The following is a 72,089-nucleotide window of genomic DNA, read 5'->3' as shown; positions in this document are numbered from 1 at the left end:
CATATACTCTCACAAACATTGCTTTACCAACCTTCTTCTCCTTCTTTATAGGCTCACCGACTCTCATACATAATTATGATATGATACTTGGATTCATGTACCCGTCACCCAACTCTTCAACAGACATGTAAGGTCCTTTTTAACGTGTGATAAATAGATTGAATATTCTACTTATTCCCATCTGCCCAGAACCCCAGAGATACAAAACACTCCCTTCACTTGCACCACAAATTCTCTTTGTATATTTGTATCTTATTAAGTTTCACAATGTATGATTCGGGATAAAATATTTAACTTAAGGAAATCAACCCAGAATATTCACTGGAAGGACTGATGCTGAAGCTGAAGCTGCAACACTTTGGCCACCTGATGCTAAGAACTGACTCACTGGAAAAGACCGTGGTGCTGGGAAAGACTTAAGGCAGGAGGAGAAGGGGGCAATGGAGGATGAGATGGTTGGATGGCATCACCAGTTCAGTGGACATGAATCTGAGCAAACTCTGGGAGATAGTGAAGGATAGGGAAACCTGGTGTGCTGCAGTCATGGGGTTGCAAAGAGTTGGACATAACTTAGCAACTGAACAACAACAACTTAAGTAACCCACCTGTATCTCAGTCCCTTCATCTGTGTATTGGGGATTCTAGTGAACAGTAATTCAATTTTCATGCAGCTTAATTAGATAAAAAGACATTGAGTAGCAAAAGTAAGATCTGACCACATGGTTGACTTTATCCTATTAATGTCAGTACATCCTGAAATCATGGTAGAATCTATGTTTATACCTAAGCTTTTCAAGCCACCTTAAAAATACCTGTATTTTCCACTTATAAATTACAGTGTTGGGTCTTAATCTTAAATACAGTACCTACGCTTATCCCTATTACAATTTTCTTTGCTAGTTTTGTTCCCTTCCCTATCTGTCAACAATACTTTTGAATCCAGCTGTTCAACAGTGATAACACTTGATAATCATGCTAAGAGGCTTGGGTGGGCTATCAGAGGCATCAAGGCTACTGAAGGCTATAAGGGAAATCAGTAAGAAGTCAGAAAAAGGAAGTGGTTGGGGAAGATTCTCATGGAGGAGTATACAAAAGATGCATAGAAAATAAAGAAAGGAAGAAAATTATACATGTAATATAGAGACACCAAGGTACTTGTGACTTCTATAAGGTGTGTGAGTAAGAGAGGTACCAAGATAGGAGGATCTAGCACTTCAGATTTAGATGTGGGAGATTTCTGGCTGAGAGAAAATGACAGATGAGGTTTTTTCATGTTAAATTTGCTGGAATATTTTTAGAGAGCTCACTGTCTAGATAAGCCATCATTATGGAGATTCTCTGAGCTGAGGCAGAGAGAACCTAGACTGGACTTGTTATTTCCTGGGCTTCATATATAAGATCTGATCAGAAAATAGGATGTGGGGAGAAGGTCCAAGTAGAAGAACCAACTTAGAAATACAAAGAAACGGCAATTTTCAGAGAGCAATGAGCATTAACTTTTTAGATCACATGTTCAGAGCTAGCCTGGCTCCATATAGTAGCATGGAAACAACAGCAGATGAATGTTAATTAGCATAACCAATAACATTAGCAACAGACTGTAGGCTATATTTCTTTTTTTTAACTTTTATTGAAGTATAGTTGATTTACAATGTTGTACTAGATTCAGGTGTATAGCAAGGTAATCCAGATATATATGTTCTTTTTTAGATTATTTTCCATAATAAGTTATTATAAGATACTGAGTATAGTTCTCTGTGTTATGTAGCAGTAGGTCCTTGTTGGTTACCTTTTTTTATGTATAGTACTATGTGTGTTTTAATCCCAACTCCTCATTTAGCCTTCCACCACTTTACATATTTTTCTCTAGCTTGATGAAAGCTTTTGTACCTTTGTTGATTATTTCCACCAAAATGAACAACATAAGGACTTAAAGATTTTGAAGAAAGTTGAAGGAAAAACCTATTCGATCAGTGCATAGTGTTACTTTTTCCAGGTTTTCTGTCTTCAATAGCAGGAAAATTTCATAAAGTAAAAATACTCTGAGTTCTTCTCTGTCAGAAGCAAGTGAGGAGAGATGGAAACAGGAGGTGAAACAAATTAGGAAAGGAAGCAAATTAGAAAATTGGAAAGGAGAAATATTAGTATATTGATGCTTACTGGGAAAACAGAAAGGTGTGCGAGGGGATCTGACTTCACAACTAACTGATAGGAAATTGGTTGGTTGCTATTGAATTTTTAATTGTATCATTTCCCTTTAATAAAATAAAACTTATGGACTTGCTAAGGGAAAGTGAAGTTTCAGGAGTAAGCTTCTAGAGCTGTATACATTTGCTAGTTTTCCTCACTTATAAAACATCATTTCTAAGAAAGATTCAAACCATAGATATGGGCAGATGATAAATGCATCATTATAATTCTATTTTGTAGAGCACACAAAATGTACCTCCAATTGCACATATATTTTTCAGACCAACCAAGATTGAACCAGGCTGTGTTGTTGTTCAGTCGCCAAGTTGTGTCTAACTCTCATGACCCCCATGAACTGCAGCACACCAGGCTTCCCTGTCCCTCACCATTTCCCAGAGTTTGCCCAAGTTCATGTTCATTGAATTAGAGATGCCATCCAACCGTCTGATGCTGAAGCTGAAACTCCAGTACTTTGGCCACCTGATGCCAAGAGCTGATTCATTCGAAAAGACCCTGATGCTGGGAAAGATTGAGGACAGGAGGAGAAGGGGACAAGAGAGGATGAAATGGTTGGGTGGCATCACCGACTCGATGGACATGAGTTTGTGTAAACTCCGGGAGTTGGTGAGGGAGACCTGGACGGGGAGGCCTGGCGTGCTCCGGTTCATGGGGATGCAAAGAGTCAGACATGAGTGACTGAACTGAACTGAACTGAACTGATTTTGCTATGAAACCAGATCCTTATTTGCGTTCCTCTCTACCCCTGTGCCTGCAGTTAGACCTCAGTGAGAAGAGTCTTTAGATGCCTTCACTGACCTGAATTTTGGTTCTTTCCCGTTCCTCAGTGCCATAGTTATGAAAGGAATTCTTAGCCTTATTAACAATGTAGTCAAAACACCATTCTTTTCATCATCTTCATGAAGTCCTGGCTGGTGGGAACATTTAATTTAGAAGCTCCTCTCCAGGGCCCATTCCTAATTTAGATCACTCAGTTTGTCCCTCCTTCTGTCTTCACTCTCTCTGTCCTCCCCTTCCATGTGTCTCTCCTTCCATCTTCTGCATCCTTGTTTAGACCCTTGGGCTTTGGAGATCTGGGACTTTGAACAGCAGTCCCCAAGTTCTCTGTCTTAGCTTTTACTTAAGCCTTGTTGCTAGGAGAGTGATTAGTTGTTTATATCTATTATTATATGGGAGGAAAAAGTGAAATATTAATAGTTATGAATCTGGAATGAAACAAAGTTTTTAAAGTCCTTAAAATGAGGAAGGTATACAAATTACGGGAGACTCGGATATTGGTTTTGGTGACATAAAAGAGCTCTCCCAACCCATCCTCTCTCTCCTAGTTTTGATATTGGACTGTGATATTGGACTGCAATCAGTGGGAGCCCAGAGCCCTGCATCCTGGAAGGGAGCTCCCTTCTCCTGTCCCTACTTTCCCGTATCCCTCTGATTGTGTCCTCCATACCCATGTTCTCTACAAGGAGACAGTGAAGGATGGAAGTCATTTTCAATCATCATAAGATACAGAAGGCAGGAATTATAATGCCAATTTTCTGGAAGCCAGGTATCTTATTTTCTTCCCATACAGAACTGGCAACATAGTATACATATGATTAATAGCATTAATGTTGAAACCTGAGTACTTTGGTAACGTTATGACTATGACTTTTGCTGTGCCACTTTAGACAAGTTATTCAACCTCATTGTACCTTGCATTCATTATTGCAAGAATATATATAACTATAATTACTGTTACATAAAGTTGTTGTGAGGTTTAGATGTAAATCACTTAGCACAGTACTCAATATGTAATAATGACTTAATCAATGTCTGCTATTGTTACCTATGCCATAATCAATTACACTTATTGTTTGTATTTTGGACCATCGTTCCCTATTGAAGAGTGAACTGTTTGAGAAATAGACTCCATCTTTCACAATTTAATGGCACAAAGATACACAAGTGACTAAACCATAGAATCAATGTCATATTCCCCAATTTCTGATCCTGAAGGTAGATAATAGCAAAGACAATTTGACTTTGTGTCTCTGACTGATAGAGAGTAATTTTCATTTCCAGATTAAAACCATTAACTCATGAACACCATTTTACTTAGCAAAGAGCTTTTAAAAACCTAGATTTGAGTCATAAATCTATCTATAGAAGATATAGAGACAAGCACAGGGATGTATTCCCGTTTTAGTTAAACCAATTATGAGATTCAATTTAATTATCAGTTACTTTTATTTAATTATTAATATAATGAGAAAGAAAACACATATAGATAAACCTGAGCTGACAATCAGAAGAGGCTTCAATGAACATTTTTTTAAGTAAAAAAAAAAAATTGAAGTTTATTTACATAAAGAAATATTAATGAATTATGAAGTCCTCAGTGAATATTATGTTTTTTTCATTAAAATTTAGTTGATTTGAAATGCTCTACCAGTTTCAGATATACAACATAGTGATTCAATAGTTTAGTTTATAGTCCACTTAAAGTTATAAAATATTGGCTATATTTATTGTGTTGTACATTATATCCTTTTTGTTTATTATTTACCTACTAGTCCATACCTCTTAATAATCCTTCCCCTATCTTGTCCTCCCACTCCAGTTCTCCCCATGGGTTACCACTTATTTATTCTATCTATGAGCTGTTTTTTGTTTGTTTGTTTGTTTTGCTATATTCATTTCTTTGCTTTATTTTCTAGGTTTCACATGTAAGAGAAAACATGCAGTATTTGTCTTTGACATATTTCGTTAAACACATTAACCCTCCAGGTCCATCCACAACATTGCAAATGGCAAAATCTTATTCTTTTTTGCAGTCTGAATAATATTTCATTGTATAATATATAAGTATGTGAAAGTCGCTCAGTCATGTCTGACTCTTTGTGACCCCATGGACTCTAGTCTCCCAGGTTCCTCTGTCCATGGACTTCTCCAGGCAACAATACAGGAGCAGGTAGCCATTCCCTTCTCCAGGGGATCTTCTCGACTCAGGGATTGAACCTGGGTCTCCCACATTGCAGGCAGATTCTTTACTGTTTGAGTCACCAGGAAAGCCTATTATATATATATATATATATATGTATATGTTTGTGTGTGTATATATGTACACATATGCCACATCTTCTTTATCCATCCATCTGTTGATGGCTGTCGATGAATACTTAGGTGGCTTTCACATCTCAGCTATTATAAATAATGCTGCTCTGAAAATTAGAGTGCTCTTCCCCCTCCCCCCCAACCAAATTAGTGTTTTCATTCTCTTAAGATGTATACCCAGGAGTGGAATTACTGGATCTTATTACAGTTCTACTTTTAATGTTTGAGGAACCTCAAAAATTTTCTACAGAGGCTACAACAATTTGCATTCCCACCAACAGCATATTAGGGTTTCCTTTTCTCCATGCCCTTGCAAACATTTATTTTCTGTTTGGGGCAGAAGCACTGAGGAAGCTGGGTTTCTCAGGTGTGATGGGATGGCAGTCTGGTTTGGGGTGTGGCTGGGGCCTGAGGGCTTGGGGCTGTGCTACTTCTGTGCTGGTTATAATTTTTCCCCATTGTTTGCTCCTTTGTTAGAGACTGGCTTGGGGCTGAAGGGGTGATGCCTCACTACTCATCTGGCTTTGCTTCCTCCCAGGTTTGTGCAGGGATGCCAGCTCTGACAAGGGGCTTCTGCCCTGGAGCCAGTTTTGTTCCCTCCCTAGGGATGTTGGGTGCCTTCTTCCGGGTCAGAGACAGGGCTGTGGTCCAAGCTGGCTCAGTCCCTCCAAGTGTGGGCACCTTGTTGGCAATGGCAGCCTCTGCCTTGGTTGGGAAGCCTCCCTGGCAAACAGGCTGCAGCAGGCTGGGGGGCATCTTAGGGCAGACTTGGAATGCAGGCCAGAGCTCCAGGAAGTTTTCAATCTGCTCTGACTGGGAGGAAACAAGTTTGTGTGTGAGTCCTTTAAGAGTGGAGTCTTGGTTTCTTAGAGCCCTCCAGTAAGCTCCACTGGTTTTGTCAACACAAGTTCAAGTTGCTGATGCACAGTGAGGTCACAGAGAAATGTCAGAATTTCGAGCAGAGAAAGGTTTATTGCAGGGCCATGTAAGTAACTGAGGTGGTCCGTGCCCTAAAAAGCCTCGAGCTGCCAGAGAGTATCAACAAAGCATTTTTAAAATCCAGGTGAGGCAGTGGGGGCTGCAGGGTATGTGATCAAATTGTGCACAGTTCTCTGATGGACTGATGATGAGGGAACAGGGTGGTGTCACAGGGGTTAACTCTATTGGTGCTGAGGCTCCAGGAAGCCTGGGGTTGTGTGCTCACAGTCATAGAGTAGCTAACACCTTCCTTTTGGTGGTTTTCTGTTGGGTGTTTCTGCAAAACAACTCAGGAAATTTGCATCAAATACTATTATCTAGGTACTACTTCAGAAAGGAGTCAAATCAGAGGATAAGGTGGAAGGCCTGTCCTGGGAAGGGCTATCCTGATGGCTCTGGCAGTAAAGAATCCACCTGCAATGCAGGACACCAAGGTTCAACCCCTGGGTCAGGAAGATCTCCTGGAGTAAGGGAATGACTACCCACTTCAGTATTATCTGGAGGAGCCTGGCAGGTCCCAGTCCACGGATTTACAAAGAGCTGGACAAAACTGAGCAACTAAGCCCTGTCCTGGGAAAGCCACATAGGGTCCAGCTGAGTTACAGTTTTCAAACTAGTTAAAGGCTCATCTCCCCACTGTCAAATCCCAGTGTTAGAGTGCCTAACATGTGGCTTGAACCCTTTGCTCTCCAGAGTAATATCCTCTTTTCTCTGTGTCCCCTGATAGGGTTGTGGGTCCTAACTAGGTTTCTTCTCCTTTTCTACCAGACTCTGTGCGGACCTTTCTTTACAGGCTTTTTTGTGGAAGAGCCATTCTGCTAGTCCCCAGGTTGATTTTGTAAGAGTGGTTTTATGTATAGTTGCATTTTTGATGTTTTTTCTGAAGGAAAGTGAGCCAGCCATCTTGATCTCTTTCCTCCAATAATAGCATCTTGTGTAACTGTGAAAAAATATCAAAACCAGCAAAGTGACACTGGTAGAATCCACAGGGGTTATTTACATTTCAACAGTTTTACATGCACTCATTTGTGTGCCAATGAGGATAGCTTTATGCAATTTTATCACATGTGTAGATTCATATAAATGACACCACAGTCAAGATACAAAATTGTATCTTGTATCAAATAAGTGTCACCATATCAAGATACAAAATTGATCCATGCTAACAATGAAACCAATTGGTGTCATTTCAGGGAAGCTCCGAAGAGCTTCAATACCATGGTCCTTTATGTCTCAGAGCAGAGAAGAATGCAGCAAAAGCAAAGTGGTAGATAAGAAATAATTTATTAGAATAGGGTGATTGTGAGGTTTACAAGTGGGCAGGTGAGAAATGCCACACCGTGGGGAACTTAGTAGGCTACAGTTTTATAATCAAAGAAAAAGTGGGGAGGGGAAGAAGAAATTTTTCATCTTTCTTGAGCAGACATCATGTTTCCATCATCAATTCCTCCCCCAGAATGGGCAGGAAAGTTTATTTGTCCCATCCTATATGGTTAGGCCAGGACTGTCACAGAACTTCGGAAAAATATCTTCAGGTCTCAATACAATGAGGGTCTTTCATTTTGAAAAGTCACCTTCCCATAAATAATTGTTTTTGTGTGTGTGTGCACAGAGCCTATTTTGGGGGTGTTTAACTTACTGAGCTCACTGGACATGATGTGGGTCTCATGCTACAATTGTTTTATTGTTTTGGGGCATGTCTCCTGCTTCTGTTGCATGGTTTTACTGTTAAGAAAGCTTGACGGTTTTGTGGTTAAGCAAACCTGATTTCTCCAGTAATCATTAACTTACAGAAGTTTCCCATATTTTTCTACTTATAATCCCCTCAGATTAATTATTTAATCACCTACTTTATCCCTTCATTCTGTCCCTATCAACAAAGCTTACTCCTGTTACACCTTTATAGACATATCCATCTTTCTTTCCACCTTTCCCTCATCAGTAACCTCTGGCAACTACTAATCTGTGCTCCCTATCTAAAAATCTAGACATTTTTCCAAAGCAGACATACAAATGGCCAAGAGATATATGCAAAGGTCCTCAACATCTCTAATCATCAGAGAAATATAAACCAAAACTACAGTAAGATATTGCCTCACACCTTATAGGATGTCTACTGTTAAAAACAAACAAACAAACAAAAAAGACTAGAGATAACGAACATTGGCAGAGATTTCGAGAAAAGAGAACCCGTGTGTACTTTTGGTGGGATAATTGGTGCCATTACCGTGGAGGTTTCAAAAAAAAAATCTTTATGCTTATCCTTCTAACAATACCATACAGTCTTGATTACTTTAGCTTTGTTGCAGGGAAGGGCCAATTCTGACTACCTGGCTGAACTGTTTCTTTTACCTGTTTTCCATTGCTTTTGTTATTATAATCAAACATAATGGTCTGCCTCAGAGAATCCTGCCCCTCTGTTTGACTGTTAAAGTGCTTTTGTTTAGGACCCTGTTCTCCTCTGAATGGCTGGAAGGAAGAAATGAACAGACTCCCTCCCTGAGGCTTGCCATTCTAGGAGATACTTGCAAGATTAATGGCTTTTTTACTTTGCTTCCTGCTTCCTCTCACCCTCCATCTCTGTCCTATGAAAGAATCTGGCACCCAGGCCCCAATGAGATGGTTACCTTGAGACTGTAACCTAACATCTCCTTTGTGAGCTGGCTTTCCAAATGCAGTCCATCCCTTCCCTCAACACTGCATCTCTAGAATTTATTGGTCTGTCAGGTGGCGAGCAGAACGAACTTGGACTCAGTAAGTAAGGATATAATAATCCTTAATTTGGAATAGTCTTATGCTTCCCATTTTATTTTTCTAAACTATTTTAATTATTTAGATCCTTTTTTTCCCCATAAAAATTTTAGAAAAAGCTTGTCTATGTCACTAAAAAGTTTTGCTGGGATTTTGACAGAAATTGCACTAAACCTCTCATTCAATTTAAGGAAAACTGACATCTTTCTACACTGAGTCTTTTGATCCATGAACATAGGTTGTCTTGCCATTTATTTAGGTCTTCTTTGATGTTGTTCATTATGACTTTATAATTTTTAACATCTGTACATTTTTAAATTAAATTTATACCTAAATATACATTCAGTATTAAAGAGATTATGTAACTTGCTCATGTTTGCTACAGTACTAGTTTTCTAGGGCTGCCGTAACAGTAATAGAGACTGCATGGCTTAAATCAACAGACATTTATTTTCTCACAGATCTGGAAGCTAAAAATTCAGGTTCAAGTTGGCAACAGTGTTGGTTTCTTCTGAAGCCTCTCTCCTTGGCTTGTAGATGGCCATCTTCTCCCTGTGTCTCCATATGTTTTTCCCTTGGTGTCTTTCTGTGTGCGCAAATTTCCTCTTATAAGGACACGTGAGATTGGGTTACAACCCATTCTAACAGCTTTGCTTTAACTTAATAACCACTTTAAAGGTATTTCTCCAAGTACAGTCACATTCTGAGGTACTAAGGGGGAAGACTTAGGTATATAATTTTTGTGGGGGGAGAGGGATGGCACACTTTAGCCTTTAACAGTTACTAAAGAGTTGATGATTCTAGCAGAATTCATCTGGTCCTCTGATTTGCAATGCGCTTGTGTGTGTTAGTCATTCAGTCACGTCAGATTCTATGTGACCCCAGGGACTGTAGCCCACCAGGTTTCTCTGTTCATGGAATTCTCCAGGCAAGAATACTAGAGTGGGTTGCCATTCCCTTCTCCAGGGGATCTTCTTAACATTACTTTAATCTTAACAAAGCATGGGCAAGCTCCAAAACATTTCTTCAGGGTTGGGAAAATTTGTTCTTCTGGTAATATATATTTTCTGCTAATGGTAAGAGGCAGGATGGTTTCTATAAGAGTTGGAGAAGAGAGAGTTCCTGATGGCCTGTGTCTGTGTGTGTATGTGTGCTAAGTCACTTCAGTCATGTTGGATTCTTTGCAACTCTATGAACTGTAGCCTGCCAGATTCCTCTAACCATGGAATTCTCCAGGCAAGAATACTGGAGTGGGTTGCCATGCCTTTCTCCAGGGGTCTTCCCAATCCAGGGACAGAACCCACATCTCTTATGTCTCTGCATTAGCAAGAGGTTTCTTTATCACTAGTACCACCTGGTAAGCCCTGGAGGCACTAATGGTTAGGATTCTGGGTTTTCGCTGCCATGACCTGGGTTCAATTTCTGATGGGGGATCTGAGATCCTGCAAGCCATGTGTGTGGCCAGAAGAGTTGGAAAGGAAACAACAGATTTTATCATGCTTAGGACTAAAGTGATAGAGTATGCTTGTCTGAAATACTGTGTTGTAATTATGCCCACTCCAGTTCTAGGAAAAGAAAACAATTCTTGTGTAATAAATAATAAAGGAATGCTGAGGACTGCCGATTCTGGGTTCACCATAGTTTCTAGGAGAAGCTGCTTAGCTTGAACCATATTGACTTTAGTCCACCTAACTTTCTACTCTCAAGCTAGCTCTGAGATAAACCAAGCAGAAAATATAATTAGCATTCAAAAGACAGGCCAAGAAGATGCTTCAGTTTCCTCCTGAGAACAACTGGGAAAAAGTTGACTTTTAAAGTAGACGTGAAGGATAAATGGCCTCCCATTGGTGATGCCAGGATCTCCTGGGGTCATAAAGACAAACTTTTGACTCCTCTCACATCAAACTGTCAGCTGAGGCTGTATTAGCTTCATATCTTATTTGGAGAAAATACTTTGAGACCTTAATTATGCTTTCCATCTCCTTCACAGAGAGGTTAAGATAGAGGGGATATTTCTTAAGATCCTGATTGGCTGGAAAAGGAAGAACTCTAGGGAGATGCTTTCTTTATTAATAACCTCCCTGACTGGTTCATTTAGCAGACTTTGAGAAGCAGTCACAAAACTAAGTCTTCAGGCTGGAACTCCAAACCTTGCTCTTCATTCCTAACAAGCTATGCGCATGTGAGCAGGGAAATACCCAGGAGATCCAAAACGAGGAAACTGGGAGATCCCTCTCCAAGCTTTCTAGAAAGATGACAAGGGGAGGAAGGGAAGGATAAATAGAGCCCATAGTTCTCAAACAGTGCACAGATCTTGGATTGAAGTTGGTTACACTTGGGAAGAGCAATGGGCATGAGTATCTTAAGACCTACCATGTCCAGTGATATAAATATGGTTGACCTTCCCATATGTCTCCTATTCTTTCTAGGTGATGAATACAGTGGTACCTCTTATTCTACCAGACTTTTCAATGATGCAGAGAAGGATTATGGCTGTGAAGGGCATTGCATGTGCGCTAAGTTGGTTCAGTCATGTCCAACTCTATGCGACCCCATTATAGCCCATCCGCCTCCTCTGTCCTTGAGATTCTCCAGGCAAGAATACTGGAGTGGGTTGCCATGCTCTCCTCCAGAGGATATTCCTGACCCAGGGATCAAACCAGCGTCTCTTACATTTCCTGCATTGTCAGGCAGATTCTCTACAACTTAGCACCACCTGGAAAGCCCTGTGAATGGTATTAGGTTACATAAATTTTGGGACACTCAACTAGAAATTCTTCCTGATTTTATCCTCAACTTTTGGATCCTTTTTCCCTTCCCTATGGTGTTTCCTCAGCTTTTATCTTTTTGCTCAAGTTCCTTCTCATAAACCTAGAGAAGCTCCCAGCCTAAGACACATGCATTTACTACAGCATAAAGTACAATATGTATCTGCATGAAATTCTTGGGAATGGAGAAGAGGGAACTGAGTTGAAAGCTACTGACAAAATAGAATTGATCCCTTCTACTTTGTGTAGTTTTTTTTTTTTTTTTTTTTTTTTCCTGTAGTAATATACTACTTGTGCTGTACAGTCTTTAACAAGAGAGGTTTCTTACAAAATTTCAGTAAGAGATTAGGTTAAAGAATATCACTGCTGAAGGGTCAAAGAAAAGGAATGAACCTGCATTAAGAACACAGAAGAGGATCAGCCATGTGGGATGATATTTGCATCCAGTGATTGAAGAATAAACATCACTTATTATATTTTGAATAAGCATTAAATTTTAGTTTGTCTCTTACTTCTGAGGACAGAATAGGGAGAATGAGAAGTGATTCTGTCAATTTTCCATTCCTCAGAGTCAATCCAAAAGGGCTGAACCATACCCTTATGCCCAGTTGTCTGGCAACTCTTTACTGCTGGAAATTTGTAGCTTGATCTCATCTATAAATGTAGAAGGTAAGAAGATAGTTTTCTTTGGGAGCATCTTATGGGTGGTGGCTTACTTTGGCAAAATAACTTCAAAAAAGCATGTTTGAATGAGACCATCTTTTTAATTTGAAAGAAAAAAAAAGTTTTAAAAAAACATTGTATTATGTGACAGGCAAAAATGTAGAACATGCATTTGCTCAAATTCAGTCATATTCACTGATGACACTTGACATTTTCACAAGTAAATGTATACCTCCTTCAGACTATCCCTTTTGAGTATAAAATTTCTACCAGTCTCCCATTAGTTCATGTTAGAAATCTGGAGTATTCTCATTTCATTTTCCCCTCATTCTCATTTTCAACATGCGTCTTGGTACTTCCTTAAAAGTGCATCCTTATCTAATTTTTTTTCCATTACCACTGCTGCTCTCCTTGTCAGAGTCATCATCACCTCTCATTTAAATTATTTCAATAGCTTTCTCCTTCCTTTTATCTTTCCTGATAATCCATTTTGCTCTTAGCAGCCCAAGTGATCATTCAAAATGCAAATCATAATATATCATTGCTCCTCCTCCACTGAGATTTTTAAAACTCTTCACTGTTTGCTAATTGCATTTGTAGTTAAAACAAAATTCCTATTAGTGTCTCAAGGACCTATGAAACCTGACTGCTGCCTGGGTTTCTGATATTCCCTGTTATGCCTCTTCTGTTTGCTCACCAAGCTCCAGGCATGCTAATTTTCCTATTTTCCTCTATCAATGAAGCAATCTTCCTCTAGATCTTCACATGTCCAGCTCTTCCTTGTTATTCAGTTCTCAGCTCAATGGCACCTCCTCAGAGATGCAGTTTCAGGTCACACAAACTACTAGACTAACCTGGAACCTGGATGCAATACAATTTCAAACTATCTATTGAATAGTACTGGTTTATTCTAAAATTACTCTTATATGTATATAAATTTTTCTCATTTAGTTTTTGAATTTATCTTTAATTGGAAGATAACTGCTTTATGATATTGTGATTTTTGCCATATACCAGCATAAATCAGCCATAGGTATACATATGTCCCCTCTGTCTTGAAACTCACTTCCACCTCCCATTTCACTTAGTTTTAAGCTTTATAATTTATAAAATCAGGTACTTTATCTTATGACCATTTGTTTTCAGTGCTTAAAATGCCACTCCTATCATACATTGGGTGTTCAAAAACTGCTGGGTGTATAATGTATATAAATACATGTGTATACATATAATGCATGCATGTAGATATGTACATTTATATATGTATTATTGATGTATGTGTACACATATACACATATATCTCACATATTAGGTACTTTGCTAGGTATTGAGTATGGCAAATAAAACAAGAAGCCCATAGGCTAGTGGCAGGAGAAATGTCAAAGGCTTCTTAAAGGACATGCATCTTCGTCCATTAGCAGGAAATGCTCTCTTTAGGCAACAATGAGCCTCGTTTAATGTTGCGTAAGATGCATTCAGAAGCCTATGGTTACATATAAAAGGAAAAAAAATCAAGATTTTTTTTTTTGATACAAATGGAGAATTTGAAAGCAGAGAAATCAAGTCCCGGGGAGTTATTTTAGAGGGCTGACAGAAAAATAATGAAGAAAGAGAAAGAAGCTGCATGAAAATAAGAGAATATAAAAAATTTCAAATACAAGGAGAAACTCTATCATGAGTCAGATCCATCCCTGACCTAAGCATTTATTCCAGTCTGAGGGTCTATGTTCATCTAAATTTTAATCAGTTTGGGCCACAATAGTGGTAGTGAGTATTATGTACCGTCTGGGTAGGGCTGATAACTACTTAAGGTAATTATTTTTGTTCTCCAAAAACTAATACATGAAATGGGAGGAAAAGTGTCTCTTCTTGACATCCACCTGCTCCTTAGCAAACATGGTGGTGGCACAGCTTCTTTTCTTATACACTTTTCTCTTAGACTCTTGACACTTTTATTGAGAAATCATACATATGCAGGACAATGTGGGTTAAGGAAGCCCTAGTGTGAAGATAATTGCATTTTAGGTAGTGGATTGTAATGACATTAGAGTTGAGTTTCTTGAAATTCCTCAAGGATAGATTATTCTGGGAAAGCAGCATAATTAATAAAAATGGATCTAAGTTGTAGTATGCATGAGAAATTCCCTGGGGAGCTTGTGGACATGCGGATGACCAGGTGAGGTTCTAGGGATTTGATTACTCAGGTAAGTGATAGTTCCTGGAATATGCAGTTAAGAACTCAAAAAATATAGATTGTCTTACAAATATATTCTCAAAAACAATGGCTTATATTGATGTCATTCTTACCTTTAAGGAAGAATTCTGAGAATATACATTTGGAGTGATACCTTGAACATAGAACTGCATTTCTTTGGTAATAACTGAGGAAATAAAAGAACATTTCCCCTGGAGAAACCTCACATGTGGCCCAACAGCAGCTTCAATTCCTTCCTGTTGACTGGTTTTCCAGACTTGGAGGCAGCTCATCACTGGATTTCCACACCCTTCCTTTTTTTTCTACCTCTCTGTTCTTTTTGGTGATGGCATCCTCCTCCTTCTCATTAAGGAAAATCATAATATCCATGAGCCTATGTACTATTTTTTGGCCATGCTGGCAGCCACAGATATGGAGCTGACTTGACTCGGTGCTGGGAGTCCTCTGGCTGGATCACAGGGAGATTGGAAACGTAGCCTGCTTTCCTCAGGCCTACTTGATACACTCACTTTCCTTTGTGAAATTCGGAGTTTTGCTTGCTATGGCCTAATGATCATTTTATTGCCATCCTCAACCCCCTTAGATATACCTCTATACTCACTAATACTCTAATGGTGAAGACTGGGCTGGGAGTTCTGATGAGGCAGCTTGTATCTGTTGTCCCCCCAATCTTGCCTCTTTATTTTTTTCCCTGCTGCCATTCCCATGTCCTTTCCCAGGCATTCTGCCTTCACTAGGATGTCACCAAACTGGCCTGTGTTGATATTACCTTCAACTGACTGTATCCAGTGGTCCTTGTAGTCCTTATATCTATGCTGGATCCTGTGATTATTTTCATCTCTTATGTGTTGATACTCAAGAGTGTCTTGAGCATTGCCTCCAGAGAAGAGAGGGTCAAGGCCCTCAACACCTGTGTGTCCCATATCTGTTGTGTCCTGGTTTTCTATGTCACAGTGATTGATTGTCTCTGATTCATTGGTTTGGGAAACATGTTCCACATATCATCCACCTCATTATGAGTTATGTCTATTTTCTCTTCCTTCCATTAATGAACCCTATAATCTACACTGCCAAGACCAAGCAGATCTGGGTGACATTCTTTGCCTTTTTACTATCCATCAAGTTACAGCCTGATCTCTAACCATCACAGTCCCTCACCCAGAAGGTCAGAACTCTGGTTTTCGGCAGGGGAGCAAAGATGTTTCATGTCAACTCCCAATAATGAAATCTCTTGGTAAAATAATTGTCAAAATAGAGCTACAAATCATCCAAGGTATTTCCTTAAGCCCAGGTCTTTGATCTAGTTTTTTGCAATTAAAAATAAATTCTCAAAAAAAAAATAATAAATAAATTCTCTATACTAAATATCTCTGCTTGACACTCAGTTCTTGTGTGTCAAGTACCCACCTTAGGTGTTTTGAGGTGTGTCTATCATGTAACTAAAACATTTTTATTTAGAATTTGAAAGGTGGCAGATAAGAATAGCTATAAGGATAAAAAAGTTAGGTTGAGATGGATAAAATTTGGTCTATTTATAGCCACTCAATCTCTAACTCTAAACAATTCCCTCAGATATCCAAAGACATTGTTTGGTCACTGAGGCAGGAATTTTTCTAAAATGAAGTAAAAATTATTTCTTGATCAGTGTTGTATCACTTATCAACCCAATTATCTCATCAGTTTCCACCTCCTCCATTAAATGATTATGGCTATGTCTCAGGAACGGTAAGTTTATGTTTATTTTTCAAGGCAGTACCTGCTTAGGAAAAAAAATGCTTGTGGTTAGAGAAACCAAGGATAAATGAGAGGAAATAGACAGTCCCAATCTTCTCCTATCTTTGTCCTCATTCTTACCTTCCTATCCCAATCTTTTACTCAGCTGTTGAGCCCATTCCAGAGCGTCTATCAGTGGGTAGCTCTGTCTGAGTGGAAAATGTAGTTCTCTCTCCTTTCTTTTGCTTTGAACATAGCCTGAGATATTGAAGGAGTAGCTTTCCACACTTTTAGAGGAAAATAGTTGCTTTCTCTACACGTATCTTGGTTTCAATTTAAAAGTGTGAAATGTCTCAAGGAATAAGTTATTATTCTTATTTGACTGAAATTTTCTGACCAATTCGAAAGGGACTTGTGACTCAAGTTAAAATATCTTCAAAGGGTAGACACTACATCTTTATTACATCATAATTAGAGCAGAGGAAAAAACTCGGTGAGTTCAGGAGATGAAACTACAGAAGATGTTACTGATGTCATTGGTGCCAGGAATGGTGTTACACATAAAGGAGAGGAGAGCTATGTAAACGAGAGTGTAAACCTACTCTTGCTGAAATGAGGAGAGGCAGCTTGAATGATGTAGGTTATCTCAGTTGCTTGCTACTTCCACCTCATTTTGAGCTCAAAATATGGCTCCCCCAAATCAAGGAATCTCTAAATTTATATTTAGTACAAAGAATTTTCAGGTATAAGAACATCCAGATCCAAGTCATTCTCAGAAACTGACTCTAAACCATGACCTTCCAAATCTTACTGGGTTTCAGAGGGCTTTCCTGGTGGCTCAGTCCATTAAGAATCCACCTGCAATGCAGGAGACTCAGGTTCAATCCCTGGTTTGGGAAGATACCCTGGAGGAAGGCATGGCAACTCACTCCAGTATTCTTGCCTGGAGAATCCCATGGACTGAGAAGCCCAGCAGGCTACAGTCCATAGGGTCGCAAAGAGTCAGACATGACGGAAGCAACTGAGCACGTATGCACACACACTGGTTTTCAGAAGGCTTTTTGAGTATAAGTTCAGGTAGAACTTAATTGAATCTGAAATGTCAGATTGTTACCAGCATGTTTGACCACATTGTGCTCATTGTCATTTCAAGATCTTGCAGTTGGGCTAGGTTATAGGATAAATTTAGGGTATAAGGCTGAGACAAAATAGTAAAGACCCTCAGGTAGTTATTTCTGCCAGAATGTGACTATAGTCCTCTTTACACAAGTACAAACCATCAGGGAAAATCAAAGATGGAAAGATTACCTTTAGCATGTCATCTTACTATTTGATACTTAAAGTAAAAGACTTTTTTCTTCTTATTTACTTTGAATTGTTTTAGAGGCAAGAGCAATGACCTCTGGTTATGACCAAGAGACAGAAAACTTACTGCTTGAAGAAATTTATCAGCACTTCCACTTATCTGTGAGAAAACATGGCTTCAAGAATGCATTTGTCAAGTACTGTAATGAATGACTTCATTTGAAGCCAAGGAAAGGTGAGTGTCAAGGAGTTTTCAAGTCTCATTTAAGTTTAGTGACCTTACTTACTCCAAGATTTAGGAATGATAAAGTGAAATACAGTTTTGACAGTGTCTTCTCTGTGGAGGAGGAGATCAGAAAGGACAAAGGTGATATGAGAGCATGACTTCTATCTGCTAGATTCAGTTATAATTCTGCTTTCTGTCTGCAATAAAAATGTGGAGTTATAGACCACAACTCTGGGGGCCTACCTCCTTTCCCAGAGTAGGCTAAGAAAAGATACCCCAGAAGCCTAATTATATGCAGCCAGCGGGACCCTAGGGAGCCTTTTTCTATACAAATAACTTTGCCAGTTTACACTGTGGTCAGAAATGATATTTGCACCAGGTTCTACATCAAGACCCAGCATCTGGGTCTTAACTATAGGGGGAGATACGATTGTAATAAATCCAAGAACAGTATAATGGATTTAAGAAGGAAAAAGCAAGAAAATGATAGGATGGAGAAGACATCTGGTTGAAACATAGGTGTATGAGAAAGAGTTGTACCAGACATCTCTACCAGACGTACCCAGCCGAGACCACCCAGAAGTACCTGAATCATGCATGTGAGTTAAAAATAAATATGCAATGTTGTAAGACGTTGATGCCAAAACAGGCCTTTGTCATGTGGCAACTTTGTGGCAGTAGCTAACTGATAACTTACGTGAATTCTCTAAATATTAGTTTATTAATTATGAAGCCTACTAGACTTCTGGCCTACAGAACTATGATATTATACTTGAGTGTTATTTTAGCAGGAAGTTTGTAGTAGTTTGTTATACAGCAGTAGAAAACTAATGCTATTGGACAATAAATAACTAAAATAACACTGTGTATATCATGATTTTGTAAGTCAGAAGTCTAGTAGGCTTGATTGAGCTCTCTGCTTAGGGTTTCCTAAGGCCAAAATCAAGCTGATTGTTGGGCTACACTCTGATATGTAGGGTCTAGAGAAAAATCCACTTCTAAACTCACTGACAATGATGCAAGTATTCAGTTTCTTCTGACAATAACTTTGAGGTCCCCACTTTTTTGCAGGCTGTCAGTGAGGACCCTTTTTCTGTTCCTAGAGGATGTTTGAATTCCTTCTTATGTGACCCTTTGTACCTTTGAACCAATAACTCTCTGTCAAGTCCTTCTCAACTTTGAATCACCTTGGGTCCTTATTCCATTACTAATTTGTATAAACACTCTACTTTTAAAGGCACATATAATTATATTAGGTTTATGTACATAATTTCCTTTTATTAACTCAAAGTTGACTGATCAGGAATCTTAATTACCTCTATAATCATCAATACCATATTTCATTATAAACACAGTCTAACAACTCAGGGATTAGGATACAGAATCTTGGCAGGTATGTGTGTGTGCAAGGGGGTGAATTTTAGATTTCTGACTATTAAAAAGTAGCTAGTGAAAGAGACTTTCTTTTCCAACATGTGTATTGTCTATATAGCACATGTAAAATAATATTTATTCTTAGCAAGTATTTGATGAAATCCCCAAATGAACTCTTAATAGCAGCTGGAGTAGAAACTGACAATGGAGAAACTAGTGTTCTTGGAAAAAACAAAAGTTAGCACATGTAGAGGGCTTCCCCAGTGACTCAGCGGTAAAGAATCTGGCTTCAACACAGGAGCTGCAGGAGACATGGGTTCTGTCCCTGGGTCACGAAGATATCCTGGAGTAGAGCATAATAGGCTACTCCAGTATTCTTGCCTGGAGAATCCTGTGAACAGAAGAGCCTGATGGGCTATAGTCCCTAGGGTCGCAGAGAGTCAGACATGACTGAAGCAACTTACCATGCATGCACAAGCACACAGAAGAAATAAAATCTGATTATTGAGATTGAAAAGAAATTCCAATTTAAAAGACAGACAGGGAAAGACATCTACACTTATCACTCAGTAAAATTTATTTTGTATTTATTATGATCTAACTTGCCTCTTGGAAGGAAAGTTATGGCCAACCTAGACAGCATATTAAAGAGCAGAGACATTACTTTGCCACCAAAGGTCCGTCTAGTCAAGGCTATGGTTTTTCCAGTAGTCATGTATGGATGTGAGAGTTGGATTATAAAGAAAGCTGAGAACCGAAGAATTGATGCTTTTGAACTGTGGGGTTGGAGAAGACTCTTGAGAGTCCCTTGGACTGCGAGGAGATCCAACCAGTCCATCCTAAAGGAGATCAGTCCTGGGTGTTCATTGGAAGGACTGATGTTGAAGCTGCAACTCCAATACTTTGGCCACCTCATGTGAAGAGCTGACTCATTTGAAAAGACCCCGATGCTGGGAAAGATTGAGGGCAGGAGGAGAAGGGAACGACAGAGGATGAGATGGTTGGATGGCATCACTGACTCAATGGGCATGAGTTTGTGTAAACTCTGGGAGTTGGTGATGGACAGGGAGGCCTGGCATGCTGCAGTCCATCAGGTGGCAAAGAGTCGGACAGGGCTGAGCAACTGAACTGAACTGAACTGACTAATAATTATAGAAAAAGTAGGACTTTGTCAGTCTGTGCTAAAAGATTAGAGAATACAACAGAAAAACACCTGAAGTTGTTGACACTAAAAAAAAATCAGCTCATAGAAGACATAGGTCTTTGCTTTCCTATCTGGGGAGAACAAGATAGATTAGGATTACTGAACAATTTTTTACTGGAGTTTGCTCACAAAAATATACGAGCCAGTTGTAAATCAAAATATTGAAAATAATACATAAATTATGATAAGAAATAATGGTTTAGAAATGGAAAATCAGGTACCAGACACAGATACAAAGATTGAATAAAGAACAACTGGATTCCTCTAGTCAAAAAGCAATGCTACATTGGAAAATAAAGTTTTTTTTTTTTTTTTTTTTTTTTTTTTGACAAGGGCTTAAGTAATTTACCACAGGGCTGGGGCATAGCCTACAGATGCTTGGTCACAGGTTTCTGAAGAAGAATATATGGAACTGAAAGTGTTCATACATAATTCCTTATTTCAAATGTACCTGGAGATTAGCCATCTTAATTTGATTCTGAAAACAAACCCAACAAATTATCTCTAAATAAGAAGATTTACATCAGTGTGTGCATTTGCATGTGTGTGTTGAAGGAGGTGGTGAACATGCTAGTGCACACATGTATAAAAAAAAAAAAAGTTGTGTTTATTATTATCTATAATTTCTAACTTTAAAATCTTTTCTTTTTCTCATAATAAAGTTAATTAGTTCTAATGAAATGGATGAAACTGGAGCCCATTATACAGAGTGAAGTAAGCCAGAAAAATAAAGACCATTACAGTATACTAACACATATATATGGAATTTAGAAAGATGGTAATGATAACCCTATACACAAAACAGAAAAAGAGACACAAATGTACAGTATTTTAAGTTTACTTTTAAATCAGCATGCCTTGATGTCCATTTAAATATCCTCTAGATTGAGTTAGGAGACTCTCTGGGATCATGATTTGCATATTATATTTTCCAAGTGAAACCATAAGTCATTTTCAAGTAGGGAATTTAAAAAGCTTCTGTACATTTCCAATGCATTCATCCTAGGGTGCTCAAGTCCTACACAAACATATATCTGAACCACTTCCCACTTTGAACATTCTGGTGCCCAATCTAAATCCTTGAAGGAGAAAAATAAGGCATGCTTCTGTGAAGAAGTAACTTTTTTCCTCAATGAATTACATAAATTTATCCCTTGTTCTGGGTTTCCCAGGTGGCAGTAATAAAGAACCCGCCTGCCAATACAGGAGACATATAAGTGATAAAGATCTGTCCCTGGGTCTGGAAGATCCCTTGGAGGAGGAAATGGCAACCCACACCAGTTGAGAATCCCATGGACAGAGGAGCCTGGCAGAGTACAGTCCATAGGGTCTCAAAGAGTTGAGCACTAAAGCAACTTAGCAGCAGTGTCCCTTGTCTTAATGAGAGGAGAGAAACGTCAAGTCCATATAGAGAAAAAAGGAAAATCATTTCAGAACTAAAAACATAAGGCATCTACACTTTGTAGGTACATCTCCAGGATGAAAAATTAGAACTGATAATTTCTCTGCAGCAAATATGTGCTTTCCCTTCTATGTACAATGTTCTATATTGGGAAGACATAACAACATGGCTACAAATGGAATCTAATCTGGAATGCTTAAAAAACTGGGGTTAGGAGGAGTTTTCTGTATGACTGTGTGCTAAATTATTTTCAATTTAATTTACTTGTGAAACTGGAATTTTCTGGCATAAGATTCATAAAAGGAAAATATACCCTAGAGTAAAATGTTTAAGTCATTGATGCTGAATCTATACCAAAATCTTAAAAACTGGCTATTTCCCAAATTCTTCCTCTGTCCCTCATAATGTGTTCCCACAAGGCCTATAGTATATATATCTAAATATATACACACAACTTTAACAGAAAATGACACCCCAAATCATTCCCATTTGATTTGCTAACCTTGGTGCAGTGATTCTTTTGCTGAGGAAAGACAAGCTTTGAAAGTCATGTTTGCATAATAGAAGCTGTGGGGAATCTATGGTTTCTGTATGGTCACCAATGACTGATATCCCACTTTCATAGTTAAATTTTAGGGATGGGATGACTTCCCTAGTGGCTCAGATGGTTAAGCGTCTGCCTACAATGAAGGAGATGCAGGTTCGATCCCTTGGTTAGGAAGATCTCCTGGAGAAGGGAATGGCAACTCACTCCAGTATTCTTGCCACTTCACCCCCGCCCCCCCACCCCACAAAAAAAGGGACTCAAACAAATGGGCTTCCGTGGTAGCTCAGATGGTAAAGCATCTGCCTATAATGTGGGAGATGCGAGTTCAATCCCTAGGTCGGGAAGACCCTCTGGAGAAGGAAATGGCAACCAACTCCAGTATTCTTGCCTGGAAAATCCCATGGACTGCGTATCCTGATAGGCTACAGTCCGTGGGGTCGCAAACAGTCAGACACGACTGAGCAACTTCACTTTCTTTCACTTTCAAGGATGGGTTGCCTCTTTTACAGTGCTAAATTTGATGGCAGAAACCCTAGTTAATCTGGCCAAGGCCTTTCAAGTTATAAATCTTGCTAGTTCTTTCATACTTAGTGAGAAATACCCCAGCTACCTGGCATGGATCTTCATTTCACAATTTACTTAATTACCTGCCACATATATGTGAGAGGATTGGGAGATTCAAATTTTAGTGGACCAGCATTTTTGGCATGCTCATTTGGGCACATAGAGGATTTGGACATGAAGTGACATTATTCAAGTGTTCCTGAAGAGATGCAAGATGGCTGCTTACTGTTGGATAAGCAGGGTTGTTTTCCATATAGAGGGAGAAGACTGTAGGCAACTGGTAGATTTATTGGTGGAGATGTTCCCAAGCTTTGGTTAAGAAATTGAGGGCTTTGTCGGTCAGAATGGCCATCATCGAATTCTACAAACAATACATGCTGCATAGGGTGTGGAGACAAGGGAACCCTCTAGGATTGTTGGTGGGAATGTAAATTGATACAGACACTATGGAAGACAGTATTGTGATTCCTTAAAAAACTAGGAGTATAGCCACCATATGGCCCAGCAATCCTACTCCTAGGCATACATCCCGAGGAAACCAAAATTGAAAAAGGCACATGTACCCCAATGTTCATTGCAGCACTATTTACAATTGATAAAACATGTAAGCAACCTAGATGCACATCGACAGATGAATGGATTAAGAACCTGTGGTACATATATACGATGGAATATTACTTGGCCATAGAAAGGAACACATTGTGTCAGTTCTAATGAGGTGGATGAACCTGGAGCCTATTATACAGAGTGAAGCAAGTCAGAAAGAGAAAGAGAAACATTGTATACCAATGCATATATATGCAATCTAGAAAGATGGTACCAATGAATTTATTTGCAGGGTAGCAATGGAGAAACAGACATGGAGAACAGACTTATGGACACTTGGGAGAGGGAGGAAGGCAAGGGTGAGATGTATGGAGAGCGTAACATAGAAACTTGCATTATCTTATGTAAAATAGATAGCCAATGGGAATTTGTTGTATGACTTAGGGAACTCAAACATGGGCTCTGTATCAGCCTAGAGGGGTGGGATGGGGAGAGAGATGGGAGGGAGGTTCAAAAGGGAGGGGGTATATGTATACCTACGGCTGATTCACGTTGATGTTCGACAGAAAATAAAATTCTGTAAAGCAATTATCCTTCAATTAAAAAATAAATAAATTAAAAAAAAAAAGAAGCTCTGTTCTGTTCCAGGTGCCCTCATGTGTGTGTGTGTGTGTGTTTAACTTTTATGTGTTTATTTACTTATTTTTGACCATGTTGGGTCTCCATTGCTGCACTGGCTTCGCTCTAGCTGTGGCAAGCAGAGGCTACTTTTCGTAGTGACTTCTCCTGTTGCCGAGCACAGGCCCTAGGCTGTGAGGGCTTCAGTAGCTGTGGCTCCCAGGCTCTAGAGCACAGGCTTAATAGTTGTGGTGCACAGGCTGGGTTGCTCTGTGGCATGTGGGATCTTTCTGGATCAGGGATCTAACTCGCGTCTTCTGCATTGGCAGGCAGATTCTTTTCCACTGAGCCACCAGGGATGCCCTGCCTTCATGTTTTTTTAAATGAAATATTTTTTCAACATGATTTCCAGCTTCTTGAATTCCTATTAACTAAAGAATAGAGAAATAAATTATATTTTTATAATGAATATTATACTTAAATATGAATTAACTCCCAGCATGGGTGCATCTCAAACATGATATTGAGCAAACAATAAAAATCAAACTCGTTTGAGTCTACTCAGATCAAATACAAAAATAAGCAAAATGAGTCTTATATTGCCTTTTAATCACCACCTCCACCCAGAGTAACTATATCCTAAATTGACCGCTTATAGACAGAATGACTGAAACAGAACAAGTTCTCTTTAACCTTTTCAACATCTAATGTGTAAAACAATGCTTAGTGGAAAAGAGTCAATCAACAAATAACTGTTTATTAATGAATGAAGTGATTATCTCCCAGTGATCTTATGTTTACACATGGAATTATTCATCGGTCAGCTAGGTCAGAAATACAGTTGTCATCGTTCCCTTAATCTACCATATACAATCAGTTATCAAGTTCTATTCTTTCTAAATGATAGACTCTCTCTTCCATCAACTTCTATCCATCTCTACTGATTACTAGTCACATCCTTACCAACACGATTTCTCATGTAGATTACACTTTCCTGATATTTCTCTTCCTTTTATCACCTCTTTTCCAATGTACTAGTCATATTGTAGCAAAGTGACATATAAGCAATGATCACCTGATCATAAACACAGTCTTGTCATTCATTTAATGCTAATTGCCATTAGGTGATCAGATTTATGTGATCAGAACATACTACCACAGATTCATTTTATGTCAAGCTTTCTTTCAGGTTTTGTTCTAATGATATTATAAGTTTTTAATGCATCTAATGTAGTATAAAGTGATTTTTTTTTGTTTAAAGTCATCATATTTTCTCTTGTCTTATGACTAGTGTAGATGGTTTTGTTTGATTTGATTTTGTTTTTCTCTCTGCATGAAACCAGTGCCAATTCTAACCCAAGCTATCATATTCCTTACTTGTCTCATTATTCAATTATCAGCTTAAATAGTACTTATTTGAGGAAGTTTTCCAGATCCCAGATACATCTTCTGTGCTCCTCTTATAGCACATTAACTTTCATGCAGTGATGATTGTGTAATGAAAATGTATAATAATATTTTCTTCCTAGCTCTCATTAGATTTTTAAGTTCTACTAAAGAAAAGAACAAGTTCATCATCCTGAATTTGGCACAAATGGGCAATAATCTTAGTATTAGCAAAGTAATTTTAAAACACAATATGAGATGTCCTTTATGCACCGGGCTATTCACAGATCTGTTGAGGTTTCTGTGAATCAGAACTGATTTCCCCAAAGAAACAGGAAAAACAAAGATGCAACTAGGATTTACAAGTTCTTGGATTAACAAAGGCACATGTAACTCATGAGGGTAACTATTGTCTCCTTGACCTTTGAGGCAGACACTGGGAAATCATGCATGGGATTTTCTAAATCCTGATGCTGAGGATCTTGGGGTCCCATCCTCACATTTGTGTGGCAATCCTACACGGGAAAGCCGTGACATCCTTGTACCTGTATGACATTTGAATTTCCACATTCCTGATACATCCTTGGGGAACTGTAGACTTGTAAACATTGTTTGAGTGGCTCAGCTTCTCCCAGAATAAGAAGGAAGGAAAGGAAAATCAAAGACTCTCCCAAGTGGCTGGAAAAATACAACTCTGGGGAGGTGATTTCTACATACATAAACTCTCTAACCGGGACTCCCAACAGTTTTTGAGATGGAAGTGTCTGGGCCAAGTCCTCAAATAAGACAGAAACAAGTAACCATTCCAGTAACAAGACTGTGTTATTGATGAGTGCTAGGACCAGAAATATGAAATGACTCCTCTCCTAGCAGATGTTAGATGAAGTCAAGAGAAGATAGAAAGATTTTTCTAGACGTCTGCAAAGTGGGGCATCCACTACCCTGGATGATCAACACCTATAGCACAGATTTTTTTATTAAAACAAATATGTCAAGGTGAGTTTGAAGTTTCTAATGGGATATCCATGGACATGCTTTAGAAAAACTGAATTCCTTTAGTCTAAAGGTGACATGTCTGCTCTTGTCCATTTACTGCATTAACTGTTTATGGCTTTTGTTTAGAATTACATAAACCAAAAACACTCAATTTCAAAATGAAACAAACATTTTCTAACAAAAACTGTCTCTATCATGATTGTGAAAGAGACTTTATGTTTCTATCAAAAGCTTAAATGTATTTTAAGCTTAAATGTATTAAAAAGTCAAGCTTAAATGTATTAAAAAATTTACAATCAAGCAAAAAGAAAATCTAATGAAGCAGTATTATTGTCCATTTTTGTATATCTATCTTTCTTTTCCGTTTGTTTTGGGGGGGCCCACGCTGCATGGCATGTGGGATTTTAGTTCTTCAATCAGGGATTGAACTGTACCCTCACAACATGGATTCTTAACCACTAGATCACCAGGGAAGTACTCTATCTTCTTTTTTGTTGCTATTATTCCTTCAAACATTTTCCAGCATATACATAAGAGTGGGGCCCCGTGCTTTTGTTTGTTTGTTTGTTTTAATTATGAACATTTTAGCCATTAACCTAATATTATACATAACTTAGGAAAAGACCATTATTCCTCTTCCTTAGTACAGTCTATGCATCTCTATTATTCTTTTAAAAGAAGAAGTGAAGTCACTCAGTCATGTCTGACTCTTTGCGACCCCATGGGCTGTAGCCCGCCAGGCTCCTCCATCCATGGAATATTCTAGGCAAGAGTACTGGAGTGGGTTGCCGTTTCCTTCTCCAGGAGATCTTCCCAACCCAGGGATCGAACCCAGGTCTCCCACACTGCAGGCAAACACTTTACTGTCTGAGCCACCAGGGAACCCCCTTGTAAAAGAAAACAGTTGCAAAACCACACATACACAAATTAATTCTCTTAACTACAAAGGGTATAATTGAAATTTTGTATGATATATTCCCACAAGGAGATATTGCAACTTGAAAACTTTGGGTTTCTGCATAAAAGGTTTCCGGAAGGCTGCTCTCCACCTGTGGACATGTTATGTGGCCCAACACTAGTGCTGCCCACTTCTTGCTGACTGGCTTCCCAGGTCTGGAGGCAGCTCATCACTGGATTTCCATCCCCTTCTTCACAGTCTATATCTCTGTGCTTCTTGGCAATGGCACTCTCCTTTGTTTCATCAAGGATGACCGGAGTCTCCATGAACCCATGTACTATTTCCTTGCCATGCTGGCAGCCACAGATCTGACGGTTACATTAACCACAATGCCAACTGTAATGGGTCTCTTATGGGGCAATCACAGAGAAATAAGCCCTGGAGCCTGTTTTCTGCAGGCCTACTTCATTCACTCCCTTTCCATTGTAGAATCTGGTATCTTGCTTGCTATGGCCTATGACCGTTTCATTGCTATCTGTACCCCTCTGAGGTACAACTCTATCCTTACCAACAATCAAGTGATGAAGATAGGCCTTGGAGTACTAATGAGAGGCTTTTTATCCCTTTTGCCTCCAATTCTGCCACTCTATTGGTTCTCATATTGCCATTCCCATGTTCTTTCCCATGCCTTTTGCCTCCACCAAGATGTCATGAAACTTGCCTGTGCTGATATTACATTTAATCGTGTGTACCCAATTATTCTGGTTGCTTTGACTTTCTTCCTAGATGCTCTAATGATCTTTGTCTCTTATATCCTAATCCTTAAGACAGTGATGGGCATTGCCTCTGGAGAGGAGCGAGCTAAGGCTCTCAACACATGTGTCTCCCATATCAGCTGTGTCCTGGTCTTTTATATCACTGTGATTGGCCTGACTTTCATCCACAGGTTTGGGGCACATGCACCACATGTGGTCCATGTTACCATGAGCTATGTCTACTTTCTCTTTCCTCCATTCATGAATCCCCTCATATATAGCATCAAGACCAAGCAGATTCAGAGAAGCATTGTTCACCTATTTTCTATGCACAGTAGGGCTTGAACTTTTATTTCAGAATTTTGAAAGCTCCAGGATGTCTAGGCCTTTTTTCAGAGTGAGATAGGCTTCAATTATTATATATAAAGATACAAGCTAAGTTGAGCAGGAGTGCAATATAGATAGATAATTTCTGCATGTGTGCTCAGTCATGTCTGACTCTTTGCAAGCCCATGGATTGTAGCCCACCAGGCTCCTCTGTCCATGAGATTTCCCAGGCAAAAATACTGGAATGGGTTGATATTTACTACTCCAGGGGATCTTCCCAACCCAGAGATAGAATCCTCGTCTCCTACATTGGCAGGCCGATTCTTTACTACTGAGCCACCTGGGAATCCATAGATAATTTCTAGGTAGGTAGAATTTTGAGGTAGGTAATATATCTACATGTAACAAATGCTTTAATAACCAGGAAAGATAGAGAAATTCAGATTCCATATTTTTAACAAGTGTTAAGTAACAGTTTAGAAAAGGTGAAGCTGGATGTCCAGTCTGGGACAACCACAGCCTACTATAAGGAAAGTACGTAATCACAGCTTCATTTGAGGGCCATACAAAGATGAACTAGAGCATGAAACTCTATCTCAAAAGTACTATATTTCAATGCAGGATTTGCTTTCCAAGTGATAGAGTATCAATTTACAAATCTTTATGCCAGAGTATCTCTGAACTCATGAATTAGTTTGATGGAGATGGAGACAAACAGAAGAAACAATCAGAGGATATTAACAGTAGTTTTAAAAAGAGGTAATAGCAGCTCAGTTTAAGAAAATAGAGATGGGAGGTAATGGATTAACATGAGATAAATTTAGGATCTAAATTGAATAAGATTTATAGGATTTTTTCTTTCTTTTCTTTTTTTTTTTTTTTTTAGAAAAACAGAGGAAAAAATGTTGGGAAGGAAAGAAAGATAACCCTGAGTTTCTGTTTTACACTATTTGAAGAATAGACGTACCAACTGAAAAGCAATTATTGGTTGCTATAAATTTTGTTAATTTATAAATAAGAAAAATTTTACTGTAATATGTGTACTATATATATATATTTAATTTTTTCTCTCAAGAAAGAATAATACATATATATAATATATGTGCATTTGTGTGTGTTTGCACACATGTAAAACAGTGATAAACCTTTTAATGTCTTATCCTATACATAATTTCTGATCTCAAAACTTTCACAACTTTCACAATAAATTTAATGAAATAGAATGAATGTACTGAATTATTTTTATTGTGGTTTATATATATATATTGCATTTAATATGTATATAATGTAAAATTTGCCATTTTAAGTGTACAGTTTCATGAAATTAATTCACAATATTCAACTATCATCCTTATTTCCAAAAGATTTTCATTATCCCAAGCAGACACGCTGTATGCATTAACCCATAAGTCCCCATTCTACCCTACTTCCAGGTCTTTGTTACCTCTAATCTAATTTATATCTCTATGACTGCTTATTGTACATATTTGATAAAGTGGAATCTTATTATATTCTTTTGTGTCTGGCTTATTTCACTTAGCATAACATTTTCAAGTTTCCTATCACAACATCTTTTCTTATGTGGCTGAATAATATTCTGCTGTATGTATATGTTACATTAAAAATCTATAGACATTATTTTATTTATAGGTTTTTTGTTTATTTATTTTTGGCAACTGGTTAGCCAGATCACCTACCCCCACCTCAATGTGGCTTGGTGCACCAAACTCCCCAGGTGGCAGTCCAGTACCCAGATGCATGCCTGGAGTCCCGGGCCACTTGGGAAGACCACAGGCCTCTCTGCCACTCCCTGGCTAGGATAACACACATGGCCCTCTATCTCCCAGAGTGTAGGCCTCAGTTTCTGTTTCTCCCATGTGGTGACAGAGCTGACATCAAGAGGAAGAAAATAAATTTAACTTGTAGTATAGTATCCTCTGCGTAGAGACTTTATTGAAACTGAATCCCTCTTCCAATTATTAGTCTAAGCAATCAGTAGTCTGGGTAGATTATAGCATCAGGTGGACTTATTGTAATTAAACATCAATAACACTTTTCAAAGTAGTCTTTCAGTCAAGATAGAGAAGTATAAGCTCTATAATAGATGGCTGAAAAATCTTTCTTAATCCTCACAAATCAATAAAAGCACTCAAGGAAAATAGACATATCTCTCTTCTGTAACACAATGGTGTCATGTTACACAATTCTTTCTGCAATATGGTTGAAATAAAAGTGGGAGATAAATAAATGATAAGCAAGAAAAGGACATATAATTTGACATACTTGAGTGTGGGACTGAATCTAAAATAATTAATCTTCTTATAAATAAAAGATGTATAACTACAAACCCAACTGCTTGATAACATGATTCTCATTCATTCACTCTAATTCATTCATTAAGCTAGTACTTAATGAGCACCAACCACAACTAAGCTTTTTGCTATGAAATGAAAATGCAATTCCTTTAAAAGTCTTTCAGAAGTTTTATTATGAGTGCAATGTGAATTAACTTGATAACAAAGTTATTAAAAAGCTACAATCTCTTAACTATAATTCTGAAATCAAAGGTTCTGCAAAATTATTTATGAAGTATATTTTTATTGACAAAAATCTGACACAGTCTAAGATCACACTGTAGCAAAATCTGATCTGAACATACAAGTTAGTCTTTCTTCATTATCTTAATATAAACAGATGATAGTTTATAAGGTATTCCAGGTTACAACCTGCTAGGGGTGTCATGCATAATATATAATGCACATTTTATGACTATTTTGCTTTAATTTTGGGCCATGCTGTGCAGCATGTGGGATTTTAGTTCTCTGACCAGGTACTGAACCCACGCCCCTTGCAATAGAAGCAGGGAATCAGCCACTGGACCAGGGAAGTCACTTTATGACTTTTTTTAAATTTGAAAGACTGGATTCTGGAATGCAGCTTGAGACAAGGGTTTTGGATTTGTATTTGCAGATCTGCACAATCATAGACTGCTAAGAGAGAAATTAAGCATATGGTTCAGGGGGTATTTGCAGAATGAGGATGATCTGATAACATCCAGATTATTATGGAACAGGACAATAATAAAAGAATCAGAACTAGGAAACATTATGTGACAAATAGTTAACATACTACTGGGTGCTCAGCTATCAAGAAAGATGCCTCAGAAATATTAATGCAGATATTTTTACAAGATTTAGAGGTGGGATATGAATGTGATTGTTTAAATTTGATCATTTGACTTCAGAGATCAGGACTAGGGATAAGTGGTAGATCATTCAGAGAAGTAGATTTATATTTCAATGTATAATTATATCACATATATAATAGAGTCAAAAAGGAATGCTTTACCTCAGGAGGTAGGGAGTTTTCAATTCATACAAACAACAAATAGATGTCTGATGAAATTTTATTAATAGATGGTGACTTAAGAATTTGGTGGTCTTCTCTTGTGGCTCAGCTGGTAAAGAATCTGCCTGCAATGCAGGAGACCTGCAATGGGTTCAGTCCCTGGGTGGGAAGATCCTCTGAGAAGGGAAAGGCTACCTGCTCCAGTATTCTGGCCTGGAGAATTCCATGGACGGTATAGTCCATGGGTTGCAAAGAGTCAGACACGACTGAGCGACTTTCCCTTTCCCTTTAAAAATTTGGTAAAAAGTTAGATCTGATGGTCTCTTCATATTGCTGTTCCTAAAAATATTGTGGTGTGTCAAAATATAATTCAAGAACAGTTTAAAAAAGAGGAATTGAATAGTTTTTGCCAAGGCCAACCGTTTTGAAGAATCAGTGACTTATCTTCCTGCTCTGTGACACATAGAACTCTTGGATAGTCTTGCTTCATCTGATGGTAGAGACACTGCTTCACTTAGAGACTCTCCATACACAGAAGAAAAGGAGGGCACGGGGAGCAACTTCAGCAGGCCAGATCTTTTTCAGATGGGAAAGGGAAAAAAGGATAATTTGGTATTCCCGAATGGCCTATGTTGGAAATGAGCTAGAGAACTCCCTTGGGAGTTGTTTCTTTAACAAATAAACGTAGATCAGGACTCTGAACACAGGGTAAAGACATAGGAAAAAACCAATCCACAGATCGTGCTCAGGAACCACAAAGAAAAAGCTGTGGCCTGGGGAAGGAAATACACGGATTCAGATGCAGCAAAAATGCTTTAAGAGTAACTTCTCGGCATGGCTGTTAAGGAGGAGAAAGCATTTTAGTCTTATTGTTTTTTAATGAAATGAATAATTTAGGAAATAGGATACTATATGGGGAGGCAAACAGGCAGGAGAATTAGCATTTATACTCAATGGATGTTGGTTTAGATCATGAGATCAGGAGTCAGATAAACCTGAGTTTGAATTCTTATATACCATCTATTAATTGTGTGATTTTTGATGAATTGTGTAACCTACGAAGGCTCAATTTTCTCATCTGTAGAATGAATATAAATATATTTTAACTCATTAAGTATTCATTTTCCATTTTGCAATCATTCTGAACGTATTTCTGCCATTTTATTGAAAATGTCAAGATCACCGAAAGCTTATTGCCCTGCAAATGGATATTTTCCATTTTTATCTTACTTGGAAATTCTATGACATTTTTCCCTATTAAACTACAGCACTGCCTAATTCTATAAAATTTATTTTCCATTTGCTTTTTAAATTACAGATCACCTTTACTATCCTCTTATATTTCTGCCTACTTCTTTGTCCATTTTCTTTGAGATGTGTCCTTCTATCCTAAAATGAATGCTTCCCTGGGTTCACAAATTTCCTCTACATCTATTTTCCATCATAATTTATACCTAAGACAAACTTTAAACTTTCACTTAAAAGCTGAGATCTTTGAAATTGCTGCCTCCAACCCGTCTTCTCATTATTAGTTGAGATTATCTATCTAAATATATATATATATATATATATATATATATATATATATATATATATATATATATATATGTAGATATAACTTTTTTTTTTTTTTTTTTACAAAGGAGTACAGATTCTTAGGCAATATCTAAGTGTGAAGGAAATGGAGTCAGGAGGTGCTGCCTATATGGGGTGCTCTCAGATTACACAGAAGTAAAGAGAAGATTTTTCCATTTCTTCAGCATAATTCTAATATGCTCTCTTCTTTCCCTTCATTTTTCAACTTTTTATGTCTGTACTACAGGTTTCTAGAACAGTTCTCTAATTTCTAGCCAGTACAGCAAGCTGAATAAACTCTACATGATTTATCTGAGCTACTCTTAGAAACTACTAAGGACTCAGGGGTAGCTATTTTCAGAGAATCAGATCAATGAAGACTCTGAGGAGGCAGTGTGCACATGCCAAGTCGCTTCAGTCGTGTCTGACTTTTTGTGACCCTATGGACTCTGTTTGTGGGATTCTCCAAGCAAGAATACGGGAGTGGGTTGCCATGCCCTCCTCCAAGGGATCTTCCCAACCCAGAGATCGAACCTGAGTCTCTTATGTGTCTTGCAGTGGCAGGTGGGTTCTTTACCATTAGAGCCACTGAGGAGGGAGAGGAGATAGAAAATTCTAGTCATCTCTGCATCTTTGATGGAGCCTCAAGCTTGCCTGATGGTGATGAGATACTCCACTAAAGTTGCTACTATTGTCACACATTGCAAATAAGAGACACCCTGAACTGGGTGGTTACTCCCTTTGGCATATTGGGAATATGAGGACAGTTTCTGGAACTGCCATTTGCCATAATTAAATGCCAGTGTGGCTGCTGCTAAAGACTGCAGGTAATGAATAGAGTATAATTCTAATTTAGTCTATCAAAAATAATACATTTTAATGGTTATTCCCAAAGCAATCCCCACACAGTTTGTGTACCTGAATCACTTCAAATTCCAAAATCCAAAACCTTCAGTTCAGATTTTACAAGCCCATGTCATTTAAGCAAGTTTGGATTTTTCTCCTGCTTCCTTCCTCTGGTCTACTTACTGAGTGACACTTGGTCCTAATAGGTCATCTGTACATATCCCAAACAGCAAACTTTTGCATTTATCCATTCTCTTTCTTTTCATTTCAAGGGTTTTATTATTTTAGAAATACAATGTTGAAAGGTTAAGGGGTTGACGTAGGTAGGAATGATGATTTATGGTGATTTACACATCAGGAAAATAGGCATTGATGAGGGAGTCCCACATGGGTCATAGTTCAGTGGATCAACTTAGTGGCAATTGCATCAGTATCCACACGAACAAAGTACCTGCCACTTCAATGTCCAGACTGATCTTTTAGTCATTGACAGTATTCCCTGAAGCGGTGGTCATTTCCACAGAGCATTCACATTTCCTCTGTCCATCTCCACTTACTAGCCAATGCTCTTTATTAGATACGTTACTATACAAAAAAATCCTCAAAAATCTATTCTTATTTTTATATTTTTATGAAATGGAAGTGGTACAAAGATTGTTGCCATTTCATTTTTTCTGAATTCCTCTTCAGAGATATCAGTAGTGATGTTTATAAGAGAAAACAATATTTAACAAGAGTCTTTAATAAGATTCAATATTTAACAAGGTAGGTTAGGTGAAAGGGGAGAGTGAAAAAGTTGGCTTAAAGCTCAACATTCAGAAAACTAAAATCATGACATCCAGTCCCATCACTTCATGGTCAATAGTTGGGGAAACAGTGGAAACAGTGGCAGACTTTATTTTTGGAGGCTCCAAAATCACTGCAGATGGTGATTGCAGCCATGAAATTAAAAGACGTTTACTCCTTGGAAGGAAAGTTATGACCAACCTAGACAGCATATTAAAAAAGCAGAGACATTACTTTGCCAACAAAGGTCCGTCTAGCTAAGGCTATGGTTTTTCTAATGGGCATGTATGGATGTGAGAGATGGACTATAAAGAAAGCTTAGTGCAGAAGAATTGATGCTTTTGAACTGTGGTGTTGGAGAAGACTTTTGAGAGTCCCTTGGACTGCAAGGAGATCAAACCAGTCCTTCCTAAAGGAGATCAGTCTTGGGAGTTCATTGGAAGGACTGATGCTGAAGCTGAAACTCCAAAACTTTGGCCACCTGATGCAAGGAGCTGACTCATTGGAAAAGACCCTGATGCTGGGAAAGATTGAAGGCAAGAGGAGAAGGGGACAATAGAGGATGAGACGGTTGAATGACGTCACTGACTCAATGCAGATGGATTTGGGTGGACTCCAGGAGTTGGTGATGGACAGGGAGGCCTGGCATGCTGCAGTTCATGGGGTCACAAAGAGTTGGACACAACTGAGCGACTCACTGACCTGAACTGAACTGGGTAGGTTACCAGGAGGAAGAGATACTTAGGGACTTTGGGAAAGTCATGTACACACTGAGATATTTAAAATGGATAACCAACAAAGACCTATTGTACTGTATATGGAACTCTGCTCAATGTTTATGTACCAGCCTGGATTGGAGGAGGGCTTGGAGGAGAATGAATACATATATATTTATGACTGAGTCTCATCTCTGTTCACCTGAAACTGCCACAACATTGGGCTAATCAGCTATACTCCAACACAAAGTGCTTTAGGTGTAAAATAAAAATTCAAAAAAAAAAAAAAAAACCTGGGTGCATACAGATTCAATTGAATTTGGAAGAAACTAATGTTTCTCTTATGTTAAGTGTTACTTGCTCAGTCATATATGACTTTTTGCAACCCCATGGACTACAGCCCACCAGGCTCCTCTGTTCATGGAGTTTTCCAGGCAAGAATACTGGACTGGGTTTCCATTCCATTCTCTAGGTCATCTTCCCGACTCAGGGGTCAAACCAAGGTCTCCTGCATTGCAGACAGATTCTTTACCCATTTGAGTCACTAAGTTATTGCGATCAGCTTGCTGTGAAATTTCTTGATTATAGGCAAACAAAGCTAACTTGTTTTGATAAGAGTATAGTTATAAAAATGTCATATTTCAGAATTTTCTATGGAAGGCTATTCTTATTTTTTTTCTGGTTATGAGCTTTCTAGATTCATAAATACAAGAAGTTCTATATGATGCCTCCATTAGCAATATAGCAGCCATCTTTTTCACTCTGGGAGCCTTATCTTTTCCATAGAGATGGCTGTGTAAAATTTATGCATTCAGTTAAGAATTTCTGATATTTCTTTTGTCATTCAGATATTGATGGCTTTTTTAAATCTATGACTCAGTATAAGTATTAGGCTTCTGGTTTCTGAGACATTTGTTCCAGGAGTTGTCCTCCTCAAAATGTTTCCTGTGAGAGCTCTCAACTACCATCTCTTTTCCTGTTTAAAAGTTTGTGTCTTAGCGTTTCAGGCCTCAGGTCTTCTGCAGTACAGAAAATGTCCTGAGTCCCATGTCTATTGAGTGTGGCTCCATATACCTTGCCAAAATGAGTTTACCAACTCTTCCCACTGGGGGAGCGCTAGTGGTAAAGAAGCAGCCTGCCAATGCAAGAGAGGCGATGTGGGTTCAATTCCCAGCTGGGGAAGATGCCCTGGAGAAGGGAATGGCAACCAGCTCCAGTATTCTTGCCTGGAGAATCCCATGAACAGAGGAGTCTGGGAGGCTATAGGGTTCCAAGGAGTTGGACACGACTGAAGTGACTTAACACGCATGCACGCATGCCCACTTATTCTGATTTCTCTAGACTTTCACAAGTCATTTCCTTATTCAAATTCCTCTTGAGATATCACTACTGGTATTTCTCAAATATTTCTTGGTGATGAACTCAATTCTATGGATTAATCACTTTCTTCAGTGATTAATCAGTGACACAAATATCTGATTGATTTCAAGAGAGAAAATCTTAATTGGTTCATATTGGAAAAATACCTAAATGTGAAAGATTATATGAAGAGGAATAAGAGTGAAGAATATGAAATAGAGCCACATAATCATTTGGGTAACTAGACATAAAGGCTAAAACATAGATGTGTGATTGATAGGATAAAAGTTGGATACTGAAGAGTAAATTGTTGAGATTATTAACTTGGTTAGTATTATGTTTGTTTATTATTCCAGGAAAAGGCTTTGTGGATAGAGATTTATAATTAATTAAGGCTGAGACAATACATAAATTCTTGTACATTTAAGGGGAAAACTGGCTTGATAATATGCTGTAAGAAGATGGAGAGAAAGAACAAATACTGCATAATGAGTGTCTTAAAAAAGGCACTTCACCTGCAAAACCTACCATGTGGTCCAACAACAGCGCAGCTCCCTTCTTGCTGACTGGTTTCCTGGGCTTAAAAGCAGTTCACCACTGGATCTCTCTTCCTTTCTTTACCATATACCTCTCCATCGTTTCTGGGAATGACATGCTGCTTTTCCTTATTTGGAATGAACACAGTCTTCATGAGCCTATGTACTACTTCTGGGATGGCTGGTACAGATCTTGGGATGATGCTAACTACAATGCTCACAATCCTGGGTGTCCTGTTGCTGGATCAGAGGGAAATTGCCCAGAGTGCTTGTTTCACTCAATCCTACTTCATTCACACGCTGGCTTTTATAGAATCAGGTATCTTGCCTGCTAGGGCTTATGGCCGTTTCATTGTCATCCGTAACCCTCTGAGGTCAACTCCATTCTTACCATTTCCTGGGTGATGAAAATAGGACTGTGGGTATTAATGAGGGACTTTGTGTCCATTGTACCCCCAATTCTGCCACCCTATTGGTTCCCATACTGCCATTCCCATGTTCTTTCTCACGCCTTTAGCCTCCACCAAGATGTCATGAAACTCACCTGTGCTGATATTACATTTAATCATGTGTACTCAGTTATTCTGGTTGCTTCGACTTTCTTCCTAGATGCTCTGATGATTCTCATCTCTTATATCCTAATCTTTAAGATGGTGATGGGCATTGCCTCTGGAGAGGAATGAGCTAAGGCTCTCAACACATGTGTTTCCCATATCAGCTGTGTCCTGGTCTTTTACATCACTGTGATTGGCCTGACTTTCATCCACAGGTTTGGGACGCATGTACCACATGTGGTTCATATTACCATGAGCTATGTCTACTTTCTCTTTCCTCCATTCATGAATCCCCTCATATATAGCATCAAGATCAAGCAGATTTAGAGAAGCATTGTTCGTCTGTTTTCTGTGAGCAGTAGGCTTGCTTGAGCCTTGTTTCAGGACCTCGAGATCTGTAGGAGACTTTGGCCTTTCTCATTATTGGAAGAGAAACTTGGTTTTTGCTCATTCGTTCTTTTCCAAGATAGACGAGATTTAAATTATTACATACAGCTGTAAGTTGACTTGAGCAGGTTATATATACTACTTATTTAATGTTTGACTATAGAGTATATATTAGAATAAATACATAAAATATTCTAATAATGAATATGTCAGTGATCTTGAGGAAAAGGATATAGGAAATAGTGAGTTGGGACATTCCAGATCATGTATGTAAAGGAATAATAAGTATCAAGATAAATAGATGAAGAGGGAGACAGAGGATGAGATGGTTGGATGGCATCAATAATTCAATGAACATAAACTTGGGCAAACTCCGGGAGATGGTGAGGGACAGGGAAGCCTGGTCTTCTGCAGTCCATGGTATAATGAGAGTTGGACACAGCCTGGTGACTGAACAACAACACAGCCTGGTTCAAACTTGGTTGGTCTGAAAAATATATGTACAATTGGAGGTACATTTTGTGTGCTCTATCATCTTCCCTTGTCTATGTTTTGAATCTTTCTTAGAAATGATGCTGTTTTATATGTTAGGAAAACTAGCAAATGTATACAGCTCTAGAAACTTACTCCTGAAACTTCACTTTCCCTTAGCAAATCCATATGTTTTATTTTATTAAAGGGAAATTGATACAATTAAAAATTCAATAGCAACCAACCAATTTCCTATCAGCTAGTTTTGAAGTCAGATCTCCTAGCACACCTTTCCTTTTTCCCAGTAAACATCAATATACTAATATTTCTCCTCTCCAACTTTCTAAATTGTTTCCTGATGTTTCACCTCCTATTTCTATCTCTCCTCACTTCCTTCTGACAGAGGAGAACTCAGAGCATTTTTACTTTATGAAATTTTCCTGCTAATGAAGACAGAAAACCTGACATTAGTAATTCTGTGTGCTGATTGAATAGGTTTTTCCTTCAACTTTCTTCAAAATCTTTGCCTTTATGCTATTCACTTTGGTTGAAATAGTCAACAAAAATACAAAAGCTTTCATCAAGCTGGAGAGAAACACGTAAAGTGGGGCAGGGGTAAATTAGGAGTTGGGATTAAAATATACACAGTACTATATATAAAATAGGTAACCAATAAGGACCTACTAGATGGGAACTACACTCAGTATCTTGTAAGAACCTATGATAGAAAAGAATCTAAAAAAGAATATACTTATATATCTGAATTACCTTGCTATACACCTGAAACTAACAACATTGCAAATCAACTATACTTCAATAAAAATTAAACAAAGAAATATAGCTTACAGTCTGTTGCTAATGTTATGCTATGCTAATTAACATTCATCTGCTGTTGTTTCTGTGTTACTATATGGATCTAGGCTAGTCCTGAGCATGCGATCTAAAAAGTTAGTGCTCATTGCTCTCTGAGGATTGTCGTTATTTGTATTTCTAAGTTGGTTTTTCTACTTGGACCTCCTCCCCACATCCTATTTGCTGATTAGATCTTATATACAAAGCCCAGGATATAGCAAGTCTAGTCTAGGTTCTCTCGCCTCATCTCAGAGACTCTCCATACTGATGGCCTATCCAGACAGTGAGCTCTCTAAGAGTATTCCACAACTTCAACATGGAAAAACCTCATCTGTCATTTTCTCTCAGCCAGAAATTTCCCAGATCCAAACCTTAAGTGCTAGATCCTCCTATCTTGGTACCGCTCTTGCTCACGCACCTTATAGAAATCACAAGTACCCCGGTGTCTCTATATTACATATATAATTTTCTTCCTTTCTTTGTTTTCTGTCCATCTTTTGTATACTCCTCCATGAGAATCTTCCCCAACCACTTCCTTTATCTGACTTCTTACTGATTCCCCTTATAGCCTTCAGTAGCCTTGATGCCTCTGATAGCCCACCCAAGCCTCTTAACATGATTATCAAATGTTATCACTGTTGCAAAGCTGGATTCAAAAGTATTGTTGACAGATAGGGAAGGGAACAAAACTAGCAAAGCGAATTGTAATAGGGATACACATAGGTACTGCATTTAAGATTAAGATTCACCTCTGTAATTTATAAGTGGAAAATACAGGTATTTTTTAGGTTGTTTGAAAAGCTTATGTATAAGCCTAGATTCTAACATGATTTCAGGATGTACTAATACTAATAGGATAAAGTCAATTACTTGGTTAGATATTCCTGTTGCTATTTAATGTCCTGAGAGCTTCACACTTTTATCTAATTAAGCAGAATGAAAATTGAATTACTTTTCATTATAATGCCCAATACAAAGATGACAAGACTGAAAGTTAGGTGGGCTACTTAAGTTGTTGTTCAGTTGCTAAGTTATGTCCAACTCTTTGCAACCCCATGGACTGCAACATACCAGGCTTCCCTATCCTTCACTATCTCCCAGAATTTGCTCAGATTCACATTCACTGAATCAGTGATGTCATCCAGCCATTTTATGCTCAGTCATCCCCTTTTTTCCTGCCTTCAATCTTTCCCAGCATCAGGGTCTTTTCCAGTGAGTCAGTTCTTAGCATCAGGTGGTCAAGTATTGGAGCTTCGACTTCAGCATTAGTCTTTCCAATGAATATTCTGGGTTGATTTCCTTAGGCTACATATTTTATCCCAAATCATATATTGTGAAACTTAATAAGATACAAATATACAAAGAGAATTTGTGGTGCAAGTGAAGGGAGTGTTTCTGTCTCTGGGGTTCTGGGCAGATGGGAATAAGTAGAATATTCAATCCATTTATCACTCTTTAAAAAGGATCTTACACTATCTGCTGAAGCCTTGGGTGAGGATTGCATGACTCAAGGTATCATATCCTAAATATGTATGAGAGGGTGAGCCTATAAAGGAGAAGAAGATTGGTAAGGCAAAGTTTGTGAGAGTATTTGTAAGACTCACTTGATGCCTATCTGTGTGAAGAGGCTATATTTATGAATAGTGTTTGTGAAAGTATGCCTGTTTGCTCCCAAATCTCCTGGTGTGCCTAGAAGTATCAACTACTTTCAGCATACAGGTTTCTATTCCTCTGTATTATCTCTATGCCTAGGTATCTCTCCTTTCCTGAGTCTCAGTGGAAAGTTTGTATCATAGTATATATCTAATAGATACCTGAGGGATCATTTAAAATTTATCCATTCACCAAAACTCATTAAGTGTCTAAACTGCCTCAGATCCTACAGTAGGTACTGGATTAACAAAGGTGAATAAAATACAATCTCTAATTTAAAGGGCTGTTTAGCCTAATTAGGGGGAAATGCATGAAATACAGAATCGAAATATGCTGAAATGAGAATATAAGAAATGTAGCCTATTTATCAAAACTTCTGGGATCATAGAACAGATGGTCAGCTCAGACTGCCAGGGGTAGATAAGAAAGAGTTAACTAATATGAAGTGACTTTAAAAGAGAAATGTATCAGAAATTCCCTTTCCTTATCTCCTCATGTTGTCATAATGGAAGAGATGAATACAACAAATACATTTTAAAAGGTAATATTTATACTGGTTAGACATTTAAGCCTGAATCTGTCTTTGAGCACTTAAAATGCACCAAGTAACCTGATATTAAATATGAATTGAGCTTAACATTCTAAACATACAAAAGAATTGGAGGGGGAAAGCAAAATAAGAGTGACGAAGATCTAATCATAGATAGAAACTGAGAAGACATTAGAACTCAACTTTATGTAAAGAAAATAAGATGGGTAGTAATATATCTGGAAAGTGGCATTTTGAGCAAAACTAATATTCCATATTCTGAGTTTCTTTATATAAAATAATTGAAATCTATTGTGGGAAGCTATAAGAAGGCACATTTTTAGTCTATATAGGAAAGGTGTTTCAATAATCAGAGCTGTACACAAATGGAACAGACTATCTCAAAGATTGCCCACTACTATAAATATCTGAATAAAAGCAACACATTTATTTACTAGCATTTTAAATATCCAGGTAAAATGTAGATGACTGTACAAAGCCTCTAAATGTTCTATGAACTTTGAGATTCTCTAACTGTTCTCTACTTAACTTACAACATTTTTATATATTAGCAAATGGTATACCCCAATCAGAAATCTCTGTACTTTACTGGGAACTTCTCTTCAGTGACCTTGTTCTTTCTGGGAGCAAAGAAAGTTTTGAGATAATGCTAAATGCTAGTGACCAGTATGGCAGAGACAGTGCAGGTCCCTGAAATCTATGTTCTTTCTATCTGATCCATCAGCCCTTGTGATTAAGCTGACCATGTGACTGGTTTGGATAAAGGAATATGAAGGTAATAGTGTGTTCCTGGAAAAATCAGGGGTGTCATCACATCATTTGTCTCCATACCCCTCTCCTTCTGTTGGGAGGAACAAAAGGATTCTGAGGTAGAGAATTCAAATACTGTGCCTCAATTTGGAGGTGAGCACCCAGGAGAACTACCTAATAATCAGTATCTTCCCGTGACATAAGCAGTAAATAAGCACTAATTGTATGAGAAACTGCCCAAAATTATTGAGGCAAATCATGTGTTGGATTGTCCATTTGTATTTGTTTCTACCTTATTTGTTTGCTTTTACTCCAATCCTAATTTTTATTACAATGCCATTTAAAGTTCTCACTTAAGATAAAGTGACCATCACTTCTAGACCTCCAAAAATGAAAAAGATTTTCTTAGTTTCTTAGTTTTCCCCCACATCTGCCAGTTTTCTCAAGTTCACCTAAATTGATCAACATCCATGGAATGTAAGGAACCATTGAGCTTCATCTAAATCCATTGTTGCATTCTTATGCATCTGAGGTTTGAACTGTGGCCCAGATTTCTGAGTGACTTTAAGGCAAAGGCCTCTGTGGTTCCTTTACCAGTCACACCCATAGTGAGTAACACCGAGAAGCTCCTACTTCAGTCTCACAGGCAAACCTAGCCCTCTCTGCCAGCATCTCTACCTCATTTTGTTAGTTCTACATGTCCCAGTGGGCGGTGCTGCCGTTCTGGTCAACACCAGCAAAGAACCCTTTTTTGGTGAGACTGTGTTCCTCTCCATGTGAGATAAATGCATCTGGTCATTATCTTCACCTGAGAAAACTGTATGTGAGACAAGAAGCAACAGTTAAAATCTTACATGGAACAACTGAACGGTACAGGACTGGGAAAGGAGTATAACAAGGCTGTATATCGTCACCCTGCCTGTTAAACATATAGGCAGAGTACATCATGTGAAATGCCAGGCTGGATGCATCACAAGCTGGAATCAAGATTCCTGGGAGAAATATCAGCAACTTCAGATATGCAGATGATATCACTCTAGTGGCAGAAAATGATGAGGAACTAAAGAGGGTGAAAGAGGAGAGTGAAAAAGCTAGCTTAAAACTCAACATTCAAAAAACTAAAATAATGGCATCCAGTCCCATCACTTCATGGCAAATAGAAGTGGGAAAAGTAGAAGCAGTGATAGATTTTATTTTCTTTAAAATCATTGCTGATGTTGACTGCAGCCACAAGGTTAAAAGATGCTTGCCCCTTGGAAGGAAAGCTATGACACACATAGACAGTGTATTAAAAAGCAGAGAGATCACTCTGCCAACAAAGGTTCATATAGTCAAAGCTATGATTTTCCCAGTGGTCATGTAGGGATGTGAGAGTTGGACCATAAAGAATGTTGAGTGTTGAAGAATTGATGCTTTTGAATTGTGATGCTGGAGAAGGCTCTTGAGAGTCCCTGGGACTGCAAGGAGATCAAACTACTCAGTCCTAAAGGAAATCAGCCCTGGATAGTCATTGGAAGGACTGATGCTGAAGCTGAAGCTCCAATACTTTGGCCACCTGATGCAAAGAGTCAACTCATTGGAAAAGATCCTGATTCTGGGAAAGATTGAAGGCAAAGGAGAAGAGGGTTGCAGAAGATGAGATGGTTGGATAACATCACCAACTCAATGGACATGAATTTGAGCAAACTCTGGGAGATAGTGAAGGACAGGTAAGCTTGGGTTCCATGGGGTTGCAAAGAGTAGGACATGACTTAGTGACTAAAAAGCAACTTAACCTTCACCATCCTCCCCACAATCTTGGAATCCTGTGTTTTAATGCCTCTGAGTTTATCTTTTAAGCCTAAGTCTACTACTGCTCCATCCTTAGATTACTCTTTATGGGATTCTTTTACTGATAATCAAGTCCTTTGACTACCACGAGGTTGTCTGCTACTCCCTGCATTATGCCTCAATTTCTTTACCAGGATCTCTTTTGCACTGTTAGCATCACAATCAGTTGTTGTTATGTTCTTTTCTACTATCCTAGATCAAATGACTTTTTGTTTCTTGCTCCCGTCGATTCTCCCCTCTTGCCTCCGTGATATGATCCACCTAGCCTGTCTTTGTGTCTGGACTAAAAATTGGTGCAGATTTATGCTAGAGTTGCTCATCCTAATATGGGCTCCATTGTCCACTATTCTTCTCTATGCACTAATTTGTAGAAGAATCATTTCACACTTTCTGGAAAATATTTGTAATTTTCTAGTTCACTCTGCTTAACTGTTTCAGCTTAAACCTGTAAGCATGAGGTTACCTTTTCTCTGATTTAATGTTTCACAGCCGATGACCATCAGTGTAACCAGAGTGACCACATGAAAGACTGAGAATGTCAGTGGTAATCATAAAGATAAAAAAGGACAAACTATATAGTTTTACCTTATCAGGCTGTTAATACTCTCTGATATATATCTGGAAGATTTGTTTAGAAAAGTAGGCTGCTGCTGTTGCTATGGTCATCAGAGGGAAGGATGTACTGATGTAGTTACCAGGTTAAGATGGGTGGAGCCTCCTATGAAGGGAATGTTGAAGAAGTGTCTTGACTGAAGGTAGGTGCCCCCACCTTGCAGAGACAAGGTATTTGGGTACCTCTTTCAGCTTCCTTTTCCCCAGTAATGTCTCCTGAGAAAATGGCTACACCCTTTTTCCCATTTCTAATAGTAAAGCAAAGGATAGTAAAATGTCAACTTACATTTTCACAAAGTCACAGACCTTCAAATGATTTTAGATATTAATGTCTTTATTCCAGATTTCAAAAAGGAAATATTAGCTTCAATTTAACATAATAGGAAGAGATTTTTTAAGAGATAAACAAATACTGAATATCTTTCCTCACAGCTCTGTTCCTCTTTCTCTCTCTCCCTCTGACCCACCCTCATCCCCAGATACCAGAAATACATTCTGGAAGGAGTCACACCAGACTGCTAAGGCTGGTTTCCTGTAGGAAGAGGAATAAGATTAGGACTGTAGGATAAGAACTATCAATTTTCAGTTTATGAGTGTTTGTATTGTTGTAGCATTCTATAAATAAAATTATTTTCTAGCTATATAATTCTTAAATTTTGTTTACATATTTTGATTTCTACTTTACTCACTTAGAAAAGGGGGATAAATGATTTCTGCATTGTGTATTAATGATGAAGATAAGTATTGCATGTAAAACTCAAATCATTAAAATAATATACTCAGTTGTGTCTGACTCTTTGCAATCCCGTGGACTGTAGCCTACCAGGCTCCTCTGTCCATGGAATTCTCCAGGCAAGAATACTAGAGTGTGTAGCCATGCCCTTCTCAAGGGGATCCTCTTGACCCTGGGGACAAACCTGGATCTTCTGCATTGCAGGCAGGTTCTTTAACCATTTGAGCCACCAGTGAAGCCCAAATATGCTGAAGGTGCTTAAAAATATATTTTAAAGATAATATTCATAAGGGTCTTACTTTTTGCTAGGAACTATAGTAAGTATGTAGATACATTAGAAATTAAGATCTAGTTTGTGTAATAGGGTCTTCTATTTGGGAGACCTTATTATACAAATTTCATACTGAAGACTTCTGGACTTATACAAGTTAATTACATTTCTCAGTGCCATAAATATGTTTCAAAGCCTGAACTCAAACTTCAGCTTGTCTAATTTTCAAAAATGATGTCCTACATATGGCACAATTATTCTATTTTGAAAATTATTATCGAGAGGAAATTAAAACAGAGAGAGGGCAGGGCTTATACAGCATCTCAGAATCAAACTAAGCAATTGACAGAGACGCGCAGGGTAGCCTGGCGACCACGCGGGGGCAGCAGAGTCGTACTTCCACTTATTCAACCCAGACACAGAAACGCACACACACAGCGACCCGAGCACTTTCTATCTGTAAGCTCTTTGCTTACATTTATGAACGAATGAATATTACAGATAGATAGGTGGTGATTAGATGAATGGATAGATGGATTAAATCTTCCTTTCATGATTGTCTCCTTACTCTTTTTGAAAAATCCGGGTCTCATATTTACCTGGCAGGAGAGATACCATGATCCCTAAGGTGGTTTTCCAAGGGCAAGACTTATCCATTGCACTCTGGATGCAATGTGGGAAGCTCGACTGCATAATTTGTGGTTTGGGGGACAGGGATGAGGGGAGGGGACAGAAAGATTAGGTCTCAGATCTGACATATTTGGCCTTGTTTAATTCATTAGTGTCTAGGTTTAATTCTGATGTTAGAGGAAGTAAAAATATTTTTTTCTTAAAAATTGATTTGCTCTCTGACTCGGGGAACTCAAACAGGGGCTCTGTGACAGGCTGAAGGGTGGTGTGGGGAGGAGGTGGAGGTCTGGGTTGATTCTTGTTGATGTGTGACAGAAAAACCCCAAAATTCTGCAAAGCAATTACCCTTCAATTAAAAAATAATTCTGACTGACAACTCAAATATCCTAGATGATTGGACTAAAAAGTTTCAGGAGCATGTTAATAATGTTAATAGGGAATGAATGACAGGTATGAGATCATTTATACGTGAAATATAAAAAAAAATAATACAAATGAGTGCATGTGCAAGAAAGAAACAGACTCACAGATACAGAAAGCAAACCAGTGGTTACCAAAGGAAAGAGGGAAGGGAGGGACAATTAAGGAAACAGGATTGTCAGATAACCGTGTTAGCAGAAACTTCCTTTGGGTTTTTCCGTTAGATGTTATAGAAAAACCTGAACAAATTTTTTGGTCAACCCAATACAAACTATTGTGTATAAAATAGATAAGCAACAAGGACATATAGTACAGCCCAGGGTGTATAGCCACTCTCTTGCAGTAATTTTGAATAGAATATAACCTGTAATAATACTGAATCACTATGTTGTACTCCTGAGTGATATAATACTGTAAATCAGTTAGAGTTCAACAACAAAAGAAAAAATAGGGGATGAACACTAATATTTCCTCTTTCCCTGCATCTGAGATCCCAGGTTCTCAGCACTTTCAGTCTCTCACCTACTGTGTTAGCTGTGGAAGTAGACAGGAGTGTTAAACTTTGTGGACAAAGAAGATTGTGAACCCCTAAAGTCGCCGTCTCAAACTCCTCAAATCTTCCCTCACCCTGAAGGTGGGCCGGAGTCATTCTCTGCTGACTTCAGGGAACAGGACAAGGACTTGCTTGGACTTTTTGCATGAGAAAAAAAATTTTCTCAGGGCACTGGTTTGTGGGACCACTCGTTCTTTGCAGAGATTTCTACCTGAGGGCAGTTAAATAGAACTACAGGACCTCAGATTACTCATTCTAGTCCAGCGCCAACTGTCAGAAAACTCAAAGTCTTATTCTTTAAGTTCTTTTTGATTTGTTATTATTCAGCCACTCAGTCTTGTTTGACTCTTTGTGACCCCATGGACTGCAGCACACCAGGCTTTCCTGTTCCTCACAATCTCCCAGAGCTTGCTCAAACTCATGTCCATTGAGTTGGAGATGCCTTCCAACCACCTGATCCTCTGTCATCCTCTTCTCCACCTGCCCTCAATTTTTTCTACTATCAAGGTCTTTTCTAATGGGTCAGCTCTTTGCATCAGGTGGCCAAAGTATTGGTTTCAGCTTCAGCATCAGTCCTTCCAATGAATACTCAGGACTGATTTCCTCTAGGATTAACTGGTTTGATCTCTTTGCCGTCCAAGGGATTCTCAGGAGTCTTCTCCAACACCACAGTTCAATAAGTTCAATTCTTCAGTGCTCGTCCTTCTTTGTGGTCTGACTCTCACATCCATACATGACTACTGGGAAAATCAGAGCTTTGACTATGTGGACCTTTGCTGGCAAAGTAATGTCTTTGCTTTTAACATGCTGTCTAGGTTTGTTATAGCTGTTCTTTCAAGAAGCAAGCCTCTTTAAATTTCATGACCGTAGTCACCATCGGCAGTGATTTTAGAGACCAGGAAAATAAAATATGTCTTTTTTATTATTAAAAATTAAATTCTGACCTTCATCCTAATGCTTCCCTAGTCACTTTTGTTAGGTTGGAAAGTGTTAGTCGTACCTGACTCTTTGTGACCTCACGGTCTGTAGCCTGCCAGGCTCCTCTGTCCATGGACTGTTCCAGGCAAGAATACTGGAGTGGTAGCCATTCCCTTCCTTGGGAGATCTTCCCAACCCAGGGATCAAACCTGGGTCTCCTGTATTGAAGGCAGATTCTTTACCATCTGAGTCACAAGGGAAAATTAACTATGCATTGTCTATATTTACTATCCTACAGTCAGGATCAGCGTGTTGTCATTGAAATACCTTGCAATGCCTTTCCTGGATTTTCTATGATGTGTCAGGCATACAACTAAATGTTACGTATTAATTATCACATAATTGCGTTAGTTTCATAATATTTATATTATTGATAAAAAACTTAGGCCTAGTTTTTATTTTCTGACTTTGTATGGCTTTCTCTTTGGTTTACCAAAATGTATTGTAACTTTTTTCCGAGAACAACAAATGAAAGCTATTGTGAATATATACAAGCACAAGAAAATTGTTGTGAAATTAAATCCATTGTCAATTTATAGGGGGAAAATGTATGTACTTTTCCCATTAAGTCATGGTGAAAGAGAAATGAAAGAAAAAGTTGGAAAAGTAAAGTTTTCAATGATGCCTTTACTATTATGCAAAGACAAGCATGTGTGCCTGGGAAGAGAGATATGGTCCAGGTCAGGTGTGGACTGAGACAAGGGTTTGTATGGGATGGTGTGTAGTGCAAAGACCTCACCATCATTTTGAGAGAAGAAAGTTCTTTACAGCTGAAGCACACAAAAAGGGAAGCAGGCTCTACATAGACCTCTGAGTGTCCTTCCTTTTCTTAGGGAGAGAAGAGTCATAACTGAGTTTGTGGACTATAAGCCCTTTCTCCTCTCTCCCCCTCAGCATCCAGGTCTGAATGGTAGGCTTGTCCTGTCTGGGACTAGGCTAACTCACGTCAACGCCCAGTCATGGGAGGGGCTCTGCCAGGGCTCTGATAGCGTTATCTATAGGACCAGGACCCGGGAACAGCAGCCTTTCCCTCCTAGCCCCTGTGCAGGTTTTGTCTATTTCTGTATTCAAATGGCATACTTATTTTTAAAGAACTGCCCGGGATCCCACCCAGCCTGGCTGTAGCCTGGAAACTACCTTAAGATATTTTCAGGACAGTTCAGTTCAGTCGCTCAGTCGTATCCGAGATATTTTAGGTTCCATCTATTCCTTCTCTCAGAAAGAGCACAGTTCAAGTCCAAAGGGCTCAGGGAAGGTGCCCTGAAGAGCAAGTCAGGAGCTCTGAGTCCTATCCTGGGCATTTCCATGACAAATTACATCACATTGAAAAAAGTCCTCATCTTTCCCTGAGCTTCAGATTTCTTTTTTGCATGTGACTGAAGTGACTTAACACACAGTGCAGATAAAATGGTCTTTCTACCGACAGAGAATTTCTGTTGGTTAAATTCATAAGTTCCCTCAACACTTAAGCCAGGAGTATTATTGAACCAGATACTTCTCAACCAGCAAGACATCCTGAGGGCCTCTCACTCAGATAGGAAATTCTCCTAAGCAGACCCACTGGTATGAGTGTGTGTGTGCGGCTACTGAGTGGAGAAGAGAGCATGTTCTTCTCCCCTCTCTGCTCACACCTCTAGGAAAGAGCTTGACACCCTCCCCACTTAGCTGCCTCCACTAAGTCACTTCAGAGATTGAACCATTTACTTCAAGGAAGTCTTAGGTAGAGAGCCGTGGAAAAGAGCACGGACTATGGAGTCAGGTGGTCAAAGTAGCTGAACTCAGCACCAGTTACTAGCTGTAAGACCCAATTCTCTCACCTGTAAAATGGGGTTTTAACATCCTCATAAGATTGTTCTGACATTGAGGAAGTAAATATATGCAAAGTTTATGGCTTAGATATGCTAAGTGCTCTAGAGTCTTATGCCATTTTTGTTGACTATTTTATTCTACACTTTACACCAGTGCATTTGTAACAGTAACAATAAGATAACTAGCATTTATTGAAAGCTTAATAATGTGCCAGACATTTCAGCAAGGATTTTGCATAGCATATCATTTAACTTATTTCCCTGAGTATACTAGGAGAGAAAGAAGAGTATACAAAAAGTATACTAGAAAGAAGAGTATACTAAGTAGAAAAAGGGTGGTGGTTATCATTATTGTCCTCATTTAAGTAGCTGACTTTCTGAAGTCAAGGACTGTGACTCTCTGGGTCACTGGTGTGTCATCATGTTACAATGCATGCTATTTGGGTTTAACAAAAATGTTACAATGTATGTGATTTGGGTTTAACAAATATGTGACTATTCCAATATGGGAAAGTTATCTTCTGAAACAGAGATTTGAGTATTATTATGTGACACAGAATTAAAGAATTTTCATTTACATAAGAACTTTTTAAATATTATGCTGTTTAACAAAAGCATGGGATCAGTGGAAAAGTCATGAATGCCTCCCTGTAAGAAGTGCTTCACTGTGACCGTATGAAACAGGGTAAGCTGAGGATTGTCCTTGATGAATGAATTCTTAGAGTCACATAGCTCTATGAAGGTCTGTGCTGTTACATTTTAATCTCTTCTTCCCTATCATACACAAAATGATGGACACACATGAGAGAAATCTCTCCCCTCACTTCTTCATTGGATGAATCAAATTACCAAGTCAATGTGCTGAGCTGAGGAAAACAGGGAACCCAAGCAAAAAAAGAGTTCCAAGTGAAAACCCACAATATTTTCTCCCCATTCAAGGGTTCACCTGGTGGGAACTTAGGGCTTTGTGAAGCCTGGCCTAAAATCAGGAGCCCCATGGGATATGCACAGAAAAGAGACCAGTACCCACAAGGAGCAGGTTTTCTTAGTGTGACAGGGATCCCTTTGCTCCAAACCTCTAGAGCCTCTCTCTTCAAGCTGTCCCATCAAAATGTCTTTGCCTAAAGTCTGAAACTGTTTTTCCCAGTCTGTGTCCCATTTCCTTGAAGCAGTTCCCTATGAGCCCAGCATCAAGAGACTGGTCCTCAGGTTCCTACTCTGAGTTCCTTGAGTACAGCTGCCTGGGGTTCACTCCTGGGCTCCCGCTGCTGACTTTCATCCCTTTTCCTCCCCTTGAATGATGCTGAAATGATCCATCTGATGAGTATGGCTCCTTCAAGAAATAATTTGCTTGTTAATGGCTTATCCCCCAAATCCCATTCTAAACATCTGAAATCACTATAAGTAAGACAGAATGAAGAGGAATGTGGGGAAATAAGGAGATGGGGAGTGAGTAGGAGAGTTGTGGAGAAGATGGATAGGATTAATGGATGATAAAATCTACTATTTATTGAGAAGTTCTATATTCAGAGGGCTTCCCTGGAGGCTAATATGGTAAAGAGTCTGCATGAAGTGTGGGAGACCCAGGTTCAATTCTTGGATCAGGAAGATCTCCCGGAGAAGGACAGGTCAACCCACTCCAGTACTCTTGCCTGGAAAATCCCATGGACAGAGGAGCCTGGTAGGCTACAGTCCATGAAGTCACAAAGAGTTGGACACCACTAAGCAAGTTCACTTTCCTTTCCTTTTTTCTATATTCTAAACTCTAATTAAATAAGCTGCTACTTCATAGTTTGTCATATTTTCTTCCAACCCCACATAAACTCTAAAAAATTGGATAAGATCATCATCCCTATTTTGAGATGTGGGGACGAAGACTAAGCTCAGAGGAGTCAAGGCATGTTGCCTAAGGTCAGACGTGTAAGAGACAGCACTAGTTCTAGGACCCAAATTAGACTCTGAATCCACAGCTCACAAGCCCTTTGCTGCACTGCTGAGGAGCGTGAGATGTATAGGCCTAGGAGAGCAGAGGAATGGGGCTCTGGATGTATGAGGCAGGCCTGGGGAAGTCTGGGACTGTAACTCTGCAAGCAGGCATTTCTTTGGGCTTGAACTTCAGTGAACTTTGACTCAGCAAACCCGAGGTCTCCACAGGGACTCTGGGAGCTGGGGTGCAAGATGTGTCTATCAGAGGTCACAGAGAGGGCAGGGCCAAGACTAGTTGCTGGCTATCAGAGTCCAGGAGGGCTACAGGTCTGTTGGGTCAGATAGGTGGTCAGGTCAGGTTGGCAGCTGCGGGTGGAGTCGCGAGTCTCAGGGCAGATAGACTGTGAGAACAGAAGTGAGCAGGGGAAAGGGGAGCGAGGCCCAGCACAGCAGCATTTAACTTTTTACCACCACGTGAGACTCCCCAGAAAACTATGGGGCTTGGTCCTCTGAAGACAGTCTTGACATCTGAAAAATAAGGATACTAATTATATCTATCTTTGGGGTTATTGAAGGCAAAAAGAGATACACACTGTCAGGACCAGTAACAACAATTCAGGCTAGAGCTATGTCCTCACTAGGGACCAGACGTCTCAAAGCAACAGGTAAGTTCTAGAAAATAACACCAACCACACTTAAAGATCTACAGACTGTCTCAAAGCCCAATACATTATTGAACAATGGCCTGAGATGCTCTGTAAGCAGAGCCTTACCCTCCCCCAGTCAGACCATCTTCCCAGGTACTGTGGTCAAAGTCCAGAGCTTAGCTTTCTGGCTGAAACACCTGAAGTCATAGGAGCAGATGAAGGCAGCTGACAGCAACTTTGCTCTTGAAGAAAATCTCATCTCACACGGAACATGTACAACCCTAGATCCTGAAGCATAAGAGGTCCACTAAGAATCTGACCAGAAGTTGAACAGGAAACAGGATGATTAAGGAACTAGAGATCACAGGAAAGACACTTGAAGAAACAGAAGAGATTTAGACTAGGGGAAAATTAAAAGAGGATGGGAGTTAACACTTACTGAAATCTTTCTATATGTCAGGTACCATTCTAGGTATTTAAATTGTGTCCTTTAATATGGTAGCTCTGTGAAGTATATATCCTGATATATGTTGTCATTGTTCAGTTGCAAAGTTGGGTCTGACTCTTCACGACCCCATAATTCATGCTAATGATGAGTGATATTTCTTGAGTTTTTCATATATGCTAGGATATGATTTAAGTTCACTATATGAATTAACTTAGTTTATCCTCTACCAATATTCAGAAGTCCATTAATGATTTTCAGTTGATGAGGAAACCAAGGCACAGAAAATGTAAGAAGATATCTTGAATAAGCAGTCAATTTTTAATGTGAACCCAGGTGTTCTGGGCTCACCTGTTGTCCATATGACACTGTCTTGTTTAAAGTGTGGGTGACTTGAAGATCAAAGAGATGAAATAATCTGTCCAAGCTCACAGAGCTGGTAAGCAGTGAGGTTAAGATGCAGGCCCAGTTCTCTTGCTGCTAAAGACTCTGCTCTTTCTACAACAAAACATCAACAGGTACATCTACTCTAGACCCAAGAAATAGAAGCAGGTTAAACTGCCCCTATTCCCTACCTTTTTTACCATGGAGATTGAAGATTAGCGTTCAAGCCATGGTTGCAGACCATACCATCTGTACATGGGTGTATCTCTTTGTAGGAAAGTTTGAAAGAGAAAGAATAAAAAGAATTGGAAACAGATCCAGGTTAAAAAAAGACTCTAGCTTGGACTACAGAGATTATTGGATTGTAGTTTAAGTCCATACTGGCCCAAATGACCTCTTGACCCCTTGGTCAAGCAGCAAGTTTGGTTAAGGAAGAGAGCATATTAAAGTCAATGAGCCTAATAGACAGGCATGTCTATTTATCTAGGGCTCTGTGACATCTTACTCAGTGCCAGGCATTGCGGACACTAAACCACCAAGGGGCAGTTAGTGGTGATGAGCTAAGAGCACAAAAAACAAGCAGGTCTGCAAGTTCCCTGAAACGCCCTTTGCAGAGCTTTGACAATGAATCCTCAGAAATGTTACCAGGGCAGGACCCTGCTTTATATGTTAACTTCTCCAAGGTCAGTTTGGGCCTCATGCTGTCTTTATTTTAGGGGAGGAAATAATGTACCAACAGATCATATAGGATTAAAGAAACATTAGGTGAGCCTTGAGAGATGAATGGGTTTCTCGTAATGGAGAATACCCATTCTCTATCATCCTTCAGGCAAAATATGTAGAACTAGCTACCATGCAAGGTTGTTTAGTCACTAGTTTTGTCCAACTCTTTGCAACCCCATGGACTGTAGCCTGCCAGGCTCCTCTGTCCATGGAATTTTCCAAGCAAGAATGCTAGAGTGGGTTGTCATTTCCTTCTCCAGGGCATCTTCCTGACCCAGGGATCAAACACATTTCTTGCATTGGCAGGCATTACCGCTGAGCCACCAAGGAAGCCACAATACTGTGAGGTAGAGTAATTGAGCCTTAGTAAGGAACCCCTTAGTCATAGAAAGAGACTTCATCACTCACCACAATAAACTCTCCCTCTTCTTTCCTACATCAGAGGTTTCATAAGTCTGTAAGAGTCAGGAAAATTATGTAAAGGTATATAGGGTGTCAGGGTCTTCAGTGAACACTAGCACATTTCTGATCAAATAAGGATGACAATGCTTTAGTCAAATGTTATCATGAGGATTTGGGAGCGGTTCAGTGATCCCAATGGTACCTACTCCTTATATAACCTTGGGCAAGGTTCTTAATGTCTCCATGTGCCTGAAATATAGGACAATAATATGACTTATAGGGTAAATCATGAGAATTAATTTATTGTGTAAAGAGATAGGGACACAATACATGCTCATTAAGTATTATCCATTCTTACAATATTATAACAAGTATTTATGTATAGCTATTACAGTCACTGGAGAAGGCAATGGCACCCCACTTCAGTACTCTTGCCTGGAGAATCCCAGGCACGGGGGAGCCTGGTGGGCTGCCATCCATGGGGTCACACAGAGTCGGACACGACTGACGCGACTTAGCAGCAGTATTACAGTCACACCTTACATCCAAAGGATGATTGGAGATGTAAACATTTTAAGTCATTTCTTTTTTTTATTTTATTTCCTTTTTAAATAAAAATAATACATGTGTTAAGTATACAACATGATGATTTGATATATATCATATATATATATATATATGTATATATATATAGTATATATACGTGATGGTGGTGGTGATGGTTTAATTGACTCGAGACCCCATAGACTATAGTGCACCCAGCTCCTCTGTCCATGGGATCTCCCAGGCAAGAATACTTGAGTGGGTTGTCATTTCTTACTCCAGCAGATCTTTCCAATCCTGTGATCAAACCCATTCCTCCAGCATTGCAGGCAGATTCTTTTACCACTGAGCCACCAGGGAAGCCCATACATATACATAGCAAAATGATTACAACAACCAAGTTAATTAACTAATACTCTGTTTGCAGAGAAGAAAATTAGAGTCATAATTTTCCCCTCCCACACATATCTCTATTAAGCATGTAAAATATTGTAATATTGTATACATTTTAATTAACTACTATTTCTGACTAGGACTCCTGGAAAGAAAGATACATGTCTTATTTATGATTCAAGCTGTGACATTAGTTTCCACCACATAGCAGCTGCTCTGAAAACATTTACTGGATGACTCTCCTGCCTACAAGCCCAGGCCCCTCTAATCCCTCCAACCATCTCATCTCCAGTTAAATAAGCTCCAATTTCCCTTTAATTCATAATTCACTTTTGTCTAAACCTCCATTGCTGCCTTCCCATAGGCATTCATGCTCGGGGTCACCCCCAGATCTGAGTCAATGCCCTGCTCCCTGTCTTCTCAGTCTGCTTAACCTGAGGGACAAGGGTCTCCTCCCGCCCTCAACACAGCCATGCTGAATCATGCTGAGTCATGCTGAGGCTTAGGGTGTGTGGCCAGATATTCTCAGCCCTGCCTGTTAACCACTATCTGTGTTCCCAGCAGGAGGCTTACAGAACAGATGACAAAAAAGGAGAAGTACACTGTCTGACTATAACTCCACCCCAGCCAGCATCAGGAGGAAAGAGGGATACTGAGGCAGAATGTGACATATCCTGGAATATGTTCCCTTTGGATTTAAAATGTATTTTTCGTTGTCCCGTAGATGCCATTGAATGATCAGCCATTGTTCATCAAATATTCATCTTGCAGGTAGTCTCCCAAAGCCAGAAGCAGAAAAAGAGGAAAAAAGAAAGAAAGAAAACCTTATAAGTACACGCATATGGACTTTTAATTCACAAAATAAATCAAATGTGATCAGAGTAATTTAAAGCATGAAATCTTTGCTAGTGAAGTCCTGATTCTGTCTCATGTACTGTGTAACCCAGGACAGAGCCCTTATAAACCATTGCCTCCAGTATATAAAGAAGTGCCAGGCAGGGCTGGATGACTAAATAATTTTTCCAGATCTCACTCTTTAAAATTTTCTTAAACTTTTCTTGTGGTTGCACCAGGATCTTCTTTGCTGCCTGGGGGTTTTCTCTAGTTGCAGTGAGTGTGGCTGCTCTTCATTGGGTGCGGGCTCCTCATTGCAGTGTCCTCTCTTGGGGGAGCACATGCTCTAGGTGCACAGGTTTCAGTAGTAGCAGCATACAGGCTCGGTGGTAGCCGCGTGTGGGCTTCAGTAGTTGGGGTGCGGGCTCAGTAGTTGTGGAGCACAGGCTTAGTTACTTTGCAGCATGTGGAATCTTCCCAGCCCAAGGATCAAACCCATGCTCCCTGCATCAGAAGATGAATTCTTATCCACTCTACCACCAGGGGAGTCCTAGGTCTCAGGTTTTTAAGATTCCACATACTGCACATCCACTTTGCAGGGTTCTGTGGTTATGGATATGAGGATGAAAGAGGGGGGCATGAAACAGGTGAGAAAAACAATGTTAACCATTTTAGGGCACCCCCGACATCAGCTGAAAAAGGGCCTGGGACATGCTGGGCAGATCTGACTGGGGACACCAGGCAACACTCGACTTAAGGAACTATCTCAGGCCCATCTTGGTGCTACTGCTCTCACGGGAAAATGTCTTACATTCTAGGCCTCTGATCAAGACCCAAAAAGTGCTGTCACTCTCCATGTCACTTTGGCTAAAATTTGGATGTGTGAACATGCTCCAGAGGTATTTTCTGATTTTCCTACCTATGCATCCCCCACCTTCATTTTATTTTATTTATTTAATGTTGGCTGCCCTAGCCCTTCATTGCAGCATGTAGGCTTTCTCTAGTAGTGGCAAGCAAGGGCTACTTTCCAGTTGAGGTGCTTAGGCTTTTCACTGTGATTTCTCTTGCTGTGGAGCATGGACTCTAGGGTACATAGGCTTTAGCAGCTGTGGTGCATAGGCTCAGCAGTTGTTGCCCACGGGTTTAATTCCTCAGTGGCATGGAATCTTCCTGGATTTATCAGGGATCGAACCTGTATCCCCTACATTGGTAGGTGCTTTCTTAACCACAGGACCACCAGGGAAGTACCACTATCCTCATTTAAAAGCAAGAATTCTGAGGCAGTTAGTGTGATGAACAAAGGAATTGACAAAACTCAACATAAAGACTCTCCTTGTCCGGCTTTCACATCCTTCCACACAGATACTTGCATCCAGAAATTAGCACGTACAAGAGCATATGCATGCATGCGTGCTCATACACACACCAACAGCTCACAAATTCCACATCCTGTTAGAAAATCCACTTGGTGTTAAACATTTATTTACAGGTTGACCCATTGCTACCAACTCCCTGGTGTAAGGCAATGTAATCTCCACCTGGATGCTTACTGCGGACTCCTAACTGATCTTTCTACCACTGCTCTTGACAGTGTCTTCCCAATATGGCAATCAAAGCACACTGGGAAAAATGCAAATCATGTATGGTAATCTCTTTGTCCAAAGTTCTCTGGTATTTTCCTGCATCACTCATGATAAAGCCAAATTTCATACAATAACAATTGCTGATATTTATATTGGCACCTACAGACTTCCTCTGTGGCTCAGTGGTAAAGAATCCACCTGCAATGCAGAAGTCACAGGAGACTCAGGTTCGATCCCTGGGTCGGGAAGATCCCCTGGAAAAAGAAATGGCAACCCACTCCAGTATTCTTGCCTGGAGAATCCCGTGGACAGAGGAGCCTGGTGGGCTACAGCCCATAAGGTCACAGAGTAGGATGAGACTGAATTGACTTAGCACACAGGCATGCATGTTGGCACCTGTACATATAAATGGGCTTCCCTGATGGTGCTAGTGGTAAAGAACACACCTGCCAATGCAGGAGACACTGGTTCAGACCCTGGGTTGGGAAGATCCCCTGGAGGAGGGTCTGGCAACCCACTCCAGTATTCTTGTGTGGAGTATGTGAGGTTCAGCATCTTTAGATTCTAAGCCAACAGAGAACCCTTCTTCTTCCTATACTTCGCTTGTTGGTCAATTCTCTAATGATTAATACTCCAATGATTAATACATCAGAACATTCCATAGACTGTAGTTAAGAGTTTCTGGCCTGGGAAATATGCTTTTTCTTTCAGGTGATTTTGAGTCTGTCTTTTGTATTTAAATTAGTTTTCAAAACTTTTTAAACTAAATTTATTTTTAATTGCAATTTAAAATTAGAGTGAAATTTGTCCCCTTAACTTTCAAGGTCTTGCATGCTGTCTAGTCACCGTAGCCTTCTTATTTTGACAGTACTCACTTATTTATAAACATGCACACACACATATATTTTACACAGAGCATATTGACCAGGCATTTCTGAACAGTTAACTATGCAAGACCCCAAGCACAAACCCATAATCTCTTTCACTTATCTACTTGTATGGAGACTAAAGACAGTCCTTGAAAGCAGTAACAGAAGCACCCTGGCTTTCATTGTCTTTTGTAAGAACTCTCTTTGCCACTCCTCTCTTTGTGTACTCCTAAGCCCTTATCTATGTTCACAGTTTCTGACCCATCCAGCTATCACCAGCCCAAGACCCCAGAAGGAGAAAAACACTGGATCTGCTTATCTCTGTTAATTGAAAACAAAATAAAATAAAATAAATGCCACATCCCCCCACCCATGTCCCAGAAAACAAGTGAACACACAGAAGGAGAATGAGATAGAAGAGAAGGAGAAGAAGGAGGTGAAGGAGAGAGGTAGAGGAGGTAAAAGAAGAAGGAGAAGAAAGGGAAGGGAAAGAAAAACAAAAAAATAAAACAGGTGCAGGAAATAACTGGTGACATTAATGCATGAATGGGGCTAGAGTAGAGAGAAGGTCTATAGTAACTTGTTGGTCTAGGAACCTAAGTAGTTTTCCTTTCCCTCAGAGACATCTCAGACTCAGTAAAACAGGGGTTGTGATAATTTGGTTTCAGAAAGAGCCCTTCTGGGGCTAGAATTAGCAAAGGTTGAAAGGGATTTGGGGCTTCCCATGTGGCACTAGAGGTAAAAGAACCCACCTTCAATGCCGGAGACTTAAGAGATACGCGTTCTGTCCCTGGGTTGGGAAGATTCCCCCGGAGGAGGGCATGGCAACTTACTCAATTATTCTTGCCTGGAGAATCCCATGGACAGAGGAACCTGGCAGGCTACAGTCCATGGGGTCTCATAGACTCAGACATGAATAAAGCAACTTAGCAAGGCCTGGCAGACTATGGAAAGGGACTTGGGGGAGGAGCAATCACTAATGGCCCTCACTAGACCGTAGAATACAAAGGATCCTAGTTTCTCACAATTCCTCATAGTAGATGATTTTGTCAATGGGTGGGATATGACCATAATCGTCGATGCTTCCATTTAAGCCCTGCCAAGTTTCAAAACCTCAAATCTATCCTGTTTCAGATATGTGTAGATTTCTTATTCAAGAGACATGCCGTGCTATAGATTCAGTACCAAGTATCTGAAATATTGAAGAAAATATGACTAGGAAAAAAAATTTAGTCATTAATCTTCTAGAATTCGAAGTCACCAAGTCAAGGACTTCCCAATCTTAGGACACAGAATTCTAAGCCCTATACATAGAAGAATCCCATATGAATCAACTCTAGGTAGAAATTTTAATATTGATTCTATGTATGCTTCACAGCTACTATGAATGCATTTGAACAAAGCTGGAAAATTACTACTTGACTAAAGCCTTGAGTAATATCCATGAGATATGGACCAGTGAGTTACGTTAGTGCAGTAGCGAGAAGGAAGATTAGCAGGTACTGGCTCCAACGAGGGCTTCCCTCGTGGCTCAGATGGTAAAGAGTCTGCCTGCAATGCCGGAGACCAGGGATGGCTTCTGGGTTGGGAAGATCTCCTGAAGAGTGGGAACGGCTACCCACTCCATTATTCTTGCCTGGAGAATTACACAGGCAGAGGAGCCTAGAAAGCTACAATTCATTGGCTCCAGTGATGGTCTCATTCCTTCTAACTATTCAGAGTTGCTTAGCTCGACAAATACATTAGGTAATAATATTTAAATTGGACATAAAAACCCTGGAATTTCTCAAAAATTTAATCATAAACAGAAATGAAGGCAATTTTTTCACTAGGTCAAAAAACATTAATGGAGCCAAGAAAGTAACATTATAAAATAGGAAAATGAGAAGTTTATGATTTTTCTAAGTTGTCAGATTCCAACTCTTTACCTTCAAAGTTCATTGTGTAGACAAGTGTGCAATAACTTGCTGGTTCTGGCTTTCCATTTCCTCTTCCTGGTGAAGTTTCCTCTTGCTTAAGTAACATACACAGGCATCGCTGGCTATACCTTAGTCACAGTGCACCCAGGGGTCCATCAAACCATTGATGTCTGTACTGTCAGCCACCAACATAAAGAAATCCCTCTAGGAATGGACCCAGCTGGGGTTCAGAGTCACCCTCAATCTTGAGGGAGCTGATGCAGAGGCTCTGTTTACAAAACAGGAGGGTTGCCTGGCTAGCAGTTGTGCCTATTCTCTCCTTCATCACAATTATTATAATAACAGAAGATATACATTGGCTTGCTGCCTGGTAGCCATTAGAATTTCCAGCTATTATTGATACCCAATTTATTCAAGGCTGACTGAAGCGACTTAGCAGCAGCAGCAGCAATGCAACACTTAATAGGAACTTTGATCCTATGTATTTCTACTATAACAAGAAAAATTCAGATTATATGAAAGCAGACTAATTTGTAGCCTCTCTAATCAAGAATACTAAGCAGCTCTTTTTGTGTCTTCAGTGGTTTATAAACTGTATTCATAATTTTCCAATTTTAAAATTGAAAAAAAAATACACATTTGTGATGATGAGTAACTCTGCAGTATTTTTTTTTATCAGCTAATACTACAAAAAATATAGTGGAATCAAATATCTATTTTTTCTATTAATAATTTATAATATATATAATTCTCCATACTAACAGCACCTAAAGATATTTGTCTTACAGGATTAGTATAGATGTCATAGTTAGCTAGAAAGTTTTAATAAAATATTTTACTTTTCCTTGCTAAAAAGCAGCGTCTTATATTTATTAGCATCCTACAGAGTTTACCAAAGTACAAATGCTACAAAATTCCCTAAGATACAAGAGCTAGTGTTTTTCAAATTTTAATATTTCTTTTAAAAAGTTCTTTTTATTTAAATACTTTTAGAAGTAACACTTTTATCTTGTTAATTTTAATTTGTAAGCAATAAATGAATAACCTTAGATTTTTTTTCTGACCATTTAATCTTTCTGATGTATCATGGGTAATCATATCACTTATCTCTCTAAACTTTGGGTTTTTCATCTTGGAATAAGAGACAATTATCATGGTATTTCATAGGGGAAGTAAGTAAAATATTTAAAAATGGGCAGCTGAGATAATTGAGTTTGAATGAACAAGCACTTAAGTAAAAATGAAAATCTATTAGGCTACCTGACCTCAGAATCAGAATTCATAAACCTTGTACTAAGCTACAGACATGTTGTCTTTCAGCCCTATAACCTTTCTTAGAACCTTTTTCAACAATGTTTAGTAATAAGAAGGTAAGAGATGGGCCAGATCCCTGGAGGGAAGCCAGGTCTGTTCCCCAAGGCTGTTCTAGAGGAGGATGTACCTGAAGTGGGTATGAGTGAGAAGAAGAGGGCCCAACTCTACATTCTGAAGTTAAGAGAAGACTGGTGTCCACATTCTGGAAGGAGAATGGGAAGTACTCATACTGTCTGCTTCAGGTGGGATTTGTTTCCCAAACTCTTGGTCTTATGGTGCCTGGTTCTTACTCCCTGGACTTTGACAATGTCTGATCCTCATACACAAGGTCTAAGGAAAGAGTCACTGTCCTCAAAGTGTGTATCTATAGAAATTTTCCTTGGAAACCAAGAGCCCTAAGTCTACTGATTAACACATCAAACATAATTCAAAAAGATACATGCACCCCTATGTTTGAAGTAGCGCTATTTACAATAGACAAGACATGTAAGCAATCTAAATGTCCGCCAACAGATGAATGGATAAAGAAGATGAGTGCATGTGTGTGTGTTTATGTGTGTGTGTGTGTGGGTGTGTGTGTGTATTGTTGTTGTTTAGTCATTGAGTGTTCCTACTCTTTTGCAACACTGGACTATGGACCATAGCCCATGAGGCTCCTCTGTCCATGGCGTTTCCCAGGCAAGGACACTGGAGTGGGTAGCCATCTCCTTGTCTAGAGGATCTTTCCAGCCCACCCATTTATCCTGCACTAGCAGGTGGATTCTTTATTACTGAGGCACCAGGGAAGCCCCCCCAAAGATGATACAAATGAACTTATATGCAAAACAGTAATAGATCCACAGATATAATAAACTTATGGTTATCAAAGGGGAAAGGTGGGGGAGGGATAAATTAGAAGGTTGGGATTAGCATAAACACACTGCTATATATTAAATAGATGAACTTACTGTATAACACAGGGAACTATACTCAATATTTTATAATAGACTAAAAGGGAAAACAATCTGAAAATATATATAATATATAAACATTAAGTTCCATACATATGAATGAGTTCAATTCTGAGAACGTGTTCATAAGTCCAATTTGTTCCTAGATCCAACAAAGTTAGCTAGGTACCCAACTAATGAGGCTTCCCTGATGGCTCAAGCAGTAAAGAATCCACCTGCAATGCAGGAGATGCAAGAGGCATGGGCTCAATCCATAGGTTAGGAAGATCCCCTGGAGAAGGAAGTGGCAACCCACTCCAACATTCTTGCCTTGAAAAATCTCATGGACAGATTAACCTCACAGGTTACAGTCCATAGGGTCCCAGAGTTGGACATAATTGAGCATGCACCCAGTCAACTAAAAAAATCAACTGTACTGCAATGTGTTTACAATACTTGTTACACAAATAACACATAAAAAATCAATACAAAAAATAGAGAAAACATTTTAAATCTTCTCTTGAAAGCTACAGTAGTACAGCACAACAGCTGGCATACAGGGGCTGGCACTGAGTGAACAGGCAAGAGGAGTCACTGCCTGGAGGAGGGAGAAGAGGTGGGAGACGGTAGAGCTGAAGGATCATCAGCAATAGGAGATGGAGAGCAAGCTGCAATTTCACTCACACCTGAAGCTGGTGAAACACAGGTTCACATCTTTGAAAGTTTGCAACTTGAAAGTTCATATATAGAGGGCGTACTGTATAACTGAATCACTTTGCTGAACACCTGAAACTAAATATAGAACTATAGAAACTAAATATAGAAATATAGAATTTGCTGAGCACCTACAAACCAAATACAGAAAAAAAAATGCTCTTATTCACATAGGGGCTATTCTTCACAGTTTAGCCTGTTGTTTCTTGTCCTTTCATTGGTCTTCTGTATTAGTGATAAAATACCTGCCCTCTTGACCTAGAAGTGTGTCATCCTAGTTATGTAGTCTAGCCCAGGGAGTCTTTCTTACTTTTCTAAGGGAGTGGGGGAAGAAAGGAAAATTTGGGAAGGTCATGGCCCAAGAAAACTGATTCACTAAAGGCTGATATTTTAATTATAGAGTCATATGCTGCTTTGCCTCCACCATTCCTTACCATCATATCAACTTCTGTATAATAATGATGGATCACAGCTGAAAAAGTTGCATACTCTATTTCATGATGATGTGTTCTTAGGGGAGCCTACAGACAACAAGGACATCAAAATGAAAAACAAAACAAGGGCACTGGAGAAATTTGAAGTCTTCATCACTGATGGCTTCAACAAACATTAAGCATACTCCAACACCTAGCCACTCATATCAATTCGTGTATTCCTCAGTATGATCACAAGTCATGGTTTTAAATAATTTTAGACTTCTTAGCTGCCTCGCTGATGTAAATAAGAAGAGAAAATTAAGAAGAACACTCAGAGAAATATCTCCAGAGTAGACAGTTTCCCTTGTTGTCACAGAGAAATGAACACAGTTGCCTGGAGCACAGGATGTAAGCTTATTCTGCCTGTTCTTTCTATGAAATAACCTTTGGACATTTTAATTCGGGGTTGAGCTCTTAGTTCTATTGTACATCCCTTGAATTTCCATTCAACTTCCTGAAGTAACCATAAGTGTCTGTTTTGTTTGGTTCTTCTCCCTTGGAAAATTAAAATCCAGCACTTGCCTATAATCCACTCCTCATGAGAGCTGGAGCTGATTGAATTTCTTGTCTCCAACTATATTTATTATCTTGTGCGTGTTTTTGTCCTTGTCACCATCTCACCATCCTTAACCAATACTAAAATGGTTTGAATAGAACTCCTTCCTTGTCTGGTGCTTAGCTACACTCCATGGATCATTCTGGGAGAATGTGAGAGATGGATGCCATTGTGGAGGATGACACGGGAAGAACAGAGGGGAAAATGGGGAATGAGTGGAAAATGGTGTTGAGGATGGAGGAGGAACTAACAAAGGAAGGATGTCTCAGGAACCAACATGTTATCATACACTCAATATACATCTTCCTTGCTGACCATCAGCTGACCTGACTCCACCCCTGAGGGACCCAGCCTAACCTTGACCAATGACTTCAAAGGACAAGGGGGTGCAAGGGGGCAGAAGTTCAGCAGTAAAGAATAAAAGGCCGCAGCATCCAGCAGCAGCACAGACTTGCTTCTGATGCTTCTGTGATCACCTGTAAGCTCCACGACTTGACATCATGGTGCATTTTACTGCCGAGGAGAAGGCTGCTATCACTGGCCTGTGGGGTAAAGTCAATGTGGAAGAGGCTGGAGGCGAGGCTCTAGGCAGGTAGGAAGTGGACTTCATGGGGGAGGATGGTGAATATGAGCCTGGCAAATTGATCAGCAAATTCTTCAAAAATTTTCGAGTCACTGATTTTCCATCGACTGTGTTTCCATCTCATAGGCTCCTGGTTGTCTACCCCTGGACCCAGAGGTTCTTTGACAGCTTTGGCAACCTGTCCTCTGCCTCTGCCATAATGGGAAACCCCAAGGTCAAGGCCCATGGCAAGAAGGTGCTGACTTCCTTCGGAGAAGCTATTAAGAATTTGGACAACCTCAAAGGTGCCTTTGCTAAGCTGAGTGAATTGCACTGTGACAAGTTGCATGTGGATCCTGAGAACTTCAGGGTGAGTTCAGGAAGTGTTCATGTGTTCCCTTTGGCTTTTTACTTTGGAATAATAATAGAAGTTGAGTGTTTTATTGGAAAGACTAGCAAAGATCTAAGAAATCATAGATCAAACTCAGTGTTAGGAGGACAGACTTCCAGTGGGCATACCAAGACCACCTTGGTTCAGGACTAGTGACATAAAGAGCTTTAAGCAGCCTTATAGTGCGTGCATGCTAAGTCTCTTTAGGTGTCAGATTCTTTGTGACTCCATGGCTGTAGCCCACCAGGCTCCTCTGTCCATGGGATTCTTCAGGCAAGAACACAGGAATGTGTTGCCATTTCTTTTTCCAGGGGGTCTACCCAGCCCAGGGATCAAATCTGTATCTCTTACATCTCCTTCAATAGCAGGCAGGTTCTTTTTTTTTTTTTTTTTTTTTTTTTTTTTTTTTTTTGTTTTGTTTTTTTTTTTGTTTTTGTTTTTTTTTTTTTTTTTTAAATATTATTTTATTAGTTGGAGGCCAGTCACTTTACAACATTTCAGTGGGTTTTGTCATACATTGGCATGAATCAGCCATATAGTTACACGTATTCCCCATCCCGATCCCCCCTCCCACCTCCCTCCCCACCCGACTCCTCAGGGTCCTCCCAGTGCACCAGGCCCGAGCACCTGACTCATGTATCCCACCTGTGCTGGTGGTCCGTTTCACCATAGATAGTATACATGCTGTTCTTTCAAAACATCCCACCCTCACGTTCTCCCCCAGAGTTCAAAAGTCTGTTCTGTACTTCTGTGTCTCTTTTTCTGTTTTGCATATAGGGTTATCGCCACCATCTATCTAGATTCCGTATATATGTGTTAGTATACTGTAATGTTCTTTATCTTTCTGGCTTACTTCACTCTGTATAATGGGCTCCAGTTTCATCCATCTCATTAGAACTGATTCAAATGAATTCTTTTTAACGGCTGAGTAATATTCCATGGTGTATATGTACCACAGCTTCCTTATCCATTCATCTGTTGATGGGCATCTGGGTTGCTTCCATGTCCTGGCTATTATAAACAGTGCTGCGATGAACATTGGGGTGCACGTGTCTCTTTCAGATCTGGATTCCTCAGTGTGTATGCCTAGAAGTGGTATTGCTGGGTCATATGGCAGTTCTATTTCCAGTTTTTTAAGAAATCTCCACACTGTTTTCCATAGTGGCTGTACTAGTTTGCATTCCCACCAACAGTGTAAGAGGGTTCCCTTTTCTCCACACCCTCTCCAGCATTTATTGCTTGTAGACTTTTGGATAGCAGCCATCCTGACTGGCGTGTAATGGTACCTCATTGTGGTTTTGATTTGCATTTCTCTGATGATGAGTGATGTTGAGCATCTTTTCATGTGTTTGTTAGCCATCTGTATGTCTTCTTTGGAGAAATGTCTGTTTAGTTCTTTGGCCCATTTTTTGATTGGGTCGTTTATTTTTCTGGAATTGAGCTTCAGGAGTTGCTTGTATATTTTTGAGATTAATCCTTTGTCTGTTTCCTCATTTGTTATTATTTTCTCCCAATCTGAGGGCTGTCTTTTCACCTTACTTATAGTTTCCTTTGTTGTGCAAAAGCTTTTAATTTTCATTAGGTCCCATTTGTTTATTTTTGCTTTTATTTCCAATATTCTGGGAGGTGGGTCATAGAAGATCTTGCTGTGATTTATGTCGGAGAGTGTTTTGCCTATGTTCTCCTCTAGGAGTTTTATAGTTTCTGGTCTTACATTTAGATCTTTAATCCATTTTGAGTTTATTTTTGTGTATGGTGTTAGAAAGTGTTCTAGTTTCATTCTTTTACAAGTGGTTGACCAGTTTTCCCAGCACCACTTGTTAAAGAGATTGTCTTTTTTCCATTGTATATCCTTGCCTCCTTTGTCAAAGATGAGGTGACCATAGGTTCGTGGATTTATCTCTGGGCTTTCTATTCTGTTCCATTGATCTATATTTCTGTCTTTGTGCCAGTACCATACTGTCTTGATGACTGTGGCTTTGTAGTAGAGTCTGAAGTCAGGCAGGTTGATTCCTCCAGTTCCATTCTTCTTTCTCAAGATTACTTTGGCTATTCGAGGTTTTTTGTATTTCCATACAAATTGTGAAATTATTTGTTCTAGTTCTGTGAAAAATACCGTTGGTAGCTTGATAGGGATTGCATTGAATCTATAGATTGCTTTGGGTAGAATAGCCATTTTGACAATATTGATTCTTCCAATCCATGAACACGGTATGTTTCTCCATCTGTTTGTGTCCTCTTTGATTTCTTTCATCAGTGTTTTATAGTTTTCTATGTATAGCAGGCAGGTTCTTTATCATCAGCACCATGATGAGCATCCTTAAATTTTCTTAAAAATTTTCTGGAACTTCTGTCAGAACTGGATGTATTTACTTCAGAGAATATCAAAGAATAGCATATTTGTTCAAGGAGAAATAAAATCTGGCTTTTGATAGAAGAAGTCCAATCTCAAGGAAAGAGATAGATCCTGTGTGATTCCTGATGAGTGAAGTTTAGGAAGATATTTGGGAGAATAACTTTTAGCCAAATCATCTCAAAGAAAAATTGATCAATTCTCAATTAAATTATCTATCAGTATTGCGACTAAGTGAAGGCTTATTGCTGCATTGGTTGGAGGCTTTACTAAGCTCATTCTAACAACCCATGCAGCCCTGAAGTCCTATGAATATAAAAATTAGAGGCAGGGAAAGAGGCACATAAAAATAGTGAAATAGGAGAGAGGCAAGGGATATAGGTAGACAAAATATTGTATGGAGGGCTCATAGAATTTAAATTAAATTGAGGGACAAACTCATCTGAGTTTATTGTGTAGATACAACCCATAGAGCAGTTTAAGATGTGGACTTGGGAGTGGGTGTAGGTACTAAGCCATTATTTTCTGCAATTATTTAGGAAACTTATACTTGGCATACCTAATTCCTATTCTATCTCTCACCCAACAGCTCCTGGGCAACGTGATTGTGATTATTCTGGCTACTCACTTCAGCAGAGAATTCACCCCTGATGTGCAGGCTGCCTGGCAGAAGCTGGTGTCTGGTGTTGCCACTGCTCTGGCCCACAAATACCACTGAATCCTCTTTCAATTCACCATTTTGTGTCCCCAGTGCCTTCCTTCTGCCCATGGGGATTAGGGTTTGGCCTTGAGAGCCCAGCTTCTGTTTAATAAAGTACGTTCTATTCAGTGATCAAAAATTAACATTGTATTTTCTCCATCATTTCATCTTGCGTTAAAGGAGAAACAGTTCATTAGCTGAAGGATGGGGAGAGACATAGGAAGAAGTAAGAGTCCTTACAGAAGCATTTGGGGAGCTCATCAATGGAAGACAGACATTATGGAAGGATGATTGAGAGAAAGCTAAGGTCGGGAAAGAAGTTTCCCGGGATGGGAAATATTTATTTTAGTGGTTGGGGACTGACTACCACAGTTCAGGGTGGCAATACTTACTGTATCAGGAAGGCAGACATAATAAGTGGTGTCTGAGAAAAAACAAGATATATTTATGATACATGTCAGAGATTTTGCAGAAAAAAGTAAAAGTTTTGTAGGGATTCATCATCTAGACTCAGGTTACTTTTTCAGTTTGTTCTAATGTACATTTTGGCTCAACTAAGTTGTCATATATCTTATGAGATTGAATTGAAGATAGAAGATCAGTTGAAGGATAGCTGAGAATTTTCAAAAAGATCTCCATGAACCAATAATAGCTTACCCTTTTCTAAAAGATTCCACTGTCTCCTTACAAAGCCAAGGCTAATACACTTGAAATCATTCTGCATCATATTCTGATTGAGTGTAATGTGCACTAAAATAAAATTAGAGTTAGGATAGTATATAAACTGGGGAGACAGGAGGATGACCAAGTCTTCATGTAGGAGATAAGATACTAACAAAGTCTCATAGTCTAAAATTAGCCAGCCAGGGCTTAGTAATGTACATGAATATGGCTCTCTAGAAGTGGAAGAGAGAGTAAGACATAGGTAGAGAATTAGGAAAGATTAGATAATATAAGTCTTTGAACATAAAAATAAAAGTTATTACTATGGTAGTAGCAAGAGTAAGCAATAGGTATTCTTAGAACTTTAAATGACTCAAGGAGTAGGCTTTAGAGGGGTCAAGTAATCTGCTTAATTCACACAAAATGAGTTGAAAATTGCAGAGACTAGACATGGATTCTAATTGAGGAGAACAGGTAATGGCCTCAAGTCAAGAAGAGCAGTGTGTTCAGCCGTGTTTTACTTTTTGTGACCTACGGACTGTAGCCCACTAGGCTCTTTATCCACGAAATTTTCCTGGCAAGAATGCTGGAGTCGGTTGCCATTTCCTCTCCAGGGGATCTTCCTGCCCCAGTGATGGAATTTGCATCTCCTGCTTGGCAGGCAGATTCTTTACTGCTAAGCCTCTGGGGAAGCCCTGAAAGAAGATCAAGGAGGTCTGCCAAAAGTGAAGGATGAAGAAGGGGAGAGTGAAGAGGACATATTTTCTGATTGGCTGGGGTAGATGAAGAGAAAGGGGGTGGCAGCAGATGAGAAAACTCACAGTGTGGTTCTAACAAGAAGAGGCCTGCAGTGACCTGGGGACTTCACGTAAGAGAAACATTAATTGAATTATTCTTGAGGGCATCACTGCCAGATTGCTCAGAGAATCATGAGCTCCAGGCTTTGAGTCAAACTGTCCTCTTGACAACTGGCAAATTTAACCCTATGAGGCATTCATTTCATTGCTCCCAAACATTAATTACAATATTTCCTGTGAATTGCCTTCTAATTTGGCCTTTTGCCTTCACAATGGGAATACATGACCAGTGATTACATTGTTGCAGACTGTCAACACACTGGTCTCTCTGTGTTCCATTGCCTATTTATTGATTTGAATGCATTGGATCTTAGTAATGGATGGGAGATCTTTGTTGCATCCTGTGAGCTCAGTAGTTACATCTCGTAGGTATAGTTGCCCTGCAGCATGTGAGATCCTAGTTTCCCAACCAGAGATTGAATCCATGTCCCCTGAATTGTGAGGAGGATTCCTATATGTGGGACCACCAAAGAAGTCCACCACTGCCTTTTATTATGTGATTCATGGGGTCGCAAAGAGTCGGACATGACTGAGTGATTGAACTGAACTGAACTGAACCAGAGTAAAGAGAGGCTTTGTGTGGTACCAAGACCTTTCCACCCAGTCAGTCAACAAATGACAACAAAGTACTTTTTTTTGATCTATCGATCTCTTTTTCATCCTTCTTGCCCCTCAACTATTACTCCGACTCTGTATGTCGAAGGGTCCGGGATGGTGATGATGAAGGAGCAAGCAGAAGATACATTCTTCCTCCCTTAATGATCTAGGTTTAGATCTAAATTTTGCCAGTTCAGGACAACTTACCTGAAAACAAAAACATATAATTTACACACACACTCATGCATATATTCAGGTCTAGAGGACTCAAATCTTTAAAGATGAAAAGATGTCTAATTATTGTTGATAGACCATAAAAGCCAGCTGAGAAAAATAATGTGATAGCACAATTATCTGGGAACATTAACTTAAGAGTCAGAGGGCTTAGAGAGTGTCATTACCAGGTTTAAAATACTATAATGGCTTCTTATTCCCTATCCTAGAAGAGAAGTTCTAAGTTATTAGGTTTTTGCTTTCTCTGAAACAATATTTTCTGCCATTCTCACTTTTACTATTTATGTATCAACCGCACCAACCCATCACTCATATTTCTA

The 72,089-nt window shown here is 39.3% G+C and overlaps 2 protein-coding genes and 2 pseudogenes across 2 annotated transcripts; all 4 read left to right on the top strand.

Annotated features, from left to right (window-relative positions):
* Nucleotides 1-14,882: 14,882 nt before the first annotated feature.
* Nucleotides 14,883-15,817, top strand: LOC136175843 (olfactory receptor 51B5-like; annotated as a pseudogene).
* An 11,802-nt stretch (nt 15,818-27,619) lies between these two features.
* LOC136174888 (olfactory receptor 51B2-like) lies at nt 27,620-28,555 on the top strand. The gene has a single exon (XM_065945147.1). The coding sequence runs from the start codon at nt 27,620-27,622 to the stop codon at nt 28,553-28,555; it is 936 nt and encodes a 311-aa protein (XP_065801219.1).
* A 9,141-nt stretch (nt 28,556-37,696) lies between these two features.
* On the top strand, nt 37,697-38,629 carry LOC136175841 (olfactory receptor 51B4-like; annotated as a pseudogene).
* A 27,283-nt stretch (nt 38,630-65,912) lies between these two features.
* HBE1 (hemoglobin subunit epsilon 1) lies at nt 65,913-69,436 on the top strand. Its single transcript, XM_065944219.1, has 3 exons — nt 65,913-66,004; nt 66,122-66,344; nt 69,308-69,436. Exons 1-3 carry the CDS (start codon nt 65,913-65,915, stop codon nt 69,434-69,436), a joined length of 444 nt encoding a protein of 147 aa, XP_065800291.1.
* The last annotated feature ends 2,653 nt before the right edge of the window (nt 69,437-72,089 follow it).

The sequence above is a fragment of the Muntiacus reevesi genome, chromosome 9 (assembly GCF_963930625.1).
Source record: "Muntiacus reevesi chromosome 9, mMunRee1.1, whole genome shotgun sequence".
Taxonomy (NCBI): Eukaryota; Metazoa; Chordata; class Mammalia; order Artiodactyla; family Cervidae; genus Muntiacus; species Muntiacus reevesi.
The sequence above is the reverse complement of the archived record's forward strand: the minus strand, read 5'-3'. Positions and strand labels throughout refer to the sequence as shown.

Bases quoted from the DNA above. Each gene is read 5' to 3' on its own strand.
- LOC136174888 (XM_065945147.1), top strand. From the start codon at position 27,620: ATGTGGCCCAACACTAGTGCTGCCCACTTCTTGCTGACTGGCTTCCCA.
- HBE1 (XM_065944219.1), top strand. From the start codon at position 65,913: ATGGTGCATTTTACTGCCGAGGAGAAGGCTGCTATCACTGGCCTGTGG. The intron at 66,005-66,121 runs GTAGGAAGTGGA...TCCATCTCATAG, and splicing joins GGAGGCGAGGCTCTAGGCAG to GCTCCTGGTTGTCTACCCCT. The intron at 66,345-69,307 runs GTGAGTTCAGGA...CTCACCCAACAG, and splicing joins TGGATCCTGAGAACTTCAGG to CTCCTGGGCAACGTGATTGT.